At 36.4% G+C, this 72,089-nt stretch overlaps 1 pseudogene; it reads left to right on the forward strand.

Moving 5' to 3' along the window:
* The first annotated feature begins 20,880 nt into the window (after positions 1 to 20,880).
* Positions 20,881 to 59,506, forward strand: LOC137756463 (tRNA pseudouridine(38/39) synthase pseudogene; annotated as a pseudogene).
* The last annotated feature ends 12,583 nt before the right edge of the window (positions 59,507 to 72,089 follow it).

Consider the following 72,089-nt stretch of genomic DNA (forward strand, 5'->3'; position numbering starts at 1 on the left):
AAAAATTTATTGACATATAGTTGATTTACAATGTTGTGTTAATTTCTGCTGTACAGCAAAGTGACACAGTTTATATATATATATATATGTGTGTGTGTGTGTGTGTGTGTGTATATATATATATATATATATATATATACTTTTTCATATTCTTCTCCATGCTGGTTTATCACAGGATATTGAATATAGTTCCCTGTGTTATACAGTAGGACCTTGTTGCTTATCCATTGTATATATACTAGTTTGCATCTACTAATCTAAACTCCCAATCCTTCTCTTCCCCTCTCCCCTCCCACTTGGCAACCACAAGTCTGTTCTCTATGTCCAAGAGCTTTCTTGAGATGGAACTCAGACTATGGCTACATGTGATTTAGATATAAATTTCTCAATGAAATATTATTATTGATTATATATAAATCATGAGGAAATGCTTAACCTTTAGATAGGAGATTAACAAGTGAAAGTATTTAATTTCTTTATTTTTGGTCACCATTAGAATGAAATCAGTGAGTCTGACAGATGCCAGCTTTGCTTTCCATTTCTGCTATTGCATATGAGAGATGTTAAATCTTTCCACACTATATTACCTTTTTGTATCTGTTTTTCCATTTTTCACCAAATACTTCTAATAAATGATAAAGTTATTGGATCAAGGCAAATTAAATTAAAAACTAATTTATTGTGTATGCATTTATTATCACAATATAATACATGCTTTAGATACCCTGTCACCCTATACACAGCCTAGAAGTTCCAGCATTATATTGAATGTTCCTCCTACTTTATTCTGGATTTATGATGCTTGAATTTGAAATAAATGACAAAAATCACTGGATTTGTAGTAGACTGATTCTGACTCGTTGAGCCCCCATTTTCCCAGCTGCAAAGTGGGGCTTTCCTATGTGTATCACAGGATTTTTATGAGAAGAAAATAAGTGCCAAGAATAACTTAAGCTCTAAAGTGCTATGAAAATGTGATGTCACTGTTTAAAAGTGAAATGGTAATAAGACAACTTTAACTCCTTGCTCTGTGGCATGTGGGATCTTCCCGGACCAGGGATCGAACCTGTGTACCCTGCGTTGGCAGGCGGATTCTTAACCACTGCGCTACCAGGGAAGTCCCAAAGATCTCATATTTTTAAGAGTAGTTTTATCAAGTTTTCTTTTTTAACCATAACAGTATTTTATAACATAAGTAGGTTCCACCTACACCCCTATATTTATAAATCACATTGATATCATTTTATTATTTAGAAGACCGTGGTAAAGTTTGAGTTGCTAATCAACCATTTCCCTCAGTGCTTGTGAGTTCAGTCTCTAGACTCCAAGAGAAGTGTGTTCAAGTTCTAGCTCTGCATTCCTCATCTTTATAACCTGGGGCAAGTTACTGTACCCACCTTGAACCTCAGCTTTTTCATCTGTAAAATAGGACTAATAGTAGGGCTGTTTTATGTCTTGATATCATGCAGGCAAACTAATTCAATACCTGGGTCAAAGTAAGTGCTTCATAAATGTTAGTTACTGATTTTTTTTTTTTTAAATTTGGATTAACTGGGAGGAAATTTTTGTGTTAAAGATGATGGTCAAGCAAAGGGCCCACTATTTCAAGACTCATATTTCTGTCTTTTTCTGTCTATTCAATACAAATTTTTATTGTTAATTATGAGAGAACTATGGGAGAAAAGATGAATAACTTAGTTACTTCAAGGAATAAAATTGCATAAAATTTAATTTGCATTTGATAAACATTAAAAAGCCATCATTCAATTAGTCAATAAATTATTTAATTCAACAGGTATTAAGGGTCTACTATGTGCCATGGATGAGTTTAGACACCGGAGACATAGCAGTAGACAAACCAAGTCCCTGCTTTCAAATAACTTGAATCCTAGTGGTGGGATATGACCAAATAAACAAGTAAACATATAGTGAATAAAATGGTAATTACTACAGAGAAAATTTAAGCAGGGTAAAGGGAAGTTATAGAATGCTTGGGGCTGGGGGAGTGCTGTTTTTGTTTTTAATTGCACTGAGTCCATGCCTCACCAGGAAGGTGAAATTTGAGCAGAGTCCGAAAGGAAGTGAGGAAGCTTATACCTGGGGGAGAGCACTATATTTAGAAGGAACAAGTGCAAAGGCTCTGTGTTGAGAATATTCTGGAACGTTAGAGGAACACAAGGTGACTGGTTGTCCTGGAGTGGACCAAGCAAGGGATACCAGTGTCTTAGCAGGTGAGAATAGAAGAATAGCAAGTATAGACAAATTTTCATGAGATTTGTCATAAAAGGGGGCAGAGAAATGAAGCAATGACTGGTGAGTGAAGTTAGGTCAAAAGAGTTTTTAAGTTATTATAAGAGAAATAATTGAACTTTCCCATGCTGATGGGAATGCTCCAGTGGAGAAGAAACATTGGTGTGAAGAGCGAAGGAAAAACTGTGGCAAGTAAGTTCTTGAGTAAGTAGGGGAAGATGGAGTATAGTGTACAAGGCAAGGAAGCAAAGGTATTTGGAGGTACAAAATATCTCCACGAGTGGGCAAAAGAGGTCACATCCATTCGTAACCTTCTGAACTCTGCTGGTTGCTGGAGGTTCGGGCATGTAGACCGCATCCTGAAAGATGAATAGGAATTTACCTTATGGAGAAACCTTGGAAAGAATATCCTAGGCAAAAGGGACACCATGTGGAAAGACATGGAGACATGAATGAACATTACGTTTTGGAGGAAATACCATCTTTGAACTGTTTAAAGCAAATAGTATGAATGGGAATGTGGCAGGAGATAAAACTATAAGAATAGGCAAGGTCATGACATATAGGAAATTGGACAGTTTTGGAAGTTTAAAAAGTACACCCTGCTTGTCTTTTAGCAAAACTCATTGAAATAACATAGGTTTCTATTTGTAATGTTATCTTTGGAACTCAGCACATTCTTTCCTGTATCTATCATTGTGTGATTTTATAGCATAGTAAGAGTCTTGAGATCAGATGATAAATATAGGTTTGAACCTATGTTCTATCACTACCTGTGAGAGCTGTGAGCCTCTATATTTTCTCATCTGTAAAATGAGAAAAATTATAGTTCCAGTATGACCTACTTTATAAACTTATGAGGAATCAATGGGATTAATACAGATAAAGTCTGAGGCAGTGCCTGGCCCGCAGGAAGTGATATAAATAGTTCTTACTATGTCTAATACCTATACTTCAGTAGCAGTAAACACATCAGTTGCATACTTAGCTTCAATGTGGACTCCTTAGGCGCATTTATTTCAGTGGGAGTCACTGTGTTGTTGATTTAAAAAAAAAAAAAAGAAGGTATTACCATCTAAAGACCAGTAAAGCCAAGTTGCAGTTCTGCAATTACACAAAATGAATGGGACTTAATGTCTGAAGCTATTCATTGAATTCTCAGTTTGTTCATGAGTCATGTACTCTCAGAGTGTAGTGTTATTAACTGGAGTTGTAACCAGATCAATAAAACTGAATTTTCAAGGAACCTGGGTCATCAGGGAAAAAGCTTTGTTTTTACTAAAAGTTTCATTTTGATGGTCATCACTGCCATAACTTTCTAGTTGCACTATTTTTGGTATGTTTGATACAGTCAATTCTAGTTGCCTCCAAAACAAATACCAATGATATATGCTATGCTACTGAGAGCTGCCAATGTTGCAAAACTAAATACAGTTGCTAAGACTTGTATTTTGATAATTCATGCATCAAATCTGAGCAAAACTGAATGACAGGAAATAATCAATTAGAAATTATCCACAAAAGAGTGCTTTATTTTTACATATTCTCATTATCTTTTTCATTTTAACCATATTTTGTTTACTCACATGACTTTGCATCTTTGGGTTATAACTTTCTTATAAAATTTATTTCCTCAATTTTCATTGAAGAAAACAAAATTGTTGCTTGACATTGTAGTGTACAGTTAAATAACTTTATATCAAAAAGGATTTAAAGTTGTCAATATTAAAAAACTTATGTAAAATCAATAGCATGATAGGCATATTTCAAAAGCCTACTAAGAAGGAAAATATACTTACATGTATCTTCTGAATACATGATTAATTTTTTATTAATTTTAATTTTACTGATGGTATTGAATATTATATAATGTTAATTAGACAGTGCTTAACATCAGGGTAAAATATTAAATCTAATGCTTAAAGTTAGATGTTTTATTCACTTCTAATACTTTGGTACTCTCATACCATCTCTTTAATAAATCATTCCAGAATCTTTATAACAAATGGTGTCAATATTGCTGGGATAAATTTGGTAGAAAGTACATTTTTCTTCTGGAAAATTAGAATATCATAAGTCTAGAACCTTTCAAAATCTCATTTTCCTTGATTATTCAAATATCACCTACAATAATTAGGCAAACTCATATATATGTTCTTTCAGTCCCTTGAGATATGATTTGATTAGGCCAAGAGATGCCTTAAGAAGAGCTCTGTACCATCTTACAATCTTTTTAACCATCTTTAATTTTTTTTTCAGAACAAGCAACACTTACCTCAATAGAGAATACAAAATTAAAATAGAAAGTGATGTTTCTACTTCTACTTGCCTTCCATGAGAACAGTACCATCAGCTCCAAGCAAAGGCATCTTCCTTATTTGGCAAATGAGGTTGTCCCAGTAAATTGTAGAGAGCAAGATTAAAACAAAGGTCAATGCCTTGGGAATATCATTGTTTAAGAAATGGATGAAAAGTCCACAAATAGGATGTAGGGACAAATGAGAGGTAGCAGGGACTGAGAAAGCTGTTGACTTTTTGTCATCAGGGGGTCAGAAAAAATTTTTTTCTGTACAGGGCCAGATGGTAAATACTTTACCCTTTGCAGGCCCATGTGGTCTCTGCCACAACTATTCAACTGGGCCATTGTAGCCCAAACAAAGTCATGTACGATACTGGAAGAATGGGTATGGCTGTGGGAATAAAACTTCACATACAGGTTGAATTTGGCCCCTGGGCTATCGTTTGCTAACCTCTAAGGTAGACCGTGAATTTGTAGTGATATTAGAGAAAATACTAGTTGTCTCTGAATGTCTCTTTTCACTTTCTTTAGTAGTAGAAACCCTGATTTTTATTTGGCCATGTAGATATCCAGAATAAATACTACATTTTAGACTACTTTGAACTTAGGTTTGGACATATTACTAAGTTTTTGTCAACAATGTGTAAGTAGAAATGTGATGAGCAACTTTCTGGACATGTCCTTAAATGGAGAAGGCACAACCTATTTGCCCGACCTTCTTCCTGCTGGCTGAAGTGCAGACCTAATGGCTAGAGCTTAAGTAGCCATCTTGAATCATGAGGTTGATTCATGGGTTTAGATTAGGAATGACTACCTCTAGATTTCATTTATATGAGACAAAGATAAACTTGCTTAAGCCACCTTGTTGTTGTCTGGGTCACCTGAAGCTGAACCTAAACCAAACAAAATCAAGAACTATTGATTACTATATATAAAAATCATATTGCATTTTTCTCATAATGCCCAGTATAATGCATTATAAATAGAGAGGGTAAATAGTTGGCTTGTTCCAAGGTTTGCCATGTGTAAAGCAGGCACAGGGGGAGTGTAACAGGACAAGGGAGTTAAAGAGGATATCTTTGTGTGTGTATATGTATGTACATATATACGCATATTTATATATACGTATATATATGTATGCTGCAAGTCAGAAAAAATTTCTTACATTGTGTTCTTCTTCACAATTTTAACGGACCTTCTTTTTTGCTTCTCAATTCATTCATTTCTATTTTATCTTGATATTAGCTGACATTTTTCTTTTTTAGCTTCCTCTTTCTCTTGTGTATAAGGACCTATAGGACTAGTTTTTATTCTATAGGCATCCCCCACAGAATGTCTTCCTGTTAAGGTTTTTCCATAGAATACTGTTTGGCTTTTAATACCCAAACTGCACGGACTGTATATATTTCTCAATTCAATGTTTTTTTTTTTCCCCCCCCGGCCACTACTTTTATAGGAAAATCTTATATTTAGGTCACACAAACTCTGTACAATATTTTTAACATCTTTTGAATTGCATTCCAGACATAATTTGTAGAATGTCAGAGTCACATGTCAAAATCTTTAACGCTACACCAAGTGTCAACAAAGGGGATGTGAGTCATGAAAGTTCTTTGTGCAAAGAGAGGCCATGTAACAGTATATACAGCAGCTATTTAAACCGTTTTAATTGTTTGGTAATCAGCAAGTCAGGTTTTAAACATTTCACATACCACATTATAACAGATATTTATGTTTTACCATTTTTAATCACTTTGAAGGAAGTTGGTTAGGAGCTTGGGGTTGATATGAAATACATTATATTGTTTTCCATTTGAAATGATGGAAAATAGTTCCTGGTTAGCATTTTCAGGCCAAATTATTTTTAAGAATAGATTACTGGCATAAAGTAAGAGATGTCTGTACTTGAAGCCTCTTCATATCACAATGGTCCCTTGAATTGGGATTTAGTCTAATCAGTGTTGGATCTCCTTATCCTTCCATTTGCAAACTCACCAGTTACTTCCGGATTTTGTGGTTGAAGGTCCAGTAAATCTGGGTCTTACTACTATAGATCTAGTATTATTTCACCTGAAATTGTCTTTGTCTACATAATGTCCATAAAAACAGTTGAAATGTAGCAAGTTCAGTCAAGCTTCAGTGTGTTGTTCATTACTTGCTAAATAGCTGGTTGACTTTATTTACTTGTTTTTCACTGAAACGAGTATCTGTATAAAACCTAAAATATTGACAGTGCTGCCAGTATGTCTACTGTCAGAGCATATGAAACACCACAGTACTGCTACTCAAAGTTCTTGTTTGTGTGAATTACATGAGACAGTGCTAGAAACGGACTCAACTCCCAGTGAAGAATAAAATGAGAAAAAAAATCTTTCCATTCAATTCTCAGTTCTCTTTGTGTTGGATATCAGATATATAATAAACTAGAGTAAATCTACTAAGGAGAAAATGGCCCTCAAAGTACTATTTTTGTTTTAGCTAAAAAGAGTCTTTCACTTTCTTAGTTCCTTCACACGAGGATCAAATACAAAATAAAAATCCTGGTGTCTTAGGTGACTTTGAAGGCAAAAAGAAAATGCTGGTTCCTAAAAATAATTCAGAGAAATGCAAAAGCATAGAATCAGCAATTAATACAGTATTTAAAGATGATCCTGTCCCACTTTTATGAATATGAGACATAAGTTATCAATTTTGGTGCAGAGACTCCCTGTATCACTAGTTTAGTTCTATAACTACTTGAACACTGTTTCCTTTTAAAAAAAATAATAATAATTTCTAAAGCCCAGGTCAGTGTGCAGGCTACTCCAAAACATACAAATTAAATCATTAGAGAAACTCTTATCTGAGAGTCAGGAAATAATTTCAAACTGCCACATGGAGAGCACAGTGTACTTACTGTAGATTTCAATGGCATTCTCCTTTTTCCAGGTGAGATTAATAGAACTTAATTTCTGTCTTTAAAGGTGTTGTTGTGGTTGTTGTTGTTATTATTATTGAATATGAAGCTACAGCAATTCTTTTTTATCATTATAACATTTATTCTTTCCCCAGGGAGTGGAAAAATGTCCATGAAGATTTACATATGCTTTTATTTCTATTTTTGTTCCTTTGAGAATCTGGCAGTCTCTAAGGGAATCTTTAGTAGAAAGCCAGAATGTTGTTTAAAATCTTACTATAAAAAAAACATCATTGTTATTGGGTTGGTATGTAAATATCTACATAATATCACATCTTATCTTTATGAGGGTTTTTCCTCAGACTTTGTTTTATATTTTCTTAGGTTAGAAAAATGGTAGGCCAAATCAAAATATTTTAGTCAGATTGGTGGACATCCTGAGCATAAACAACCAGTATCATGGCAGTACACCTATTAATAGCCCCAAGAAGAAGTCTAAGGAAGCCATGTAAATTTCTGATCAAGGAGTCAGTGATGTTGATTTTAAAATGTCCCTTCTCTATTCCAACAGATTTTTGGCATTACTGTCTATTGACTTAATATGAAAGGTTAGAGTGGAGGTTAAGAAAGTCAAGAACCCAAGATGACTCCTAGAATACCTCAGGATATTACTTAAGGAAAAAAGTATCCACCAGAGCTTATGCTCTGGCTGTGTACACCCTCTCCATTGTTAACACCCTGACTGTGGTCTGTAGTCCATTTTGAATCAGTTTGTGTATATGGTGTGAGGTAGGGTTTGAGGTTTTTTTTTTTTTTTCTTTTGCTATACAGATACCCAGAGGATCTAGCACTACTTACTGAAAAGGCTTCCCTTTCTCCATTGAATTACCTTGGCAACTTTATTAAAATATTTGCATGTACATGGCTGGTTCTAGTTTTGTAACCTCTATTCTGATTCAGTGATTTTTTTTTTCCTCTCTCTCTGGACATCACTAACACATTGTCTTGGTTACTGTAGTTTGATAGTAAGTCTTCAAGCTGTATAAGTCCTCCAACTCTTCTTTTTCAAGAATTCTAGGTTATTTTACCTGAATTTCATTCTAACAAAATTTTAGAAGCAACTTGTCAATTTCTATGAAACTTCTGGATTTTGGGGGGGACGGTGGTGGTGTTGAATCTATAGATTAATTTGGGGAGAATTGACCTCTGATTATTTTGAGTTTCCGACACATTGACACATTGTACCCTTTCCAGTTACTTAACTCTTCTTTCTATCTGGTATCAGTTTCAGAGACTGTTAAAGTACTTCTTAGTGCAGGTCTGCTGGTGGTATATTTTTCAGCTATTGCTTATCTGAAAGTGTCTTTAGTCTCAAACATTTTTGAATGATATTTTTTGCTATGTATACAATTATGGATTAACACCGTTTTAGTGTCTTTTTTATTGAAATATAGTTGATTTACAATATTGTGTTAGTTTCATGTACAGCATAGTCATTCAATCTTGATACTTTCGCAGATGGTATTTCATTATAGTTCATTACAAGATGATGGGTATATTTCCTTGTGCTATACAGTAAATCCTTGTTGCTTACCTATTTTATAGATAGTAGTTTCTAATAATTACGTACCTCTGATTTGTCCCTCTTCCCTTTGGTAACCACAAGTTTGTTTTCTATGTCCATGAGGCTGTTTCTGTTTTGTATGTACTTTTGTATTTTTTAGATTCCACATATAAGTAATATCATATAGTATTTGTCTTTGTCTGACTTATTTCTCTAAGCATAATATTCTCTAGGTCCATCCACATTGCTGAAAATGGCAGGATTTCATTTTTTTATGGCTGAGTAATATTTCATTGTATATATACCACATCTTAATCCAATCATCTGTTGATGGGCACTTGGGTTGCTTCCATGTCTTGGCTATTGTAAATAGTGCTGCTATGAACATTGGGGTACATGTAAAACTGTTACTATTTGCAGATGACATGATACTATATATAGAGAACCCTAAAGTCTCCACCCAAAAACTATTAGAACTAATAAATGAATTCAGCAAGCTTGCAGAATACTAGATTAACATACAGAAACTTGTTGCATTTCTATACACTAATAAGGAAATATCAGAAAGAGAAAGTAAAAAATCCATTTAAAATTGTATCAAGAAAATAAAATGCCTAGGAATAAACTTAAACAAGGAGGGGAAAGATCTGTACTCTGAAAACTACAAAACATTGAAGGAAATTGAAGATGCTTCAAAGAAATGGAAAGATATCCCATGTTCTTGGATTGGAAGAATTAGTATTGTTTAAAAGGGCTATACCACTCAAATCAATCTATAGATTTAATGCAATCCCTGTCAAAATACCCAGGACATTTTTTATAGAGCTAGAACAAATAATCCTAAAATTTATATGGAACCACAAAGACCTGAATTGCCAAAGCAATCCTGAGAAAAGAGAACAAAGCTGGAGGTATGGCTCTTCCAGACTTCAGACACTATTACAAAGCTACAGCAATCAAAACAGTGTGATACTGGCACAAAAACAGACACATAGAAAAATGGAACAGAATAGAGAGCCCAGAAATAAACCCGTGCACTTATGGTCAATTAATCTACAACAAAGGAGGAAAGAATGTAAAAAGGAGAAAAGACAGTCTCTTCAAGTGGTGCTGGGAAAACTGGACAGCCACATGTAAAAAAAAAAAAAAAAAATTAGAACATTCTCTCACACTATATTAAAAAAACAAAAAACAAAACTCAAAGTGGTTTAAAACCCTAAATGTTAAACCTGAAACCATAAAATTCCTAGAAGAGAACATAGGCACAACACTCTTTGACATAAATTGTAGCATGCTTTCTTGGATCAGTATCCTAAGGCAAAAGAAATAAAAGCAAAAATAGGACCTCGGGGAGGGGGTGAATTGGGAGATGGGGATTGACATATATGCACTATTGATACTATGTATAAAATAGGTAACTAATGAAAACCTACTGTAGCACAGGGAACTCTTAATGCTCTATGGTGACCTAAATGGGAAGAAAATCCAAAAAAGAGGGGATATATGTATATGTATAGCTGATTCACTTTGCTGTACAGTAGAAACTAACACAACATTGTAAAGCAATTATACTCCAATAAAAAAATAAAAATTAAAAATAAAATAATAAAATAATTATTAATAATTATTAAATTTAAAAAATTGGACCTAATTAAACTTAAAAGTTTTTGCACAGCAAAGGAAACCACCAACAAAATGAAAAGACAACCTATGGAATGGGAGAGAATATTTGAAAATGATGTGACTGACAAGGTGTTAATATACAAAATATACAAACAGTTCATACAACTCAATAACAAAAACGAAACAACCCAATAAAAAATGGGCAGAAGCCTTGAATAGACATTTTTCCAAAGAAGACAAACAGGTGGCTAACAGGTACATGAAAAGATGTTCAACATCTCTAATTATTAGAGAAATGCAAATTAAAACTACAATGAAATATCACCTCATACCTGTCAGAGTGGCTATCATTAAAAAGTCTACAAATAACAAATGTTGGTGAGGATGTAGAGAAAAGGGAACCCTTGTAGACTGTTGGTGGGATTGCAGATTGGTGCAGCCACTGTGGAAAACAGTATGGAGGTTCCTCAAGAAACTAAAAATAGAACTACCATATGATCCAGCAATTCCACTCCTGGGCATATATCCAGAAAAAAAGAAACTACTAACTCAAAAATATAAATACCTTTTTACTTGTAGCATTTAAATATGTCCTTTCTTTTTCCTTTGATATCCTTTAATACGAATGATGATTGAGACATAATTTATATTTTTGTTCCCTGAATGTCTTTTTTCCCTCTGATTGTCTTCAAGTTTTTGTCTTTTACTTTGGTTTTTATCAGTTTGACTACAGTGTGCTTAGGTGTGGTTTTCTTTGTATTTATCTTGGTTAAATTTCAGCAAATGTCTTGGATCTGAAAGTAGTTGGATTTTTACCAAATTGTGAATTTTCAACCATTATTTCTTCCCGTAATTTTTCTACCCTTTTTTCTCTTCTTCTCAGTTTGCAATGACATGTGTTACACTGCTTAATATTTTGTGTACAGTTCATAGACTGTCTTTCTTTGCTGTTACTTTTCTTCAAATTTGACAAATTCTGTGGCTTTGTACTCAAGCTACTGACTGTCATTAATGCACTTTTAAAACTTGCTCAAGTATCTTTTTAATATTTCAGATATTGAACTTTTCCATTCTAGAATTTATATTTGGCAGTTTTTAAACTGAAGTATAGGTGATTTATAATATATTAGTTTGAGGTGTACAGCATAGTGACTCAATATTTTTTCAGATTATATTACACGTAAAGTGATTATAAAATACTGATTGTATTCCCTGTGCTGTACAATATATCCTTATGTCTTTTTTTATACATAATATTTTGTACCTCTTAATCCCCTACTCCCATCTTGCTCCTCCCTCAGCTAGTAACCACTAGTTTCTCTATATCTGTGAGTCTGTTTCTCATTTGTTATATTCGTTCATTTGTTTCATTTTTTAGATTTTACATGTGAGTGATAACATACAGTATTTGTCTTTCTCTTTCTGACTTATTTCACTAAGCATAATATTCTTGTACCTTTAAAATCTCAATCTGCATTGCATCTGTTTAATGAAGGCCGCTCTTGCCTCTCACATTGACAACTGCAAAGACTATCTGGTCTCCTTGATTTCGTTCTCTCCACTTCCCCATGCTGTATTCCTTGCATAGTGCCCAATAGCCTTTATCATACCCTAGCTTACAAACTTTCAATGGTTTGTTAGCTATCTTAAAATTTCATATGCCTTATCTTGAGCCCTGGACAAATTGTGAGTCTCCAACTTTCCCCTGTACTCATGGTCTATCCACATTGGCTTTTTAAAAAAAATACTTTAGCACAGTTCCAATTTTTGCTTCAGAACTATCTTAAGACTCAGCCAGAAACACACTATTGGTATCATTCTTTCTTTTACTTTTTCTCTTGAAAAATGTCAAACTTGCAGTAAAGTTTTAAGGCTAGTACAAAGAACTCTTGTATATTAGTTGCCCAGAGACCTTATTCAACTTTTACCATCTGTCCCAATGGTATCATTTATAGGAAAAGGATTCTAAGATCATGAGTTTCACCCAGTTGTTATGGCTTTTTAGTTTCTTTAAATCTAGAACAGCTTATTTCTCAATCTTCCCTTGAGTTTGATCACCTTGATACTTTTAAGGAGTACAGGCCACTCATTTTGTAATATGTCTCTCAGACTGGATTTTCCCACTGTTTTCTTATTCTTAGATTTAGGTTATGCATATTTGGCCAGGGTCTCTGTCATAAAGTTTATTTCTTCTTATTGCAAAAAAGGTGGCAAATAATTTCTATTTGTCTTATTACTGGTGGTGTTAACTTTTATCATTTGATTAGTCACATCATTAAGATGGAGGATGCCAGTTTTCTCCACTGTAGAGTTAGCTTTCAGTATTTTATGGGTAGATACTTCCAGACCATATAAAATCTCACTTTTTATTAAAATTTTACCCAGTAATTTGAACATTTATTGCTATTTTATGCTTGAATTATTACTATAATTGTTGCCAGATGTTCATTTTCTAATCCCATTGTTCCTTTTACATTTACTAGTTGTTCACATTGTACTATAAGGAAGAGCTTTTTTCATCTCCATTTCTGTATTCACTTATATTTTTTATCAGTGTGGACTCATGAATTCTATGGGTTATAATTCATCATTATCACTATTTATTATCACTATCACTATAGATCCTAGATTTAGCCAGTCTCTCTTTAAGCTGGCTTTTGACATGTCTTTTTGAAATGCCCATACCTCCAATGACAGCTGTCTGAGACTACCCAAGAGATGACCCCCTGGATTCTACATCTAGGTGGTCATAACCCCCTGTAGTATGCCAACTCATACTACTCTGTACAAGCTGAGAGATTCTCCTCCCAACAGGTTTCCTACCATGTGAGAGTATATATGTGGTTCATTTTCCTATTCTTTGGGGGATATAACAGTGCTGTAACCATGCTTAAATGCACATCTAGAGCATGCTCAAACACTATCCCATTTTGGTACCTTCATTGCAACTGGAACACTTTTCACTCCATTCTTTTTTTTTTTTTTTAAGATTAGTCATTCTCTATGTTTACATTTTATAATTTCTGTATATCAACACTTTTATTAAAGTTTTATTACTTTACTCAACATAATACTTGGCATACAAAAAAACAGTTTGAGAGGAGAGGAATTATGCTGTGTAATAAACAGTTCCGAGGACTAAAATTCTTCCTTGATTCTTTTCCAGTAAAAGCTTTAATATGTGTATGTGTGTGTTTTAGAATCCAGTAAGTCACTGAATTACACATGAATTACTATTTGAATTCAAGTAATTTGAATTCAAATTACTATTTGAATACAAGTTATATTAAAACATTAACTCCCTAATAAATACATGATTGATGAGGCCTATTAATTCTCCCACTCATTTTTTTTGGTCTGTTACGTTATCCAAAGAAGTTACTACTAACCACCAATTGCTATGGTACAGTAGTGATGTTACTGGTGCTTTCCTAGTACAGAAATCTGTATTGATTCTTCCAGTGCAGAACAAATACTACATATGCTAGAAGACTGTCAAGGTGAAGGGTCTGTTTTTGGCATTCACTCCATTCTTGGCAAGACTATATTATAGCCATCTGCCACCTGAGATTCGTCAAAAGGAGGAATCCTTGAATCCTATATTTAAAAATAGTCCTTGATATCATACTTATATTAGCACTTTCATTTATTTTATGACCTCAACACAAATTTTAATTGTAACTTACGTGCTTGTTTATTTTCTATTTCCCTCACTATACTATATATTTGGCATAATTAATTACTGAATTGGCTGTGTATTCATTTCTGTATCTCTACCAACTAGCATAGTATCTAAACACATAGGAGGCTCTCAGTAAATATTAAATGAAAAAATTGTAAATTGAGGAAAATAACCCTCAGTTTAATGGGTTGCATAACTAGCACGTTCATTTAATTTGTTTTATATTCCCTTTTATCCTTGGTATCTACTCTGTTACATTACCTAGTAAAAACTCAGTTAAATATTATTTGACATAGCTTGCATGTCCTTAGAATTGCCACTATTTCAGTTTTAGAACCTCTGTAAGACTAAGGTAATTTATAAAGAACCACATTATGTCTATGTTAAAGACACCATATTCAAAACTCTAAAATGTTTTGTTTCTACAGCTGTATTAGTTTGTTAGGGCTGCCATAAGAAAATACCACAAATAGGTGGTTTAGACAACAGAAATTTCTCACAGTTCTGGAGGCTGGAAATCCAAGACCAAGGTGTTGGCAGGTTTGCTTTCTCTTGAGACCTCTCTCCTTGGTTTGTGGATGGCCACCTCCTCATTGCATCCTCACATGGACTTTTCTCTGTGTGCACACATCCCCGATATCTCTTCCTCTTCTTATATGGGCACAAGTTACATTGGCTTACAGCCCCACTCTTATGACCTCATTTAACCTTAATTATTTCTATAAAGGTCCTATCTCCAAATACAGCCGCATCAGGGATTAGGGCTTCAGCATATGAATTCCTGGGGACACAATTTAGTCCTTAACAGTGGCTGCTTTTGTTTTATGATGTTTTCAATATCATGCCTATGCAGAAAATCATATTGATTTTTCCCAGTTCTTTGGTCAGATGAACACAAAAACCTCCATAACACTCAGGTGGAGATGAAGGAACATTTAAATTTTTTTCAGTATTTTACAATTGGTTGGTGGTTCTTCCTGTTGCTGAATGCAAGGAGAGTCTTCTACCACACCCTCAATTTTTTCAAACATCCCTAAATATAATTAAGGTTCTTTTTTCTGTTTAGTTTATTCATTTAAAAAAATCTGACAAAAGTTCACAGATAATGTTAGCTAGTATTATGACTTTTTTCCTAAGCTGGCCAGATTACTTAAAAAATTATTAAGCCAGTAGGCTCAGCTATTTATCTGAATGACATGCATTAAGAAAATAATTATACACTTTGAGTCTTTGTAAGATGTTTTGACAGGAAATACTTGAGTGACTACTAATGTGTACAGGGTTTCCTTTTGTGTTGGTGAAAATGTTCTAAACTTAGGTTTTGGTAATGGTTGCACAACTTTGTGAATATAGTAAAAACCACTGAATTGCACTTTAAGGGGGTAAATTTGATGATGTGAATTATCTCAGTAAATATGTTTAAAAAGGCAATACCTAAATTAATCTATTTGTTATCATTGTCAACTAGTGACATTTATCTAATATACTGATTCAGATTAGACTTATCTCATTTTATGGAATTATTTTTCCATGTTTTAGATCTTAAGTTTCTCACTTATTCTATATCCAGTCCTCACCCCTTTGTGAACAGAATCTAATAAGGTTTTTTAAATTTTCCATTTACTTTAATTGGGAAAATTAAAATGCAGATCAGTAATCACATCAGAATTTGGAACGCTAGTCATAAGTAATCGAAAATCCAGAGGAAAAGAAGAGCTAACATATGAAGGAGACTCCAACTTTTTGAAACTAAGAAAACTGATTTTCTTGGCTCAAAAGATATAGACCAAATCCCTAAAGTTCAGCCATAACATCTAAAAACATCTTTTTCTGTCAGCTATCCCATGTCAGAAAATGTGCTATGAAAAAAAAGTAACTTTTTATAATAAGCATAGCTTCTAGTACTATCCCTAAATCTATAAGGGATTTTAAATGAGTAACCATTGCTCACTGCTCATGTTTATAATTCAGTATGTGGGTCTCGATCAGGCTTTTTCTATGACAAAAATAATGCTCTTAACTCATGGTGAGATTTAAGCACTAAAATTCAGAGAACAATGAGTTTCAAGTCTGTTTTCTAGAATTTCTTTCACTACTTTAATTGCTTTGTCCTGGTCAAGTAAAACATGTTCTGACATAAGTATTGCACTTTAATATCAAGCTGTGTTTAAAGTTTTAGTTGTAAATGATCTTTGAAAGAAGCATTTTAAATAAAACTAATAGCAACTGATGTTTACCAATAGTCAAAGTTGCCTAAATTGTCTCTTCTTAGTAATGGTGGAAAACCCCAAATCTGGAACTTACAGCTCTGTCTTCCTCTTGAGCAAAGTAGTAAATGCAGCTCATGTGTACTCTCTGAATCCAATAGGTTGATTTTTTTTTAATGTTTAACGATTTTCTCAGTAACTTATTTATTCCAAAATATCTACATTTCCTTCTCTTGCCTCATGCGAACAGAGTCTATGATTTCCCATCCGAGTAAGGTCTGGCTATTTTGAATGACCTTGTTTTCACAAACTTGAATTGTAGTCTATTCCTCTTTGTTTTCTCTCTGAATGATACACAAGCTTGGGAAAATGTTGCTGGATTTCTCTGAGCATAAAATGCAGAGATTCCCAGAGTTCTCAGAGCTCGGTAACAATGCCTACTTCAGTCTGGCAGTGTGCCTGAGGGGCTAAGGGCCCAAGGCTGCCTTTGAAAGGAAAGACCTAGAGAAGCCAAGGAAGAAGAGAATCAGTCTATAGTTTAAATGGGGTTCCAGTTTGATCAGTTACGCTAGCCTACTGTGTCTACATGTGGTCACAGAATCTACTGAAAAGCTGATTAATCTAAAATAATAATCAGTTTTTGCCTGGCCAATCACATTAGCCATGAAATAGATCTCATTAAGTTACTATTAAAATGCATCTAATTCAGACCCACTGCAGGTTATCGTGAGGAAAATGGCATTTTAAAAAAAGGTTCTTCAAGCTGCTATGTGAAGGATGGATGGGAGGGGAGAGTGAGGGAGTCTTCTGTCTTTTCCATGGCTGGCCCCATCAGTGAATAGCCTTCTCAAGCTACTTTCTGCAGATGTACTGTTTCACATTCTTCTTTTTTCTACCACAACTACTTAATTATTAATGCAAGTAATGGCTTCACCTCTCAATTCAGCCCTTTAGAGAACCCAGCCTAATGGCCCTGAATATGCAGGGCTCCTTGGTAGGAAATCATATTAATGCCAATTTGGGGCTTGCAGCTTGGAGGATAAATCAGATCCTCTTTGGATTTGTTTACTCCACTTGGATCAATAGCCTGCCTCCTCTCTTGACTGGTAACAATTCCCTGATTTGTATTTAAAGTTTGCTACTCTACCCTAACATAAAGATATTTCTGAAAGTGCAGAAACAGGGTTTCTTTTTTGTCACGTCTCAAGTGCCATTTCCTTTAGCAAATCACAGAATGTTAGGACTGGAAGGAAATCTTAGAAATCACCTATTCCTGCACTGTGCAGAAAAAATAAATCTTCAGAGAGAAGGATGGAAAGTTAGGTTGCATCAAGATACGAAGGTCTTGTTTTGTTCATACTCAACAGTTTGTACTTTGTCCTGGAAGTAATCAAAGGTGATTGAGTGTTATAGTGTTTGTTTTGGCGGGGAGTAGGTCAGAGCTCAGAAAGATCATTCTGGCGGGAGTTTCAAGGTTATTTATTGGGAGAGGGTAAAACTAGAGGCTGAGGGGAGCAGTTAAGGGTCTGTTATACTATTCCTGGTGAAAAATAATGAAGGACTGAGCTAGGTCCAAGTGTCAGTATGAAGACCAGAACATAGATAAGAGCTATTGAAAAGAGAGAATTGGCAGGGTCTTGTGAATGATTGATTGTGGTGGGTGTGGGAGAAAGAGAAGCTGAACGTTATTGATTGATGGGCAAGCTGGGTAGTCATATGAGCCATTCAGTGTGATAAGGACTTACAGGCTGGAGACTTATGAACATGTTTGGCAATGTGGGTAATAATATTAACAGTAATGCTAGTAATGCTAATACCATTGGGAAATGTCTAATAGATGTGGAATTAACAGAGTTCATCAATAACAGATATGTTTAATTTATCCTCTGATCCTATAAATTAGCAAATACATTTGTCTTCTCTGTATGTTCTTTCAATGTGTTTTAAGAGACAGCAGTATTAGGGGCTTCCCTGGTGGCGCAGTAGTTGAGAGTCTGCCTGCCAATGCAGGGGACACAGGTTCAAGCCCTGGTCTGGGAAGATCCCACATGCCGTGGGGCAACAAAGTCCATGCGCCACAACTACTGAGCCTATGCTCTAGAGCCTGTGAGCCACAACTACTGAGCCTGTGCACCACAACTACTGAGCCTGCACTCTAGAACCCGTGAGCCACAACTACTGAGCCCACATGCCACAACTACTGGAGCCCATGCTCCGCAACAAGAGAAGCCACCGCAGTGAGAAATCTGTGCACCACAATGAAGAGTAGCCCCCGCTCACCACAACTAGAGAAAGCCCATGCAGCAACGAAGACCCAACGCAGCCAAAAAAAAAAAAAAAAAAAAAAAACAGAACAAATCAATGACTTTGGAAAAAAAAAGAGACAGCAGTATTAGAAAGCTATTTAGTTCTATTTCTGCCATGACCTTTAGCAAGTCATTTCATCTCTCTGAACCTAAGTTCCTCATCTAGACATGGAGATAATAAAACAGGCTTATCTTAACTTAGTGTATGAATCATATAAAACTGATGTGGGAAAGTATTTTGAAAACCTAAAAAGTTAGTACACATGCAATAAACTATTTTTTAAGAAGAGAATTGAAGGTTATGTATATTCCTATTATAAAAATTTGACTTTAAGTTATCTCCCCCTTGTATATTCTTTGTGCATTGTGGAAATCCTCAAATATATTCAAAACTCTGGCAAAACATTGGCATTCTTAGGCTCTGTCAGCTGACTGTGAATGTTTCTAAGAAAGAGCATCCCTGCGTTTTCATTGGAGGATTCAGTTATCATCTAGGAAACCACTGTGGGACTGCTTTGACATCCAGGAGTTTCCTTGAGTGATCTCTATGCCAGGGAAGGTATTTGTGCTGAGATAAAGAGGAGGGCATGAAATCTGTAATTTTGTGGGGAAATTGCTTGCAACTATAAATTCTTTTGGTTCAAACTTACACTATCAGGAACCCGAATGGTGGTAAGGCCTCTTCCCCCCACCCCCAAGTCAATAGGCTTGACTGGCATAATTAGGAACTACTCATAAATTTCTCAGAAAAATCTTTCTAGCTGTGGTAGCTTTCATTTTGACCTGCAGTAGGATTAGAATAACATTTAGAAGATGCATCCAGATACTGTGTGTTATAGGTTTGCTATGTGTTGGCTTCTATTCCTGTGAACTGTAAGGTGATCACATGCAAGAAAGACATAAAATCTTAGATTTATAAGAGGAATATCAGAGGCCAAGACTTTAAAAAATTGATATATCTGTACAGAAAAATGAGTCCCTTGGAAATCCTTTTAAATTAGAAGCCCTTTATTTTTACATGAGTTATTTAAATAATGGTCCTAAAGCTAAGATAGAAAGTTCCCTCTCTGCAGAAAGCTTAATTGGAAACAGTGCTGGCCTCAGTGCCACAAACTTGATAAGGTTATACCTGGGATTCCTTCTACCTCTAAAATTCTGAGTCTTACATCTTCTCAGAATTCCTAAAATCCTCTTCATTTTGATTTTTGTGAAGAGTAGTACGACAAAGTAGACAATTCTCTATAATGAGGTGAGGCTCAGTCCTCAATAAAACTAAAAATTCTCCGTGTTGGCATGGAAGAGAGGAAATAAAACATTTAAAGAGAGCTCATTCTCTGCTACGGACAGGCATTTTCAATAACTACATATTTAGCCATTATTGCTTTCTATGTCTTCGGTCTAGTATTAGGACCAAATAGATAATTCATTTGTCTTCAGGTGGATATTCAGGTGCTATAGATACTTAAAAAACATCTGGGGAGGAAAGCTACGATCATGTAATAAAGATGCCCTGAGCAGTGTTAGCATATGGTATTTTTGCCCAAAGGCATAGAGAAGTATAGTGATTGGGCTATAGTGACACAGTCTGTTTTTCTACATTATATTTCTACTTGATTAAAGCATTTCTTTCCAATTTGTTATTTCCAGGTTTGTTTTTGTTCACAAAGAAAGCATAATAAGTTAATAAATAGACTAGCCTCTCTATCTTTCTAGCCTCTGTGGGACACGGCTTCATTAGCTAAGTAAAAAATGTACAGTAAAAAATAAGAAAAAAAAAGTAAAAAAATATTAATCATCACATTCCTGCTGTGTCTTTCTCCATTACTATATTGTTCTGGTCAGTAGTCGGTGCTCCTGCCTATGTTCATTTTGCATACAGGTATCTCATTTCACCAGCTAACTGTGAAGAAATGTAGGTAAAAAATTTCCCACTAATTAGCCTTTGCCATGTACAACATTGACCTCAGTCCTTCTGTGGCCTATAGTAGTACAGCCCAGGGATGCTGGTTAGAAGTAGGAAAGGACAGTTAGAAAACAATGTGTATGATGTCCGATGACCCAGAAGAAGCAGTTATGCCAGTGTCAGCACTATGTGAATTACGTGTGGCTAACTGTCCAAACAGTCACACTGAAATTGATTCAATGTAGTGTGGATAATGAGAAAGGCACTGCCGTAGGCTCTTCAAGGGATACCAAGAGGTTTAAAGCAAAGTCTGGGTTCTCGTAGAGCTCACAATCTAACAAAAATCAGACAGACAACTATAGGGAAGTGGTCCCCAACCTTTTTGGCACCAGGGACAGGTTTCATGGAAGACAATTTTTCCACGGGGGTGTGGGGGGAATGGTTCAGGCAGTAACGTGAGCGATGGGGAGCAGCAGATGAAGCTTCGCGCTTGCCCACCTGCCACTCACCTTCTGCTGTGCGGCCTGGTTCCTAACAGGCCGCGGACTGGTACCAACCTGTCCACAGCCCAGGGGTTGGGGACCCCTGGTCTAGTGAAAGGACATAGGGAAATTAGCTTTGACATGGGTCATATCATTGTTCTTCTGTGTGTATTTGACTGATGTCTCTTATGTCCCAACAAAAGTTTTCCCAAGGTAAAGGAATCCACTTCTAGTCAAGGGAATGTGTGCAGCTCCTATGTTGTCCAGGCCTGCTCTCCAGTTTCATCAGTGATCCAAGTTACAGTGAGACAACACAGTTACAAAGGCTTCAATAAAGAACAAATTTAGAGAGTTTTGAGACAAGTCTTAAGGGTTGCGAAGGATTTTGACAGGCACGGATAATGACAAAGGGAGAAGGAGATCAATGGGTAAGAATGAATAGCATTAAGAAATGGAGTGTCGCCAGATATTGAAGACTGAGGGAGGGTTCTGGGAATTGCAAGTGATCTAATTTGGCCGCAGCAGCAGGAGATGAGCTTTTGTAGTTAGGGAGTTAACATCATCCGTGAGAGCTTAAACATGAATCCTGGCAGCAGTATAGAAGATGGATTAGGAGTAAGGAGAACCTAGAGGCATGGAGAGTGAGTGTAATAAGAGAAAAGAAATGCGAGCCTGTGCTGGGACAGGGGCTATGGGAATGGGGATGAGGGGCAGATGTTAAAGGCATGATGAAGGATCTGTGATGACTGGATCCAAGATGCCTTTGAAAGAGAATGTTGAAGACAAAGCTGATTTATTTTGGTGAATTTTGTCATGGACATAATTTTTTTTTTTTTTTTGCTTGTTTTGGTTAGTTCTCTTATTGATGTATTTTTCCATTGCCATGGAGACTGTTCTATACTTTTGGAGATTATATAGTGAATTTATACATGTCTATTGTATACATCTAGCTTAATCGTAAAATCTTTAAGATATATAAATGTGAAATGTCATTTATATGGACATAAGACTTTCCAGTTAAAAGTAATTCATCTCTTGTCCAACTTTTCTTTTCACCTGACAGAAGGAATGATAGAGGATTTTATAAAGGTGCTATTACAAGGACATAAAAATTGGTGGGATGCTTTGTTCTTATCTTGGTAAATACTACAATGACTCCGCTTTACATTTCCCAAAGATATGTATGTTATAGTTAATTAGCCTGATCTCATACTCGTTCAAAAGTCTTTAAAGCAGTCATCTAATATGAGATATAAAGGGTCCTGGCTCACAGCCATCTATCTACTCATCAAGACCCAAGTAATGGATGCTATCAGAGAACACTTAGACAATACCATCACTACAGAGTCTCTCTAAAACAAGCACTTAGAGAAATCCCTCAACTTGTACTCATCATCTATTCCTCTGTGTCCATATTTCTCATTTAGAGTAGATGCTCGCACCATCTACCAAATACACAAGTCAGAATCAATGAAGAAATTCCATTCCCTTCACAATCAATGAGTCACCAATTTGTCATACTTTCTTAATATCTCTGGAATATATCCATGCTTTTCCATACCCACTGTTCCTCCTTACTTCTGAATATCATTTTCTGTACAACCTTCACATCCATACTCATCTCGTCCTCTTCTTGTCCCTTCTCTGTATTATATTGATTTCATTTAAAATGCATGTTATTTAAAATAAAATGCTGATTATATAAGAAATAGCTGATTGTTTTTAAGAAATTAGAAAATACAGCAACCTTTCTCAAAGCATTCAGTGAAAGAATTAAGCCCAACAGGAAATGATTGGAATAACTGTTTTCTCAATTTTCCAAGGACAGTACATAGTAACTACCATTCTGGAAGAATAAAAGAAATGTTTTAGAACAGGGCTAGGAAATTGCAGTCTGCAGGCCAAACCTGGCCTGCTGACTGTTTTTGTAAAGTTTTATTAGAACAAGCTATGCCCATTAATTTTATGAGTCTTTATGCCATTGTCTGTGGCTGCTTTCACAATGGCAGAGTTGAGTAATCGTTGTGACAGAGACCATATGACCTGCAAGATCTACAATAATTACTATCTGACCCTTTACTGAAAAAGGTGGCTAACTCCCACTTCAGAAAATTAAGGTTGAATACTCTTTAGTGAGCTGATTGAGAGGAGTTGTCACTCAGGAAACCTTAAAGAAAATATAAAAATCTCACATAATCATACAACCCAAATATAAAAACTACTATCATTTTAATACACTTGCAGAAAAGCATTTTTATATGTTCACCTATATAATGCTAACATAGCATTAATAGCATTGAGATCACAGTATTAACCCAATTTTATCAAATTAATAGTATTGTATTTACCATATAACTTAGGGATCATAGTACTTATCAAATTTTATGTAACTATGTTATTAGATATTCTTCAATTATAATTGCTGGATCCTGTTCCATCATAGAATTTAGCAATTCTGTTAATGTTGGGTACTGAAGTGATTTCTATGTTTTTATAAGCACATTGTGTTTTAAAAATTTATATAGGAGACTTTTATCAAATATTTTAAAACTTTGTCAAATGCAGTGTGGTATCCTAAATCAGATCCTGGAAAAAGGATATTAGTGGAAAAACTGATGACATATGAATGCAGTCTGTAATTTAGTTAATAGTGTTATACAAATGTTAATCTTTTAGTTTTGAAAAATATGATTATACAGGAAGTTAACTTTAGGGGAACCTTGGTGAAGAGGATACAGGAACTCTGTGCTATCTATGAATCTTATCTGTAAACCTACAATTATCCTAAAATACAAAACTTAAAATTAAAAATCTTATTTGGTCAAAGCTGTCAACTTTGGGGGGAAATTTTAAGGAAGTATAACTTACAGGAAAGTGCACAAGTCATAAATGTGTAGCTTGATTAATTTTCAAAAATTTAACACATGCATGTAACCACCACCCAGATCAAGAACAACATTAACAGTATCACAAAAGCCCCCCAGTGCTCCCTCCTGGTCACTACCCTCGGCTAACGCTAACACTATCCTGATTTCTAACAGAAAATATCAATTTTGCCAGCTTTGCAGTTTATAAAATGGACTCACATTGCATATTTTTGTGTCTGGAATCTTTTGATCAACACTGTGAGACTTGTCCATATCATTGTGTTATAGTTTGTTCATTCTTATTGCTATATAGTATTCCATTGTATAAATATAGTGCAATTTATTTATATGTTGAACTATTAAAATGCATTTGAGTAAGTTGCAGTTTTGGGCTATTAAAAATACTGCTATGAATATCCATGTACAAATGTCTTTTGGTTAACATATGTACATGTTTTGTAGGGTATCCATGTAGAACTAGTACTGCTGGGTCAGAGAGTATGCATTTGTTTGGCTTCAGTGGCTATCTTTAATGAATAACGAAAAATAGCTTTCTAAAGTACTTGTACCACGTAATCATAATGGCATCAGAATTTTCTATGACAATACTGTGCTATAGAAGACAACTGAAAATGCCCTAATACTTCCAAGGTTAAGTACTTCTAACCTGGAATTGTCTACTTAGCCAAACACTCACACAAATGTGAAGGTAGATTTAATCCATTTTCAAATGTACACATCTCAAATAATTTCATTTCACAGACCCTTTGTCAGGAAATTTCTAGAAAGTGTGCTTCTCTGAAAGTAGAGATTAAACCAAGAATGAAGAATATATCAAAAAAAATTAAAGAATATATCAGAGCCAACATGAGAGAGAATGGGTGATGTTGAATGAGAATCCTATAATGAGAGCTGTGCACCAGGCCTCAGAAAAAGTAACTCAGAGTGGAGCAGGTGGATGTCATTCTCTAGGAGAGAGATGGCCCCCCCCAAAAAAGTTCACTTAATTGATTACCTGATATATTTACCCTTATTGAGAAGAATTTTTATAGTGTAGTTAAAAATTGGGGGGGATAGTTTCATAGAAAATTACAAAGTAAAATAAGGCAATTATAAACTCTAAAAGAAAATTATAACAAAAAGCAATCAGTGTACCTTGTGAGTGTGCCATAAACAATACTTACATAGTTCTAATATAAATGCTGAATATTGTCTTGATAAAAATGTGATATATTTATCACAGGAAAAGAAAGTTTTAGTATGTGACTATGGTGAAAGAAAACAAAATCCTTAATTTTCCTAATAGGACAAAAAATAGGAAGTGTTTACAATTGGTGAGAAACAACAGTGTGTGCATATTATTTAGATATATGAAGGAAATAATACAAGAAAGAGCTAAGAGTTGATAAAATTCTGTGAGCGGTGGGGCAGTATGGCTGGTAACTACTATTTTAGTTTTAAGCGTATGCTTTGTGTAAAGCCCTATTAACTTGGGATTAATTTATGTGTAATGATTTTTACTTTTATTTAATAGTTTAGAAGTTGTGTAAAGGATATAAAAATAACTCTTAAAAGTCAGTATTAAGACAAAAACCTCAATAGAAAAAGAGTGCAAAAACATGAACAAATCCTTCACAAAATAATATATACAGATGGCCAATGAGCACATGAAATGATGCTGAATATTTATCTCTAGTGAAATAGAGCTTTACTCTGAGATACACTTGTACATCTACTTGAATGTCTAAAGCTGGAAAGACTGAAAATACCTCAGAAAGGATGCTGAGCAACTGGAGCTTGCTCGAGTTAATTGTGTTAGTGAAAAATGGTACAACTCTTTTGGAAAATAGTTGGCAAGTTCTTATAAAGTTAACACATTTTTGACTGGAGACATATTACGGCCACAGGTGCTGGTTTCTGCAACAATCCCCCAGTCAATAATGTGTTAACATATACCTACCTATGACCCAGAAATTCATCTCCTAAGTATTTACCAAAATGAAATGAATAAATGTTCACATAAAAACTCGTACACAAATATGCATAGGATTATTCATAATCCAAAAGAAAAAAAAAGAGGTCCTCAACAGGAGAATGGATATATTGTGGTAAATTCACACAAAGGAATGCTACTTCAATAAAAAGCAGTGAACTATTGATACCTGGAATAATGGTGATAAACCTCAGAAATGTCACTTTGAGTGAGAGAATCCAAACACACAAAGATACATACTGTAAGATTCTACTTACGTGAAGTACAAGAAACCAGAAAGCAGTTGCCTGGCTGTAGAGATGTGAATCAAACTGAAAGGGGGGCCAGGGAATTTTGGGAGTAATTGAAATGTTCTATTTCGTGTCTTGGGTGTTGGTTATATAGGCAGATATAATTGACAAAAGATATTAAACTTCATGTAAGACCTATACTTTTTTTGTATATAAATTACATTTTGGGAAGGAGATCAGATGGTGGAATAGGAGGGCATGGAACTCACCTCCTCCCACAAAGACATCAAAAATACATCTATATGTAGAATAATTTTCACTGAAAACTAACAGGAAATTGTCAGACTCCTGTACAAGCAAGACTGTGAGAAAGATCCACATGGAATCGGGTACAAAAGAAAGAGAAGTGATCAGGTCAGTACCTGTGCCCCTAGGAGAAGATTCAGAGGAAAAGGGAGATTATATGGGCAGAGGCTCACCCTGGGGAGTGAGCAGTTCGAGCCACCTATTGGAAGCTACAGCCATGGGGTCTTACATAGGGAAGACAAGCCCCCTTGGCTGGCTGGAGGGTTGGTGGGATTACCAGGAGGGCTGTGGGAAGCCTGGACTTCACTCCTGAGGGGTGCATGCATGCTTGCTCCTGAAGCACGGTGTAGAGGGCAGGCAGATTGAAAACTGCTCAAGTGGCAGGCCAGTTTAGACCATCCCAGCATGTGCCACAGCCTGATCCGTGTGAGTGTTCCAGCCCAGCTTGCATCACAAAGCAGCTCCACACTGGGCAATGGCTTGTCTGAGACACAGAGGTGGCTCAGACCCAAAGTGGCATCTGAGCAGGGTCAGGGCAGCCATTACCACTGCTTATACATGCTGCACATCAGAAGCAGTCCTGACCACTATCTGAGGTTGGACCATCAGAGCTCACACCAATCACTAGTAGTGAAATTGAATTTGTAAAAAAAAAAAAAAAAAAAAAAAGGACACCCAGCAACCAAAAGTTCAGGACCACACGGCTTTACAGGGGAATTCTACCAAACATATAAAGAAAAGCTAATACCTATCTTTCTCAAACTATTCCAAAAAATTTGAAGAGGAGGAAATATTACCAAATTCATTCTACGAGGCCACCATTACCCTGACACCAAAACCAGACAAAGACTCTACCAAAAAAAGAAAATTAAAGGTGAATATCTCTGGATAAAGATGCAAAAATACAAAATATTAGTAAACCAAATTCATCAATATATAAAAAGGATCAGTCACCTTTGATCAAGTGTGATTTATTCCAGGGATCCAAGGATGGTTCAAATTTGCAAGTCAATGTGACATACCACATGAACAAAAGGAAGCATAAAAATCACATGATCATCTCAATAGATACAGAAAAAGCATTTGATGAAATAGAACATCCATTCATGATAAACTCATGAAAGTGGGTATAGAGGGAACTTCTCAACATAATAAAAGCCATTTATGATAAACCCACAGCTAACATATTCAACAGTGAAAAGCTGAAAGCCTTAACTCTAAATTCAGGAAAAATGATGCCCACTCTTGCCACTTCTATTTAACATAGCATTGGAAGCCCTAGCCACAGCAATCAGACAAATTGCAAGGAGAGAAGTAAAACTGTCACTATTTGTAGATGACATGATACTATATGTAGAAAATCCTAAAGTCTCCACCAAAAACTTATTAGAATTAATAAATGAATTCAGTAAAATTGTAGGATGCAAGATTTAATATACAGAAATCCGTTGTTTCTATACACTAATGAGTTATCAGAAAGAGAAAGTAAAAAAAAAAAAAAACCCATTTAAAATTACATCAAAACGAATTAAATACCTAAGAATAAACTTAACCAAGGAGGTGAAAGACCTGTGATGCAGGGACAACTTCCCCAGGAGAACACACGGCGAACCTCAGGCTGTTGCAACGACACTCTGGCCTCTGCTGCTGAAAGCTTGCCCCACATTCCGTACCCCTCCCTCCCCCCGGCCTGAGGGAGGCAGAGCCCCCTAATCAGCTGCTACTTTAACCCCGTCCTGGCTGAGGGGTGAACAGATGCCCTCAGGCGACCTACATACAGAGGCAGGGCCAAATCCAAAGCTGAACCCCAGGAGCTGTGCGAACAAAGAAGAGAAAGGGAAATTTCTCCGTGCAGCCTCAGAAGCAGAGGATTAAACCTCCACAAACAATTTGATGTACCTGCATCTGTGGAATACCTGAATAGACAACAAATCACCCCAAATTGAGGCAGTGGGCTTGGGAGCAACTGTAGACTTGGGGTTTGTTGGTATGCGACTGACTAGTTTCTGATTTATATGTTTATCTTAGTTTAGTTTTTAGCACTTGTTATTATTGGTAGAATTCTTTATTCGTTTGCTCTCTTTTTAAAATTTTTTTAATAGTTTTTAATGTTTTTTATTTTAATACCTTTATTAGTTTTTTTTTCCTTCTTTTTTTTTTCTCCCTTTTCTTCTGAGGCGTGTGGCTGACAGGGCCTTGGTGCTCGGGCTGAGGCCTGAGCCTTGGAGGTGGGAGAGCCGAGTTCAGGACATTGGACCACCAGAGACCTCCTGGCCCCACATAATATCAATCGGCGAGAGCTCTCCCAGAGATCACCGTCTCAGTGCTAAGACCCAGCTCCACCCAAAGGCCAGCAAGCTCCAGTGCTGGGCACCCCATGCCAAACATCTAGCAAGACAGGAACACAACCCCACCCATTAGCAGAGAGGCTGCGTAAAATCATAATAAGTTCACAGACACACCAAAACACACCACTGGACTCAGTCCTGCACACCAGAAAAACAGGATCCAGCCTCACCCACCAGAACACAGGCATAAGTTCCCTCCACCAGGAAGCCTACACAACCCACTGAATCAACCTTACCCACTGGGGGCAGACACCAAAAAACAGCAGGAACTATGAAACTGCAGCCTGCAAAAAGAAGAACCCAAACACAGTAACTTAAGTAAAATGAGACGACAGAAAAATATGCAGCAGATGAAGGTGCAAGGTAAAAACCCACCAGACGAAGCAAATGAAGAGGAAATAGGCAGTCTACCTGAAAAAGAATTCAGAGTAATAATAGTAAAGATGAGCCAAAATCTTGGAAATAGAATGGAGAAAATACAAGAAACATTTAAAAAGGACCTAGAAGAACTAAAGAGCAAACAAACAATGATGAACAACACAATAAATGAAATTAAAAATTCTCTAGAGGGAATCAATAGCAGAATAACTGATGCAGAAGAACGGATAAGTGATCTGGAAGATAAAACAGTGGAAATAACTACCGCAGGGCAGAATAAAGAAAAAAGAATGAAAAGAATTCAGGACAGTCTTAGAGACCTCTGGGACAACATTAAACGCACCAACATTTGAATTATAGGGGTCCCAGAAGAAGAGGAGAAAGAGAAAGGGACTGAGAAAATATTTGAAGAGATTATAGTTGAAAACTTCCCCAATGTGGGAAAGGAAATAGTCAATCAAGTCCAGGAAACAGAGAGAGTCCCATACAGGATAAATCCAAGGAGAAACATGCCAAGACACATATTAATCAAACTATCAAAAATTAAATACAAAGAAAAATATTAAAAGCAGCAAGGGAAAAGCAACAAATAACATACAAGGGAATCCCCATAAGGTTAACAGCTGATCTTTCAGCAGTAACTCTGCAAGCCAGAAGGGAATGGCAGGACATATTTAACGTGATGAAAGGGAAAAACCTACAACCAAGATTACACTACCCAGCAAGGATCTCATTCAGATTCGATGGAGAAATTAAAACCTTTACAGACAAGTAAAAGCTAAGAGAATTCAGCACCACCAAACCAGCTTTACAGCAAATGCTAAAGGAACTTCTCTAGGCAGGAAACACAGGAGAAGGAAAAGACCTACAATAACAAACCCAAACAATTAAAATGGTAATAGGAACATAAGTATTGATAATTACCTTAATGTAATGGATTAAATGCTCCAACCAAAAGACATACTGGCTGAATGGATACAAAAACAAGACCCGTATATATGCTGTCTACAAGAGACCCACTTCAGACCTAGGGACACATACAGACTGAAAGTGAGGGGATGGAAAAAGATATTCCATGCAAATGGAAATCAAAAGAAAGCTGGAGTAGCAATTCTCATATCAGACAAAATAGAGTTTAAAACGAAAACTATTAAAAGAGACAAAGAAGGACACTACATAATGATCAAAGGATCAATCCAAGAAGAAGATATAACAATTGTAAATATTTATGCACCCAACATAGGAGCACCTCAATACACAAGGCAAATGCTAACAGCCATAAAAGGGGAAATTGACAGTAACACAATCATAGTAGGGGACTTTAACACCCCACTTTCACCAATGGACAGATCAACCAAAATGAAAATAAATAATGAAACACAAGCTTTAAATGACATGTTAAACAAGACGGACTTGATATTTATAGGATATTCCATCCAGAAACAACAGAATACACTTTCTTCTCAAGTGCTCATGGAACATTCTCCAGGCTAGATCATATCTTGGGTCCCAAATGAAGCCTTGGTAAATTTAAGAAAATTGAAATTTTATCAAGTATCTTTTCTGACCACAACGCTATGAGACTAGATATCAAGTACAGGAAAAAAACCGTAAAAAAAAAACAAACACATGGACGCTAACCAATACACTACTAAATAACCAAGAGATCACTGAAGAAATAAAAGGGGAAATCAAAAAATACCTAGAAACAAATGACAATGAAAACACGATAACCCAAACCCAATGGAATGCAGTTCTAAGAGGGAAGTTTATAGTAATACAATCCTACCTCAAGAAACAAGAAACATCTCAAATAAACAACCTAGCCTTACACCTAAAGCAATTAGAGAAAGAAGAACAACAACAAAAAAAAAACCCCAAAGTTAGCAGAAGGAAAGAAAGCATAAAGAGCAGATCAGAAATACATGAAAAAGCAATGAAGCAAATGGTAGCAAAGATCAACAAAACTAAAAGCTGGTTCTTTGAGAAGATAAACAAAATTGATAAACCATTAGCCAGACTCATCAAGAATAAAAGGGAGAAGACTCAAATCAACAGAATTAGAAATGAAAACGGAGAACAACTGGCACTGCAGAAATACAAAGGATCATGAGAAACCACCACAAGCAACTATATGCCAATAAAATGGACAACCTGGAAGAAATGGACAAATACATAGAAAAGCACAACCTTCTCAGACTGAACCAGGAAGATAGAAAATATAAACAGACCAATCACAAGCACTGAAATTGAAACTGTGATTAAAACTTCCAACAAACGAAAGCCCAGGACCAGATGGCTTCACAGGTGAATTCTATCAAACGTTTAGAGAAGAGCTAACACCTATCTGTCTCAAACTCTTCCAAAATATGGCAGAGAGAGGAACACTCCCAAACTCATTCTACAAGGCCACCATCGTCCTGATACCAAAACCAGACAAAGATGTCACAAAAAAAGAAAACTACAGGCCAGTATCACTTTTGAACACAGACACAAAACTCCTCAACAAAATGCTAGCAAACAGAATCCAGCAACACATTAAAAGGATCATACACCATGATCAAGTGGGGTTTATCCCAGGAATGCAAAGATTCTTCAGTATACGCCAGTCAGTCAGTGTGATACACATATTAGCAAACTGAAGGATAAAAACCATATGGTAAGCTCAATAGATGCAGAAAAAGCTTTTGACAAAATTCAACACCCATTTATGATAAAAACTCTCCAGAAAGTGGGCATAGAGGGAACCTACCTCAACCTAATAAAGGCCATATATGACAAACCCACAGCCAACATCGTTCTCAATGTTGAAAAACTGAAACCATTTCCACTAAGATCAGCAACAAGACAAGGCTGTCCACTCTCACCACTATTATTCAACATAGTTTTGGAAGTTTTAGCCACAGCAGTCAGAGACAAAAAAGAAATAAGAGGAATCCAAATTGGAAAAGAGGTAAAACTGTCACTGTTTGCAGATGACATGGTACTATACACAGAGAATCCTAAAGATGCAACCAGAAAACTACTAGAGCTAATCAATGAATTTGGTAAAGTAGCAGGATACAAAATTAATGCACAGAGATCTCTTGAATTCCTATGCACTAATGATGAAAAATCTGAAAGAGAAATTAAGGAAACACTCCCATTTACCACTGCAACAAAAAGAATAAAATACCTAGGAATAAACCTAACTAAGGAGACAAAATACCTATATGCAGAAAACTATAAGACACTGATGAAAGAAATTAAATATGATATAAGCAGATGGAGAGAGATACCATGTTCTTGATTGGAAGAATGAATATTGTGAAAATGACTATACTACCTAAAGCAATCTACAGATTCAATGCAATCCCTATCAAACTACCAATGGTATTTTTCACAGAACTAGAACAAAAAATTTCACAGTGTGTATGGAAACACAAAAGACCCCCAACAGCCAACGCAATTTTGAGAAAGAAAAATGGAGCTGGAGGAATCAGGCTCCCTGACTTCAGACTATACTACAAAGCTACAGTAATCAGGATAGTATGGTACTGGCACAAAACCAGAAATATAGATCAATGGAACAGGATAGAAAGCCCAGAGATAAACCTACACACATATGGTCACCTTATCTTTGATAAAGGAGGGAAGAATATACAGTGGAGAAAAGCCAGCCTCTTCAATACGTGGTGCTGGGAAACCTGGACAGCTACATGTAAAAGAATGAAATTAGAATACTCCCTAACACCATACACAAAGATAAACTCAAAATGGATTAAAGACCTAAATGTAAGGCCAGACACTCTAAAACTCTTAGAGGAAAACATAGGCAGAGCACTCTATGACATAAATCACAGCAAGATCCTGTTTGACCCACCTCCTAGAGAAAGGGAAATAAGAACAAAAATAAACAAATGGGACCTAATGAAACTTGAAAGCTTTTTCACAGCAAAGGAAACCATAAACAAGATGAAAAGACAACCCTCAGAATGGGAGAAAATATTTGCAAACAAAGCAACTGACAATCAATCTCCAAAATATACAAGCAGCCCATGGAGCTCAATATCAAAAGAACAAACAACCCAATCCAAAAATGGGCAGAAGAGCTAAATAGACATTGCTCCAAAGAAGATATACAGATTACCAAAGAACACATGAAAGGATACTGAACATCACTAATATTTAGAGAAATACAAATCAAAACTACCATGAGGTATCACCTCACACCCATCAGAATGGCCATCATTAAAATATCTACAAACAATACATGCTGGAGAGGGTGTGGAGAAAAGGGAACCCTCTTGCACTGTTGGTGGGAATGTAAACTGATACAGCCACTATGCAGAACAGTATGGAGGTTCCTTAAGAAACTAAAAATACAACTACCATATGACCCAGCAATCCCACTACTGGGCATATACCCTGAGAACACCATAATTCAAAAAGAGTCACGTACCCCAATGTTCATTGCAGCTCTGTTTACAATAGCCAGGACATGGAAGCCACTTAAGTGTCCATCTACAGATGAATGGATAAAGAAGATGTGGCCATATATAGAATGGAATATTGCTCAGCCATAAAAAGAAACGCAATTAAGGTATTTGTAGTGAGGTGGATGGACCTAGAGTCTATTATACAGAGTGAAATACGTCAGAAAGAGAAAAACAATTACCATATGCTAACACTTATATATGGAATCTAAAAAAAATGGTTCTGATGAACCTAGGGGCAGGACAGGAATAAAGACGCAGACGTAGAGAATGGACTTGAGGACATGGGGAGGGGGAAGGGTAAGATGGGAAGAAGTGAGAGAGTAGCATTGACATATATACACTACCAAATGTAAAATAGATAGCTAGTGGGAAGCAGCCGCATAGCACAGGGAGATCAGCTCGGTGCTTTGTGACCACCTAGAGGGGTGCGATAGGGAGGTTAGGAGGGAGACGCAAGAGGGAGGGTATATGGGGATATATGTATACGTATAGCTGATTCACTTTGTTATACAGCAGCAACTAACACAACAATGTAAAGCAATTATACTCCAATAAAGATGTTAAAGAAAAAAGAAATAATGCCATTTGCAGCAACATGAATGAACCTAGAGATTATCATACTATGTGAAGTAAATAGGACAGAGCAAGACAAATACTCTATTACAACGTATATGTGGAATCTAAAAAATCAAACAAATGAATATATGTAACAAAACACAAACAGACTCACAGATATAGAGAACAATCTAGTGGTTATCAGTGGGAATAGGGAAGGGGGAGAGGGGCAAGGTAGTTGTATGGGATTAGGAGAGACAAGCTGCTATGTATAAAATAACCAACAAGGATATATTGTACAGCACAGGGAAATACAGTCATTATTTTGTAATATCTTTAAATGAATTATAACCTATAAAAATATTGAATCATTGTGTTGTACTCTGAAACTAATATAATGTTATAAATCAACTATACCTCTATAAAAATTATATTTCATTTTTAAAAAAAATTTTTTATGTACCATTTCTGTTTTTGTGCTACTATCACAAGTATCTTGGATTTTACTAATGTTGAACATTTAGGTTATTTATATTTCTTTTTTTCTATTTGAAGCAGTACTTGATGAAAAATCTTTTTACTTAACTTTGAATGTTATTCTGAGGGCACAGTCCTATCTAGGACAGAACTGCCTGTTTACTCATAATGCACATTTTAAAGATTTTAAAAAACATGTTAGAAACTTATACTCCAGAAGATTTGAAGCCATTTTCTCTAACATATACGAGCATGCCAACAGTGATATTATTTGTTCTTATATTTGCTAAGTTCAAGAGGGCAACTGTTTTATTTTTCTACGGAATAATTCTGGTCTTTATGTCAGCTGGATCTGAATTTGAATCTTAGCTCTGCTGCTTATTTATTCCGTGTCCATGGGCAAGTTAGTTAAACACTCTAAGTTCAAGTTTCCCCATTTGTAAAATGGGACCAGTAGTGGTAGCTAACTCTTAAGTATGCTTGTGAGGATTGACTGAGATCACAGAAGTAAAAAACCGAGTACAGGGCCAGGGGCCCAGTAACTACATAAAGTAGCTGGGTAACGTCATATAGAATAAATTCCTTGATAATCAATTTACTAAATGAGCAATTCCCTGCAAAGTAGAAGACAAGTAACTGAAACCTGACCTACATTGGTTCACTACAGGCTTTACATTGCCAGAAGGAGGAAGGCCCAAGTTCACAAAAAAGACTGTCTTTTGGGAAGAAAAGAGAGGCATAAGTGAAGTCAGGGGCAGGGGAGATATGGCGACAGAGTCAAGAGGGAAAGGCCACTGCATTTAGCCTGCTACTGCCAAATACAACAGCAAGAGGCAGGGCCAGGAGAAGTTAGAACTTTATAATTTGGCAAATTTGTCTTCTGTTAGACTGGATTTCAATGAATTGCCTTCCAGCAAATGGGCCTGCTCCCAGGACTCAATGACTGTATACTATTTGTGCTTAAATTTGCATTTAGTGATGTGGAAATTTAAACTTCAACTACAATTTTTCTCAAATTGCAAATGAGTGTGCTTATTATAACATATGAAACCACATACTCCATCTGTATGGCCCCACCCCCAAACCCATGGTCACTGCTCTACTTTTCTCCATGTTCATATGGATATACACACGTATACTTGTATACACACAACACTCATAGGCATATACACATTTTGTTTTTTATCATTCTATGCTTTAAACATGGGATCATATATTAATATGTTTCTTTCTGTCTTTGTTTTTCTTACTTAGCAAAACTTCACAAAATTCCACCGAGTCAACTTTTAAAAATTATGCGTAGTAGTCCATGGTACTAGTGTATGCTAAATCATTTAGTTATTTCCCTCATTTAGAGAGTGGAAGGTCATTCCCAGCTTTGCAATCCCATGAGAAAAGCTGCAGTAAATGGCTTTGTGTATTTATTTAGGTACCGGAACCTTTATTTCTGTGCAACAGGGTGATTAACATCTTTGTTATGTTTTTTCACTAGATACAAGTATGTATTCTTTTGTAATTTGCAAAACACCTAAAAAGATAGGCTTTTATTTTAAAATGTTACTCATCATCATGAGTGTGTTAGATGGGGCTCCTGAGAAACAGACTCCAGGAGGGAAATTTGCATTCGGGAGGTTGACTGGGGAGGATATACAGTGGGAAACAGCACCTGTGAGGGAGGAAGGGTGGGGGCGGGATTGCACAGAGGGAAAAGGTGAGTCGTGATGCAGTTGTAAGAGATTCCTCATCTGACCCGACAAGCAGCTCTGATGCTGAGATGGCCCTTCACAGTGGTCCAAAATTGAGGCTAGGGGCCAGGGCCTTTGTAGTTCTGTACTGCTCCGTCATTGTATGCTGACTGCCCTTGGGGAAGAGATACAGCCTTGAGTGAGGCAACTCTTTTAGACCAAGGGCAATGCTCAGAGAGGATTGCAGCTGTGAGCCATCCGCAGCCAACACTCCTGGAAGCTGGGGAAATAAGTTCCTTGGTCCTGAAGAGGTATCTAGGCAGTGCACCACGGTATTCCCCACAGCCAGTAATTAAAAGTTCAAATGAAAACAAATAATACTTAACATTCACTGAATGCTAGATGGAGGCCAATTAGTCAAAAATCAATTGGCTGGAAGCCAATGTTTTTAAATGACCAATTCACTAAATTACGGAGGATTGCTGGGTCAAAGAGTAGGTACCTTTTTATTTGAAAGATGATGCCTGGTTTCTCAAACAGGTGTATGACTTGCGTTTCCATCCACAAGGTGAGAGACCCAGAACCAGTTTATCTTGCTTCGCTGCCAGCATTCCGGTTAACTGTTTTGTAGAGTCCGGTGTAAGGCAGCAGGGAATGGCCTAACCTCTGTTAGACTGAGCATGTTAGACATGCTCAACTTAAAGATCTTGAAATTCAGTTCTTTAAAAACTACTATGTTGGCCAAATAAAACATCTGCAGGATTTGACACAAGAGCTGCTAGATTTGACCTCCGTGGTTTAAAAGGAATATATATTGTGGAACAGAAAACTGCATAGCCAAGTGAACAGAGACTTTCCTGTTTACTAACAAGGGAGAGCAAGACTGAGTCATGCAATCACCTGTGATGCTGGTTTTGATTTGGGGCAGGATTAGAGTTTGGAGAGTGTTGAGATCTTATGAATAACCAGTATTTTATTTTTTAAAAAAAAGGTTTTCCCCCAAATCTATGGAGCAGATATGTTATGATAGAACAGACACTTTCTGTTTAAATGCATTCAAATTATGCCTTTAGTAGCACTCTTCAATTAGAAAATTCTGTAGTAGAAGCACAGCTTTTCTGCCCCCCACCACTGTCTTTTTAAAATGGAAATTCACTTACCATACTTACTGAATGCTTACTGTATGTTAAGTGCCATGCTAGGACTTGGAGTTCAGTAGTGAACTAGAGGCAAAGACCTTGTATATAGTGGGGGAGACAAAAAATCAAAACAAGAGAATAAAAAAGCAATTACAAGTTGGAATAAGTGCTATGAAGGAAACAGGCAAAATATTAAGAGACAACATTGAAAAGTTAGCATGTCACATTCTGCTATGGAGGATGGGCAGAGCAAGTAATAATGCCAGGGAGAGAGAGAGAGAATGGCTTGGTAATAAGAACATAGGTTCTGGAGTCCATCTCAATTTTGTCATTGACTGGCTTCATGAACTTGGACAAGCCATTTAACAGCTTCCTGGCTTGATTTTCTTATTTGTAAAGTGGTGTTACCAGTGTATACCTCAGAGAGTTGCGAGAATTAAATGTTTCCAAATGTAAAGATCTTAGGATGCTGCCAGGCACATAGTAAGAGTTCAATAATTATAATTTAGAGTTGCTTGTATGAATTAACTCACCAACCAAGAATGAAATTGTAAAATGCAATGCAAAGCAAGGCAACATTTGAAAGAGGTTGCATGTATTTATTGTACAGGGATGGTGCTTCCTGCTGTCCCATTTATCATTGTCCTCCTTGTACTTCTTGCTATAGAAATAACGAACTAAAATTTCTAGGACACACAATGCTGTTTCAAGCCTCTATGATGTTCCCCGAGCCTGGAGTGCCTTTCTTGCTCCATTTTTCTTACCTCTAACCTTGTGAGTCTTCTTTCAAATTCAAGGTCAGCTATCACCTTTTCCAGGAAGCCATAGCTGCCTCTCTTTCTTCCCACACAGTCTATCATACCTTCTTCTGTATGAGGCCTGAGCATTGCAGAGAGTGGAATTCTATGCTCTGACACTGATCTGTTTCCATGGCTCTCTCCCATAAGAAGCCACGGGCGTCTCAAAGACAGGAACTTTGTGTCACACCCATCTCCCTATCTTCACAATTTAACACAGTGACTAATGCATATAGGCTTTCAATAATTATTTGTTGAATGAATGAGTGGATAAATGAATATATTCATTGGCATCTTTCATAACCGTTTTTCGTTAACTTTCAGCAATTACACAGATGAGTAGGTGAATTAGTACTGCAGTAAAGAGAGAAGAAGGCAATCAAATTGCCTATGAGAAATAGTAGTACCTAATGTTGATTGCTAGCTCTTTTACATACCATGTTTAATCTGCTTAACAACCCTATTACATAATTTTGATTATGATCCATGTTTTCAGAAATAGAAAATGAGGCTTGAAGAAGTTAAGCTCCTGTCCCAGATCATAAGCTAATAAGTGGTGGAGCCAAATACCTCTCCCAAATTATTTCTTCCTTTATTACACTATTTGAGCTTTTGCTAGCTACAGTAACATTGTTTTAGAATCATGGTATTTGAAATTTATTATGATAAATACAACAATAGAAATATTAAAGTTTTTATGGTAAAATAAATTTGAAAATACTACAGCTTCCCCTTGAGGTGTACAATATACTTTAGCATGTTAAAAACTCTAAAAAGTCCTGTAATAAAGGACTTAACTGCTTTCTTACACAGCTTCAATTGATGACATTTTTTTCAGGAGAACACTAAAACGGGGTTCTGGTCACCAATTCCACTGTTGGGGATGTCCCCACACATCCAACAAGCAATTCTTTGACACCAGCAGGGTGTCCTACAATTTAACTTAATTCTGACACTACCCAAAGATAGCATCATATCCCACAAGTTAAGGGCTCAATCCTACAAGGCCGACCTCCCTTTCAGATGCCAGTGGAAAGCATAGGCTATCATCTGTGTTTCTGACCAACTGGCTATAAATCAGAGGTTCCCTCTTCGGTTTCAATTATTTTGCTACAGTGGCTCACGGAACTCAGAAAGATTTTACTTACTAGATCACCAGTTGAGTATAAAAAGATATAACTCAGGAACAGCCAGACAGAAGAGATGTGTAGGACAAGGCATGAGGAAGGGGCATGAGGCTTGCATGCCATCTCTAGATGCAACCTTCTCCCAGCACCTCCATATGGGCACCATCATATAAGCTCTCTGAACCAGGTCTGTTTGGGTTTTTATGAAGGCTTCATTACCTAAGCGTGACTGATTAGATCATTGACCATTGGTAGTTGATTCAACCTCCAGCACACACACCCCCGGAAATCAGGGGGTGCACTTAAATTTCCACCCTCCATTCATGGTTGGTTCCCCTGGCACCCAGCCCCCATCCTCAGGTGCTTTCCAAAAGTCACCTCATTAACATAAACCCAGTAGTGGGGGGAAGGAGCTGTTGTAAATAACAAGACACCCTTTTCACATTCATGGCTCTGAAGCATTTGCAGGAGCTGAGAACAAGAGGCCAGATATTATAACAAAAGATGCTCCCATTGCTCTTATCGCTCAGGAAATTCCAAGGGTTTTGGGAGCTGTGAGCCAGGAACTGTAGACGAAGACCAACTATGTATGAGAAATATATGATCAAAAGATATATTTCTCATAATATTGCAAATGCCAATTGATATTCAACAAAGCTAGGATTCTGAGGAATACACTTTGGGAAGTGCTCACTAATCTACAGAAATAAAGCACAGAGTTTAGTCTCAGAGGGTTGTGTATAAAATACGCTGAGTCTGTTTAGTTCCTAAACTCTTCTAGAGTCAAGAATGTTCCTGCTAAATGGAATCCTTTAAATAAGAATAACACAGGAATAAGATCACGCTGTATGCAAAGAGGAGATGACACTTGACATAAACCCAATTTTTGTGTTCAGTGCTATCTGCAGAACTTTATCTGCAAAGAGAAAAACGATGCTTACCACATCATGTGATTGGTGACGGTGATAAGAGCTCACTGATGTTTTTAGTATTCATTAGTATCTGTTATTCTTTAAATTGGAATACTGGTCTATATCTCCACAAAGAACTACGTAGTTTATCTTAGGCTGCATGTACATGGGACAAATGAGAGTTAAAAATCACTTAGAAAAATTCCATTAATGAAGAGAGTGAATCAGTGAAAATTTTGTAATTTGGAGACCTCTGAATTTCCTGATGAACTATCTTTTAATTGAATATTGCCACATGATGTCAGGGCCTGTGTTTAGTTTTGTAATTATGTTGGCTCCAAGTACTACTACTTAGCCTTGAACTAGTGAGGAAACGTTAGGTGTGGGTTTCATATCTAAGTGATGTATTTGCACCAGTGAAGGCCAAATTATGCAATGACATGTTGTACAAAGTGAGTTGAAAATGGCTTGACAATAGAAAAATGATGGGAAGTATTGTGACATCATACAATCCTTGGTATCATAGGTATTACAAAGCTCAAAGACGCGAGCCATGACAGTCAGTATCATTATATGTGTTTTGCAGAGTGCTTTTGTTTCCATAGATATTATGATTTTGTTGTCATTTAATTATAAATTTTACTTTGTTTTATACTACTGTGTGTTATCAAAACAAGTTTGTACTTAGCTTTGTTTATATACATTTAAGTAACATTATTATAAAAAAAAGTCAGCACTGAGAATCTGATCTAAAGTAATTGATTACTGTCTTCTAAATAGAAGATGGTGAACGACGTGAATTCTGTAACTCAGTGGTCCTCAAGTGGGACCACTGAGTTACAGAATTTAGAAATGTGTGGAGGCATTGTGATTGTCATAAAGACTGGGGGCTGCTACAATCAACTACTCTATGACTTAGAGGACAGTGGCTAAATGTCCTGCAAGTGCACAGAATAGACTTGAAAGACACAAGATTGTCATGTCAAAAATGTCAATAGTGCTGTTATTTAACTCTTACCCCCTTTTGGTCACTGTGTTGTTAGAGATATATCTTAGCCCAGCTCTAGCAATTGCACTGGACCATATGGTCTATAAATAGTAATTCGTATATCAGGACCCTCAACATGGAGGACACCTAAGTGGTCCTGTCCACATCACAAATCTAAAGCCAAATCAGCCTGTGCTTACTGGAAACACCTGTCTAGGGAAACCTAACATACACCAATCACAATCTTCCAATTCAGTTTTAGCTAGTTCAACTTACCCTAGAAAACAGGACCAACTAGCCTTGTAAGGAAATCCCAACCTCCTAGCCAATCATGCCCTGTTTCCATGTTGCCTTTTCTAACACTCTGTAAAACTAGCTCTTGGCTCAAATCCCTCCCAAACAGTGCTCCACTGTTTGTGAGGCACTGTACTCCCCAGATCCACGGATTATTTTCCCTTGAATAAAGAACATCAAATCTGTTACTCATTTGCATTATTTTTGTCATTTGACACTATCTATGCCAATCTGCTTCCTTGCTTTAATATCCTCCCATTCCTTTTTCCTCTTCATTCACAATTATTTATGTATACCCACCTCATTACATAAAGGACCTGAGTGTGTTAGTGTATGTGTGTGTGCATGCACCTGGTTGACTAAGCAGTTGCCTAAATTGGACTGGAATTTTTTGGTTTATATCTCTAGAACTATTATTTCATTCTTTTATACTATAGGTCTTTGTGTCTATATTTGTATATAAATGTCATAATATATTTTGTCTAATAGATTATAACATTTTTCGATCCTTCACAGCACATAGCCCAGGGCTCTTTTTATTCCCATTTTATTTCCATATAGTATAAATGTCTTAATCTTTCTTTGCCTCAATTTTATCATCTATAAAATGGAAAAGGGCACATACCTCTTAGGTTTGTTGTAAGGATTAAATGAGAAATAAGTGAGTACATAGTTTAGGTCAGTGACTACCGCATAATAAGTGGTTAATAAGATTTAGCTATATAAAGCTGTATATATTTTTTTCCAGTGAATGCATTTGGATTTTGATAGTCCCATTAAAAAAAAAAATAACTGACATTTTAAAGCACAACAGGAAAATAGAGCTATTGCTGCAGTAGAAGAAAGGGAAGTCCAGAGAAGGGTGTCACCAGTGTCCAATATTAGACACTGACTAGTGAGTCCATTCATTTTCACGTGAATGTTTTCCCACTTTCCCACCCTTCCACCCTGGAGGTTGATAAAAGAGTTAAGGATTGGGAAGATGGCAGAGCTAACCATCTTTGAAACTATTTTTTACATGTATTTAACATTTAAACAAGAGTTGGGGAAAGCAGGATAAGAGACCGTTTATTTAGAAGTAAAACCACATTTTATCAATATAGAAATAAACCACATTTGTTTTCTCAAAATCAAGATAAAAATTTGTTTAAATAGCCACTATAATGTGAAGAGTAGCATGTCAATTGCAAGAACACATTTTTTTTTTAAACATCTTTATTGGAGTATAATTGCTTTACAATGGTGTGTTAGTTTCTGCTTTATAACAAAGTGAATCAGCTATACATACACATATATCCCCATATCCGAGAACACATTTTGATTATCCAACTCAGTGGCAGCTTCGGCTAAGAAAATATTTTATGTAGATCTTTTAAAGGCATTTTTCCCCTCCCTCAGAGGCATATTGAAATGTATCATTAATCTATAAGAAGAATTATGTTATTCTTGATTTAATATGCTGCTTAGCTCATTAGGCCATACTTTAAATTTATAAAGGCTGGTGGTACTTACACATCCAAGTAAGCAGAATGCTCACTTTCATGTTTTATAAATTACCTGTGGAAAACTGTGTTTCTCCTTGACATTGCCTTTTTTTGATAGACCAATTGCATAGGCCCCATAACCAGGACATTTTCAGCCCTGAAATCCCTGACCTCCCTCCTCTCGCTGAATCTCTTTTGCCTTGGGAATGTTTAACCTACATCATGCTGCCCGGCTTATCTTTGTTTCAACACTGTCATTAAGAAATATCAACTCTTTAGATTAACTAGAACTCTTCAAAAAGATTTACTGTCACTTCTGTGGTTTTTCTCCTTTGATAGGAAGGCAAATAAGATAAAGGCAAGGAAGAAAAGTGAGATCCCTATACAAAACAATACCTTAGCTTTTTTTCTCATTTTCATTTTTCTCTGAGATGTATTTACAGTTCGTATTTCTGGAAAGCCTTTTTCATTACATGCTGCATAAACATGAAGAACGTAGAGTGATATCCATGCTGTTTGTGGTTGGTTTGCTCTTTATGCTTATGTTTTCTTGCCCTTGGCAAGAAATAAAAAGTGATTTTGCAGTTTTCTTCACTGCCTTTTTATGAGTATAAGAAAGTACTTGTTCTTAATATTTTTCATAGATCTTTTAGTAGTGCAGTTGTCAAATAAAACCTCTCCTCTCTGGGTTGTTGATTTTATGGTCCCAACCAGAAGGTGGGTAATTTCAATCACCGGATAGCGTATTAGGATTAAAGCAAAAAGGATCTTTGCATGTTTTCCAGTGTGCATTTTACATGAAACAAAGCAGAATGGATGCAAGCCTTGATCAATTCCTGGTGTTTTCCTTGTCCACCAAAACTTCTGTTAGAGCTCTTAAGGAGTTTAAAAAAAATCTAGGCACAGAGGCTGTCATCTGCTATTGCCATAGAACAGGCAGCCCAAAGCAAATGCCAAGAGTTTTATTGGGTTCTTTTTCTCAATTTGTTATTGCATCTGGTCTTGTGCATTGCACTACATGTCAGCTGATGCAGAGAGAGGTGATTGAAACATGTAGGTTCCAAATGGCAAAGTGGGAGGCTATCCGAAAGCATTTTATATGTTTGTATTTGTTTCCTGAAGTTTAATGAACACAAAAGGCAGCAAGGGTTGACATAAAGCAGGCTGCAGTATGGGCTGCTGGGGAACGCTTACTGCTCTGTTTTATTAGTACCAAGTGGCAGGACCACCAGAGAGACGATGCGCATCTTTCCAACAAGTTGAAATATAATTGAGTGCCTTCTGCTGCTATATATTTCCTTTGTACTATCTTGAATTCTGCTTGGGTCCTCATCTTTGTTTATGCGATTAGAATTCATTGTCACTCACTGTTCTTCAAACTTTGCAGTTCAGTGGTTGCCCTCCTCCTCAGACTAGGGGATGCCCAATAAAGAAGGAGGATGAGTCGTCTCTACAGCATAAAGGGACAAGAATATATCAGAGTTATGCTACAGACCATATAATTGCCCACGTATACCAGGGATGGCGTGGGGTTAGAAGTGATGTACAAAAACTGAAGCTCTGGGGGAAATGGACATAATGACCCTTTATCTGCCTGGATGAGGTGGACACCCAGTGGTTACATTCTTGATGATTCACATTGCGTGTTGTGGATTCCATGTGAAAATTCTCCAGGGACAATTGGCATGTGTTTCCAATGTTTAATTCAAATTTTGCTCTGATACTTCTGTGGTAAGAGGGGCTGTATTGGGTATATTGCTTATGATCCTGGAAAACTTGGAGGGAGTGAAGACTAGGCCAACCACAATCCTATTCTTGAGGATTATTATAAAATGCACTGAGTGACTCCCCCCAAAACACCATAGTGTAAATAGTGATGGCAGAACAATCTCCAGCAATGAGGCAGGGGAAGGGTAGTCCTCCATCCCAGGTCACCGGCGAGCAGGAGATGGAGAGCAGGGTAGCAAGCACCTGTTACTTATAAGATGGTTGGGGCAGACGTCAGTATCTTTTTGTGGGCTCAGCTCTAAGTGGTTATTTTAAAAGATGCTCCAGGAAAATCAAAGCAGGAATTTGGGGCAGTAATTCTAAACTCAGATCCTTATCTAAATGTCCAGACTTTGGGTGTGAGCAGGGTTGTCATACTGTAAAATGCCTAGGCAGCAACTCAAAATAGCCCTTTTCTCATCACAGTGATGGATGTGTTAATTAACTTGATTGTGATAATCATCTCACGATATATAGGATATCAAATCATCACATTGTATACCTTAAATATATACAATATTTATGTATTATATTTTATATTTTTTATAATATATATTTTATATATTATATAATTATGTCTCAATAAAATCAGAAAATAATTTCAGCTCATATTTAGTGATTTTTAACCTTAAAGTGAAAAATAATGGTGAATTATGATGTTAACTGTAACCTCTCTATAATTTAATGACAAATTTTGCCGAATATTGTTTTATTTTTATTTTCTCCTAAAGATAATTAAACATCTTCTGTGCCTCAATATACACAGTACTTCATTTAATCCTATAAGCCAGTCACTTTTATTTAGATTCAGAGAGGTCAAGTAACTTTAAATATTTTTCAGATTTCTGTCTTACATATTAATGTCTACATGAACATATGAATTTCTGGGTGCTGGGTTGAGTTCTCTGATCAATCAGCATTCTTCCCAGAAGTACCAGATACATCAAGAACAGAGATGGCCAAACCCGGGACCTGTTTGCATTAGGGTTCAGGGTCTCTTATCTATGTTTCGTATCAGGTGGTTTTGCTTTTTCCTATTTTAGATATTAGGGCTCAACGTATATTTTGAAAAAAATATCTAACTAATTGTTGCTTAAGATCCATAATGCCTCTTATCTCCAGAAACATAGCAAGGGGTTGCTGAAACCTGTGCTTAGTAGTATTTGCATTTACCCCTGGCTAGGGTTTTAGGGTATAGTTTTAAGCCAAACCTTATTAATGTGTAGCCTAAGTCATTTCAGGTATGAAGATCAAAGGCTCAAAAGAGCAAAGACCTAGGCAGGCACTGCAGGTTCATTTGGAATAAATTGCTTTATACATCATTTTATTTGCACCATTTCAATCCTCATAGTTACATTGTATAGAGCTGTCTAGTTTAGCCAAAATATTTCAAAACTCAGTATTGAAGAATGAGCTCATGAATCTGTATTTTTTTTTTTTTTTTTTTGTATCCTGAGATTGGCTATAAAGAGCTTAGTACTTTTTAATCACTTATTTCTTTGTGGGAACAAGTGTCAATTTGGACTATAAACGGGATCCGTACCTTATGACTTGGCAGATTTGCTGAAAGGTTGTGCATATTTATCTGAGGGCTCAGCATGGCAAGAACTCATCTTCCAGATGATATTTAAGAGATTTAAATTACTTATAAATTACAACATGCCTAATTCTAAAAGGATTAAGATACAATATGAAAATATTTCTTGATAAGTGCAGTTAAAATGCAAAAAAATAAGAGTACGCGCAAATACAAATTCATATACATGTGAGAATCTATTTTAAAAGAGGGCAGAGAGAATCAGGTTGGAATCTGGAATGAATGAAGTATAGAAACTGAGCAATCAATTTAGCAGCCCAAACAAGAAGCAGGACCCACTGGATAATATTGTGTGATTTTCTGGTGAAAAGAAGCAAAGCTACCCAAACACCTGTTTTCTTGGCACTGAATTCTAAGAAGGACAGATAGGGGGATCCTTATCTTCAGATTCAGTTTTTAAATAAATACAGCAACACTCTTCCAATGGATACATCTCAAATGGATTCTCCAGAAATGCTGAATGTCACATCAAATCAGATTTCAGTGGCGTCATCTCTGTGGACAACAAGGCAAACTTGTCCAGGTGCAAATACGGCTGATGGAACAACAAGAGACCAGTGCTTAGAGTATCTGGAGGAGGGAGTCCATGAGATCTTCTGGTACTTTCTCTCATGCTATGAGCCAAGGGTTCAAATTTAAGTTTGTCTTGATTAATAAGGAAGGAAGGATGGGGGAGAGAACAAAAATCCATTAAGCCGTACAGGATAAGAGAAATGGAAACTCTGCATTTCTGTCCCAAGGGTCAATATTTCTCTATAAACCTTGAGGCCCTAAGCCTTGAAGGGTCTGTTGGGGTCCAGGGTAAGCCACCCCAAAATGTGCCTCAACGACATATTGATTATTTTGAATTAAAGTTACTTAATAAACAGCCAATGCAGGAGAGGCACTCTGACCTGCTTTATGTCTCCCTGAAATCAGGAAATAAATCTCTCATGAAAGGTGCTCTCCCTGCATCTGGAGGTAGAAGGACACCCTTATCACCAAAGATAGGGAATTGGGGCCAAGAAACCTATATATACAAACCTTGTGACTTCTTTAATTGACTACCCCAAGCCCAAACTCTGTTTAGAGTTTTCACTAATAAAGTACCCAAACCTAAGTTTCTTGGTCCTGTCAATTCCTCACAATTGTATTCTTTTCTTGTCTAAAAAGTATAAAAGCTGCCTACTTTGGCCACTTCTGAGGTCCCAAATGGGCCCTCCATATGCATGAATTAAAATTTGTTTTGCCTTGCATCAATTTTACTGTTAGTCCAGCCACAAGAACTCAAGAGAGGGAAGGGGGAAATTTCCTCCCTGACAGATCCCAGAGATGGGTTTGACTGTAGTTTGGGGACAAAAAGCCCTTTTCCGGCAGAGAATGGGAACAAGAGTGATTTGTAAAGCAGCATTAAGGATTGAAGCTGAGATTAAGAACCAAACAGACAGTAGACTAGAAACATTAATCCAAAAGGACTGTGGAGAGAGTCATTAACTAGTGAAAGTTGACTAGATAAACACATGGTAGGTCAGAGAAGAACAATCAGGTGCAGAACAGAGTGTGCTAGGCATTCTCTGGAAATATTGCTAGGCAAGCTTGCAAATTTACATGGAGTTCACCGGTATTTCCCATATATGGGCCACCGACTCAAAGAGAATCAATTTGGTTCATATACCACGCATTAAAAATGCACAGTAGTTTAACTGTATATTTCCCCTTCTAGACTGTGAACTCCATGAGGAAAGAGACAGCTTGTCTAATTTACTACTAAACATCCATTAGGAGGCACGTGGCTTGACATTTAGAAGATAACAAAAATGTTTGAAGGACAGAATTAACGTGCCTATGTTTTCTCAGTTAATAATGGCTATTTATAAGGGAGAGGTGGCATTATCCCTATGTTATGGATGAGGATGTAAGACTGAAAGTTGAGATAACTTACACATCCTACAGCTCTTTATCCACTTAATAAGTAGCAGTGCCATCATTTGAACGCAGGTCTGCTTTATGTCAAAGCCCATTAAGCAACACTGTCTCCTTACCAAACAAACATTTACAGACTAGACACAGGGCACTGATTGCAATGTTAGATATTGGAGATGCTGCAGAGAAAAGTAAGATGTGGTCCTCAGCTTCCCAAACAGAAAAGCAGAGAGTCATACAAAAGTAAAACACAGAGCTTTTTTTAAGATCTAAAGATACGAAAAAATCACAATAGATGACAGCACAAACATTTAACCCTCATGAGAGAGGATCAGAGTTTTTGATGAGATGCTTACAAGATAGACATTAGAAGAATTTAAGGAGTCTGATAGCCCATGTGGACATGGGAGGTGTGGTAGGCAAAATTTTGGCCCCTGTGACCTTCTCTCTCTCTTCTTTCTCACGAATATGTTGAGTTGCATGCCAAAATGGACTTTGCAGATGTAATTAACATTCTTATCTTTAAAATAGGGAATTTATCCTGGATCATCTGGCCAGGCCCAGTAATAAGTATATGAGCTCACTTTTTGATCTCCATTTTATTTACTGCATTTTGTTTTTCTGATTATGTTAGCTATATTGGTGAGTAATGCATAAATATATTTCTTATTTGTCTTTACAAAGAATCAGCTTTCGTTTTATTCTCTCATATTTCGTTTTCTGTCTCATTTGTTTTGCCCTTAGTTGTATTTTAAACCTTCTTATTCTTTTCAGATTTACTCTGTTGATATTTTTTTCAAGCTTAATTAGTTGAATGGTTTTTAAATTTTTTCCACATAGTCTAATAAAAATATTCAAAACTGTAAATTTCTCTGTAAGTTGTGCTTTAGATATATTCCACAGTTTTGACAGATACTACTTGTATTGTTCTTAAGGTCAAAGGATCTCATCATTTACATTAGAATTTATTAGTTAATGCGTGGTTTATTTGGTGTATTTTTCCTCAAGACACAGAAGATTTTTATCACTCCTTTATTATTATTTATTATTTATTATTATTCTAAAATTTTTTTTTGTTTTAGTTATGTATTGCTACATAAAACAACCATTTTTATTATGTTGAAGATTGCTGTGGGACATCAGTTTAGACAAGTCACAGGAGGAATGGTTTGTCTCTGTTCCACAATATTTGAGGCCTCAGATTGGAAGACTCAATGACTGGGGCTGGGACGGTAGACTGTAGTGACTACACATGGACTCTCTATTTGGCTTAGGCTTCTCACATCATGATAGCTGGGTTCCAAGAGGAAGTATCCAGAGAGCGAGTATTCTAAGGGACCTAGAGACTCAGAATCTGCTTGACTTTTTTATGACTCAGTCAGAAGGCACACAGAGTGGCATCCATGGGACTCTATTTGCTGAAGCCATCCCAATCTAGCCCAGATTCAAGGAGAGGGGAAATAGCACTCACCTCTCAAATGAAGGAGTCCCTTATAATCTGTGGTCATGTTTAAAACCTGCCTCAGTCGTACCATGTTCAAAGAACCTGTTTCTGTGTGCTGTTAAATCTTGTGGTTTATATGTGCCTCATTTATTTCCCCATATGTTTATTTACAACAGTTTTCTATTTTCAAGTATATCTTTTAAAAAGCAGGATATCTTTGGTAATTTTTGTTTATTCAATATTAGAGACTCTTTTGATTGCCCCACATTAATATAGCAGGTACAGATCCATGTGTCCAGGCTTGAACACTCTTTGGGTTGTGCTTTTATTTATTTCATTGCTTTTTCCATATGTATTTTGTTTTATGAGGGCTCTGAGTGGTCTCAGACTAGTGCCAGGACAGTAACTAGACATCTAGGTTCATAAGTGCAATTGAGAGGTGCCTCCCAGCTCCAAGTCTGACTTAGCCCACCTTGATCACATCGATATCTTGGGGCTCTCCAGGACAATGTGAAGGAAATTAGTGGCTACAAAGAGAATCATTTACCCCAGCTTATCCCCCTGCCTTGGGTTCTTTACCCTCTCCAATTTCCATTAGTCATTTCCCCTCCATTCTTAGACCCAAACACTTTCTATATGTCTCTAAGGAGTTCTCACACATTTGTTTCAGGTGTGGAGTGTAGGATTGTGTTCTGTCAATATCTTGACTTCTTCGTTGCCTCTTTGGTTGGGTTTGGAGAGGAAGCCCATGTTAGTTTGACATCTTGTCTCAAAGTTTTTGGTTTCGTAAAAGTATATTCATCTGATGTTTTAAAAACATACGTAAGTGCAATGGTGTATTATACATTTGCTCTTTAGCTTAGAAAATCTAGTCATTATAAATAAGGGGAACTCTCCCTTGTGCATAGCACTTCGTGGATTTTATAGCATCATCATCTTCATTATTTCAATGCTCAGAACAACACTATGGCATAGTTATAGACGAATAAACTGAGGAGTTAAGTGACTTGCCTATAAATGTAGCTAATAAGAAACATGGATGAAGTTCAAATTCAGATCCTCTGACTCCACAAATTTCTTTCTACTATACCCTCTCAATACTAAGTTTAAGATCATTTCTCTAAGTCACAAAAACAGAGGCACAGATAGATTGCATGTTGAGTGAAGACATTTTTAAAATAATTTTTAAAATATTTAATGTAAGTGTAGCTATTATGCGTGACAGAAAAGACCAGCTTAAAACGATGGATTGACTATGTAGGTTTAGAAAACCAATGACAAAATAGGCATCCATCTGGTGTGCACATTTATTTTTTTAATTGAGATTTTTTGTTCAACTTTATTTTTACACAATTTCAAATTTATGGAAAGTTGCAAGTATAGTACTAGGAATTTCCTTTATTCTTCACCAGATTCACCAATATTTCATCACATTTTCTTGCTTTCACTCATTCATTCATTTGTTTTCTTTCTCTCTCTCTCTTTCTGTGTAAATAATACATATAGTATGTAAATATATAGTATTTATTCCCCCAAAACCATTTAAGGGATAAGTCACATATATTATGCATCATTACCTTAAATCCCTAAATACCTTAGGAGGTATTTCCTAGAACAATAAACCACAGTAATACCAAAATTGGGAGATTTAACTTTGATATAATACTATTCTCTAATTTAGGAATCTGCAAACCCTAGGTCTCAGGTCAAACATGGACAACTGCTGCTTGTTGTGAATAAAGTTTTACTGGAACACAACCACATTTTGTCTATGACTGTTTCTGGCCTACAACAATACAATTGAATAGTTACAACAGGTACCATATGACCCACAAGTCTACAAATATTTAATATTTGATCCTTTACAGAAAAAGTTTTCTGATCCTTCTAAAATCCATAGTCAAATTTGACCTTGTCTAAATAATAACCTTCATAGTTGCATTTCCTCATTCACGACCCACCTAAGATCATTCATTGCATTTAGTTATGTTTCTTTAATCTCCTTCAGTCTACAACAGTTCCTCATCCTTTCTTTGTATTTAATGACATTGAAATTTTTGAAGAATAAAGACCACTTATTTTGTAGAATATCTCTTTATGTTGGTTTATCTGATATTTCCTCACGATAGATTTAAGTTATACATTTTTGACAGGAATAACACTGAAAAGATGCTGTGTTCTTCTTAGTGCACCCTATCAGTAGGTATATTAGATGTCAATTTCTCTTTTGTTAGTGATATACATCTTAATCACTTAAGTTGGTGTTTGCTAAGTTCTTCCAACATGAAGTTACTATTTTGCCATATTGACATATAACTTTTTGGAGGATCAGCTGAGACTTTATAAATATCTCATTCTGAACGAATTATCACTATGATGGTTAAAAAGTGATTTTTAAAAGTCCCATATGCATATTTTAATATCTTGGTAGGATGATGAATCTCAGGCCTATGCCCACAAAGTGCAGGAGAAATGTTTAAGGCCAATACTCACTAGAAGCCAGGATTCACACAGAATGCTCAGCCTTATCTTCAGTGCCTTTTTGAGTCTGAATAATGGATGTGGTACTGAAAACAGGGAACATTGTTTGGCTGACAGAATATTTATGGAGTAAAGTACTACAGGAGTGCTCAGGATAAGTTCAGAATAATATTTTTTCAGAAAATGCAGTATACAGATTCAAATGCAAAACTATAAGATGAATAAGAAATTTCCATCAATTCAAAATGGTTCAATATAAAGCATAACTGTCTGCATGCCAGAAAGAAACAGGCCACAACATACAGGTTTGGGTGACAGTGATTTGTAGCAGCTGTCCACAGCCAAATATTTCACTTATGTGGGGCTGTGAGAAACAAGTCCATTGGGCTGAGCTTAGACACAGTCGCCATGCCCTTGGTTAAGGGCAATCACTTAGACTGCCACTTTCAAAATGACTTTCTCAAGTAGTGGTAGCTGACATACCAAATGTATGAAACTTCTGATTTGACTCGAGATAAAGTCAAAATGAGGGTCATATCATGGTCCTCAAAGTCAGACTTTGTTCAGGAAGTAATTAGAAGAAGGATGATTAGGGAAGCAAGAACGGAACATTTTCTTCCAAGTGTTATTGACTTAGCATTGATTGATGTTTTCGTTCTGTCCACTCTCTGATTTTAAAAAAAGGATGAGTTGAAGGACTAATTTTGAGTATACTCACTTTCAATTTCCTTTCAGTATTGGCTTGGAATAGAGCAAATAGTGAAATGATAATGGTAAAGACAAGAAGGGTAGCAAATGTTTTTCTAGATGGTACCAGAGGGATTTCCCAATACAGCACAAAGGAAGTAGTAGGAAAGAAATCTCACAACATATTTTATGTGATTGAAGTATCAGTCTCTAGGTCTCCCCATTTAGATATTTACATAAAACATTGCAAATAGTCTTGTAAATACTGGTTTTTAGGCAATCCTATGTGTAATTTTAAGAAATTTTATTTTTAGAGTATGTCAGGAAGCTATAATTTTGGGGTAGTAATAATGATAGAATAAGTTGGCTTCAGTTATAGTATCCTAAAAAGGCATCGAATAATCACACTCTCATTATAATGTACAAATACAAGCCCTCTAAGAGAACAAAGATTAAGTGAAAGAAAAAAAAAATTATACCAGTGTTGAACCTTACCATATCTTGTCATACACATGAAGATAAGAGCTAATGTTTGCTGAGTTGTTACTCGTATTCAACTGAATCCCATGTGTGAACTGATTTATAAATCTGTACATTCAATGGTAGGTTCTTTTCTACTGCTATTCACCACAAAAATCTTCGTTTAGCTTCTCTGCAAAGTTGTTGATGTTTTGAAGGATATATTACCTATATACATCTGGATCATTAGCTTCATAATTCTCCAAGATGGAGATTTGATAGGAAGTTAATTTTAAGTGGCAAAGTGTCTAAATTATTTTAAGACTGGAAATCTGTCTCCACTTCCAATCATTGAAAGTTTGCTTTTCACAATGCAATAATATATTCATTTAAAATATGTTTGAGAGCTTACTATGGGACAGAAATTTTTCTTAAAAGCTGGGGAATATATTGTATGTATTGAGGGTATTCAGGGAAGGTTTTAGGGTCACATAGTCTGAAGTGAGAAGTGGCGAGAAAGGAGGGTTTTAAAACTAATTCAACAACTGCTATTTGGTATTAAGATTTCCACGAAAAAGCTACTTATGATGACACTTTAAAAGAAATAGTCTTCCTGTGGAAAAACAGTTAGGTTTCCAAAATGTAGATATTAATAGTTTATGAAGACTCAAGGGTATTGTATATTGCTATTTATCTTGATTTGTACCAGGATGACATAAATAGGCACCAAGTCCCAGCCAGAATTTTCCATGGGAAAAGGGAAACACAGGAAGTGCTATAGATTACTTTTTAAATTATGGTGATTTAAAGGACTGTATCTGCAGACAGATTGCCTGAATTCCAATCATGGCTCTGCCATCCACAACTTGTGTGATCTTGGGTAAACATGAGAAAACGTAAAACCTCTGTGCAGTTTCCTACTCAATAAGGTTATTGGAGGATTAAATAAATGTATGTAAAACATTGGGTTGGCCAAACCTGAACAAACTTTTGGCCAACCCAATATTTATAAAAGTGGCACATAGTAAGTACTTAGGTACTAATATTACTATTAAATAAGGGCAAACTGTACATATGAGAAAATCCAGACTAAAGAAGTTTCATCATTAAAGAAGAATGAATGAAAATAAGTGAACTGAATATGCAATTCAAAAAGTTAAAAATACAAACAGAGCAAAAGGAACCATGAGAAATGAATTGTTAAATTTAGCAACATAAATTATTGGATTGAAAATATAGATTAAAATCAATCCAAGCCTTGGCACATGGTAAAGATAATCAAAATGGACAATTTGATTATGAATCAGAGAAAACACAAGATATGCTATCAGAAATTTGGAAGGAAATAAAATTATTCATAATGGTGGTGATAACTGATAACGAAAAATCATCTTGTCAGTTGCTTCTGGAAAAAGTAGTTTCTTTGTTAGGAGACCAAAACCAAGTAAAAAGACTAAGTCATGTAGTTGAATCATGGTTGCCGTGTATTTCTCTGAGGGGATGGTGATGTGAGCAGCCGGCTGACACTTGGTGAAGAAGATGGCAAAGAGGTGAGGGAGTAGGAAGCCAAGTTCAAGTGACAGCACTTGGAATAGAAACTTGGACTTGGCAAGCTTGGCAAGTTTTTGCTTCCTAACATATTCTTATGTATTTCCTCCCTGAATTCTGAAAAAAAATATTACTTTTCAAAATGCCAGCCTGGCTCAGCTAGATTAAGGGAAAAAAAGGAATAGGGTTGCACCAGAGATTGAGGGGCAGAATCACTCTTCTGGGAAATGGATATGATGGCAGAGCCCTTGTGTCCTGTTGGTAGGACTATAAATTAGTGCAGCCAATATGGAAAACAATATGAAGTTTTCTCAAAAAATTAACAATAGAATTACTATATGATCCAGCAATTCTATTTCAGGATATATACACAAAAGGATCTGTAATCAGTCTTGAAGATACATTTGTATACCCATGCTCATAGCAGCAGTATTCACAATGGGCAAATGATGGAAGCAACCCAAGTATTTACTGATAGATAAATGGTTAAAAATCTGGTCTATACATGCAATGGGATATTATTTAGCCTTAAAAAAAGGAAAGAAATTCTGACACATTCTTACAGCATGGATGAACCTTGAGGGCATTATACTAAATGAATAAGTCAGTCACAAAAAGACAAATATTGTATGATTCCATTTATTTGAGGTGGCTAGAGTTGCTAAATTCATAGACAGAAAGTTGAATGGAGGGAGGGGGATTGAGGAGTTGTTGTTTAATGGGTATAGAGTTTCAGTTTTGCAAGGTGAAAACAGTTTTGAGATTGCTTGCATAAATGGATTTAATATTACTGAAATGCACGCTTAAAAATGGTTAACATGACAAATTTTGTTATGTGTATTTTACCACAATTAAAAATAAAAAGCAGGAATGACTATATTAGTATCAGGTAAAGTAGACATCATAGCAAAGAGAGCTACTAAGGGCAAAGGAGGGATATTACATTATTATAAAAGCATCAATCCACCACAAAGATATAACTATCCTGAATATGTATCAACCAAACAGCAGAGTTTCCAAATACACAAAGCAAAAACTGACAGAGCTGAAAGAAGACATTGACTAAGCCACAGTTATACTTGGACTTCAAACACCTAACACTCAGCAACTGATAGAACCACTAGGCAGAAAGTCAGCAAAGAGTGAATAACTGAACAAAACAATGACCAACAGGATCTAATTTATATATAGAAGAGTCAACAACAGCAGAGTACACACTTGTTTCAAGAGTCTACAGAACATATATTGATACCAAGATAATGTATATCCTGGGCCATAAAATGAGCCTCAACAAATTTAAGAGATTGAAATCCTACAGAACATATTTTCTGAGCATAATGGAATCAAACTAGAAATATGTAAATATGAAAGACAACAGGAAAATCTCTAAACAATTGGAAATTTAACACACTTATAAATAATCCATGGGTCAAGGACAAAGTCTCAAGGAAAATTTTTTTTAAAAGACATTGAACTGAATGAAAATGAAAAGACATATCAAAATATGTGGACTGCAGCTAACGTACCACTAAGAGAGCAATTTATAGCATTAAATGCTTACATTAGAAAGAAGGAAAGGTCTCAAATCAGAGACCTAAGTTCTTACCTAAAGAAGATAGGAGAAAAAGAAGAAAATAAACCCAAGTAAATAATAAAGAGCAGAAATCAACAAAATTGAAAGGAAGAATAAAATAGTGTTTCCCCATTGATTTTCTCTATTTCTTCAAAAAAATCAATGAAATTGACAAAACTTTGGGAAGACTGACAAAGAGAAAATTAGAGAAAACAACGACAAATATCAGGGATGAAACAGGGACTATCATCACAGATCCTGCAGTCAGTTAAATGGATAATAAGTGGATACTGTTGTTAACTCATAAATTTGAATAATTAGAAGAAATGAATCAATTCTTTGAAATACCACAAGTTACCACCCCCCCCAACAAGGTTATATAGGCAATGTAATTAGTCCTATAACCAATAAAGAGATTGAATTTGTAGTTTAAGTTCTGAAAAAAAAAAATACCCATGTCCACATGATTTCACTGGAAAATTCTACCAAACAGAGATTATACATTGACATTTACTCTTTATCACAAAATCAAAGAGGGTGAGGACATTTCACATCTCATTTACGAAACCAGGATTACCCTGATAACAAAACTACAAAGAGAGTATAAGAATAAAGTGGAAAGAGTCACCCTACCTGGTATTAAGGTTTACTATGCAGTCACAATAATGAAGACAGCATGGTGTTTGCTGAGGGATGACATATATCAATGGAACAGAATAAAGAACCCAGAAATAGACTCAAACCAATATTCCTAACTATTTTTGACAAAACTGAAAAAGCAATTCAAGGAGTAAGAGTACCCTTTTTAACAAATTGTCCTGGAGCAATCGGACATCCATAGTTTAAAAACAAAACAAAATAACAACAAAAAAACCTTGGCCCAAATCTCATACCTTATACAGAAACGAAGAAAAATCACACATTGAAATGTAAAACTATATAATCTTAGAGAAGATGTTTGGTACCTAAGACCAGGTGAAAAGTCCTTAGACACCAAAAGCGTGATCCATAAAAGGAAAAAATTGATAAACTGGACCTCATGAAAATTATGACTTTTGCTTTGTGAAACATGCTATCATGATGATGACTGGGAAAAAAATATAAATCACATTACCTGGCAAAGGACTTGTATCTGAAACGTATAAAGAGCTCTTGACATTCAACAGTGAAAAAATTTAAAAATCCAATTAGAAAATGGGCTATAGCAGTGGCCCACAATAAGCAGATGGGTCGGACCTGTATGGTTCCTTTATTCCTGGGGTTATCATTTCATTGCTAAAACTGACAGAAACAGAAACCAGACTGAAAAACTCCTAATAAGAGTACAAGAACTGGAGAAGGAGATGCAATGGCTTAAAAAGGAACAGGCCAACAACAACAAGAATTCAAATATTAGAGAAAATTCTTCAGGAACTGGAAATGCTAAGTGTGCTCTTTTTTTTTTTTTAATTTCAGTGCTCATGACCAAAGACATGCAACCCTAACATTAGTCTGTCTGGTCTGGACTAGGGATACCAAGGCTTTGCCAGTCAGGAGAACACAATACAACTGAACAGAAACTGAGGCTTAACCAAGACTAGACTAGGAGAAAACAGGCAGACCTCCAACCCTCACTGATGTGGGTGAACAAATGAAGACATTAAATGACTTTGGACAGGTGATTTCTCTTGACCTTTGTTTTTACTTTCCAAGGGGCAGGGATTCAGAGGATTTTAATTTGAAAGAGGTCAACGATGCTGCTAAAGAGATTCATTATGCCCACATTTCCAATCAGGTGCTCCTTCCAGACTTCTCTATACTGGCCTGGGCCCCTGTAGAACCCAGCTTCAGTGCTAGGTTCAGCTATCATGAGCAGACTTACTGCCATTTTCCCCTTGTGCTGATTTAGATATTGTAACCATGAATTATACAGCTCAGAAATAGGACGACACGTAAGATTTCAGGAACTTGTGTAAAATACATGTAGCCAGCAGAGTGATTAATTTTCAGTGGACTACTCTCTCTGCTCAAGTACAGCTAGGAGTCCAGAGCCTGGGGGAGGGGAAAGGACAAGAACCTTTCTAGTTATGTCAATGTGAAGTGATTGGCCAGGTGTTCCTTTATCGTCAAGTCTGCTGTATGATGGCTGTCCTTTTTCTGATTGGCCAAGGAATGGAGAAGCCAGAGATTATTGATAAATCTGCTGAACATACAGAAATGTCCCCAGAAACCTCAATATGGTATGGCTGTAGAATTTTCTCTTGTCTTATATGACTTTAAGTTTGAAAATATCAACTGGATCTAGGATTGGGAGGTTCAGGAGTTCAGTGCTACCCACCACCGACAGCTATAGGCTAAATACACTGTTAAAACTTACATGTTGTATAGTATACTAGAAGGACTGGACTCTGTTGCCGTACCCTGTGGGAAAGGACCAAAAATGGATGGAGTGATAGAAAAAAGAAAAGTTAATAACTCTGTCATAATGCAGACCATTGCATTTGTAGTAGGAGTGGAAATGTACACTATAAGCCCCTAATAGATCATCCTAAATGTCAAGTATAGGAATCCTGATCCAGCATCTTGTAAGTAGGGGATGCATCGAGCATCCACGTTTATTTCATGAAGAGGAAACAAGAAGCCTAAAGGGACTGTAATGACACACAGAGGAAGAAAATATTATTTATAGAAGACAACAAAGAGGCTCTGTGTTTATACAGAAACTAAAACATCATTTAACCACAGAAGAAACTCACCAGGGTCTAGGAGGCAACAACCAGCTAGTGGTAGGTGGGTGTAGAAAGGAAATAATATACATGCTATATATATAATTGCAAGAAGTCCTAGAAATTCAGATGATCAGCTCTTAAAAAAAGCCCATAAGGTCATAGTAAGGAAGGTCTTGTTGCTTAAATAAGAAACAATTTGTTCTTTTATCCCTGTCCTAAAAGATTGAGATTTTTAAAAAGCAGTCGTAAAATGGAGATGTATTTCTGTGCACCTGGAAACCTGTGCCTTGTGTTCAAATTCATGAAAGCCTGATTTTGCCAGTGTTAGAAAAAAATAGGCTATAGACATGAATAGAAATCTCAGTGAAGAGGATATACAGATGGCAAATGAGCACATAAAAAGATGTCCAACATTTACCATCAGGGAAATGCAAATGAAAAGTTCAATGAGATATCACTATACATGAACCAGAATCACTTAAAACAGTTTTTTAAATGATAACACCAAATGCTGGTGAGAGTGCAAAAGAACTGGTGGGACTGTAAACTAGTATAGCCACTCTGGAGAGAAGTATGGAACTTTCTTACAAAACTGAACATGCCATTACCATATGACCCAGCAATTGCACTCGTGGGCATTTACCTCAGAGAAATGAAAACTTTTAAGTTCATAGAAAAACTTATACAGGAACGATCATATCAGCCTTATTCGTAATAGTCAAAAAATAAAAACAACGAAAATGTCCTTCAATAAATGAATGGTTAAACTGTGGTACATCCATACCATAGAATATTACTCACCAATAAAGAAAGCAAAAAAGAAAAACTGATACACACAACCACTTGAATATATCTCAAGGGATTTATGCTGAATGTAAAAAGCCAATCACAAAAGGTTATATGTTGAATGATTCTATTTATTTAACATTCTAATGGCAGCATTATAGACATGAAGAACAAATTACTGATTCCAGGGGTCATGGAGGGAGGGAGATAGTTGTGATTATAAATGAGTAGCATGACAGATCCTTGTGATGGAAACTTTCTATATCTTGACTGTAGTGGTGATAATCACAGGAAACTACACAGGTGATAAAATTGCATAGAACCATACACACACATACCCAGACTTGTACATGTAAAACTGGTGAAATTGAATATGGTAAGTGGATCAAAACAATTTCAATTTCCTGATTGTGATATTGTACTATAGATATGCGAGATGTTACCACTGAGAGAAACTAGGTTAAGGGTATAATGTATCTTTCTATTTCTTATGACTGCACATGGCTTTACAATGATCTTAATTTTTAAATAAAATTAAAGCAAGTTTGTGGCATCATTTAAATGCTACTAAACTCTCAACAAAATAACAATCTTAATATTAAAAAGAAATGTAATATTGATGTACACAAGAACATTGACTCTCTATGCTGAGTAACAGAAGCTGGATAAAAATGGGTACATACTGATTCCATTTATATAAAATGCTAGAAGATGTAATCTATGGAGACAGCAAGCAAATCAGTGGTTATCTGAGGATGGGGGTGCAGAGAGGGGCAAGAGGAAGCAATTGTCAGGGGGTAAAGGGAAACTTATGGGGGTGATGGGTATTTTCACACTTACAATTTTGGTGATGGTTTAACAAGTATACACATGACCAAACTCATTAAGCGGTCACTTTAAGCATGTGCAATTTATTATATGTCAATTATACTTCAATAAAACCACTTAAAAGGATAGTCTCTTCAGAGAAAAAACAACAACTTTGGAATGAATAAAGATAAAAGATATTTGGAGGGGAGATTATGTTGTTTTAGAATTCTCTGTAGACAGTTGCCTGTACTGAAAGCAGACAGCTCTTACCTCCCTGCCCTTGGGAAGCCACTGCTCCACCTTAAGTTTCTTTAGAAAGTGGGCTGATCAGTGTTGAGTTTGTGGCTTCCAATCACCATTATTTTAGTCCTCAGGGTGCTTTCAATAACTTTTAGTAGGGGGAGATTTTTGGCCCTCTGGAGGACCTTTAGTCGCTGACATCGTAGGGTGAGATGTAACAAACACTTCTATGAAGTAGGTGGCCTGGAAGTGATTTGTCTATTTCTTGGGATGATACTGCCATCTACACACCTCAAACCACATAGGTTCTGGCAATGTACACTTTGTCGTGCCCCTCGTCCAGCCCCCTACCCCAAAGACAGAAATGCCAAGCCCCTTTCCACCTTGCCTGTGGGTTCAAGTGTTAAGTAGGAAATTTATCTTCAGCACTCAGTCCTGACCCATTCCTTATCCCCACTGTCTGGTTAACTGTGGTTCTGTTGGTCCACCCCCAACCTTGCAGGACTCAATGTCCCTCCCTCCTCACACACCTGCCTCTTCCCTTCCTTCCCTGCTCCCACCATGAGAGAACTCGCAGAAACACACGGAAATTTTCACAAGTTGATTTTTATTTAATTAGCATCAGTGTACCCTGATGCTGTAAAATTCAATGTCTACGCAGTTGGCCATTTCTCAGACCTCAGACTTGGCAGATATTTCTGAGATCTCTGGCCTCACCCTGAAGTTTACTGGCTCGCCAGGTCTTCGCTTGGAGGGGTGTTGCTACACAGCACTTGCTTCTGCACGGCCTCTTGGTTCTGCTCTGCATTATTTTGATTTTGATTCAGTGTCTCATCCAGCCTGTGATAAGAGCTGAAGAGTGTTGGTCCTGTAGCTTTCTTAGGCTGTCTTGTAGGGTTGACAGCTTTTTCAGAGGCTTTTTTACTCAGATTCCTTTGAAGGGGTTTTCTTACCGTCATGGCTGTCTTCAGCACCTGGAAGGACAACAGAGTGAGGTCAAAGGGACATTGGATTAGGGAGATGAAGATGGGATATTGATGGAAAGGGAGACTTCATGAGAAGGGGTCAGGGCTGAGGAGGGGGTTTGTGCCAGGCAGGGAGAGGGTAGGATTCTTGGGGGAGAGGGAATCCATGAAGAAAACAGCTTGGGTAGGGTCATCTTATGTTGCCACCATCTCTGGACCTGAGTTCATAGGGAGTCTCATTCATCTTCCCCTGTTTGGAACTTGAGGGTTTTGGGTCCATATCTGTATTAGGCTCTGGTAGTTTCCTGCACACCTCAGCTGTATTGAAGCCTACCAGTGGTCTACCCCAGGCCTACTGACCATGCTATATATATAGCTCCCCAGGACAATGAAGGGGCCGTACCCTTAGCCAATGGTGGCTAAAGAGGGACTTAGCCATCACAAAGCACCACTTATGACACGTCTGTGGATGTAGCTCAGACATTTCAAAGAACCATTCCTGACACCTGGGGCGGGGTGGGGGGGATGATGAGGAGGCTAGAGAGTTAGAGAGAAGAGCCTTCCCAAGCTGAACTGCCACCCCTCCTCATATCCCTATGTTCAACTGTGGTGGTGCACATGGTAGAGAACAAACCTTTCCTCCAAGCTATTCTCCAAGGCCACCCCTACTCAGTGGTTTATTCTGATATCTCCCACCCTGAATTATCAGCTAGTGTTTTGGATATCTTACTTAAAATCCCTCCAAAAGCTGAATTTAAATATTGGTGGAGATACGAATCATCTTACAAACTAACAAAAAGACAGCTCCCATGAATAAACATCTCCCTACCTAGAACATCTGGCATTAAAGCCTGCTGATTTTGATTAAATTATCTTCTGCCAGCTCTGCAACTTAAAGGCGGGGATTAGAATTAACTGCCCACTCATGAAGGTTGCTTTTATTTTTTTCTTTTATTCTATTCTTGGACTCTGGCCATATTGTTATCACTGAGTTTGACAAGGTTCTTTCTCTTACATTTTTTCCATTTTTCTTTCATCCTAGAGCCCAACACTCATTTCCTTCCCACAATTAGGCACCTACTCGGATGTGTTTGAATCATGCCCTCGTATATGTTTGTACTCTTGTGAAACTTATAGCCTTATGAAATGTGTGTGTGTGTGAATATGGTGCATTGTGCCATAGACCTCGTTCTGTTTCTTGCCTTATGCTTTTAAGTTCAACTTATGTAGCTATATGTATCTCTAGCTAATTGTTTCTAACGCTGCATCATATTCCATTAGAACGAATATCCCAAGTATTACTTGTCCATTCCTTCCTCTTTGGAGGGACACCTATGTTGGCTCTCCACTCCACTGCCACAAACATTGCTATGAGGAGCATTCTCATTCATGTCTCCCTACGGACTTCTGCATATATTTTTCTGTAATATACACTCAGGAATAGAAGTTCTAGGTCATAGATATCCTTAGTCTGTTTGAGCTGCTAGAACAGAATACCATAGACTGGTGGCTTAAACAACAAACATTTACTTCACACAGTTCTGGTGGCTGAAAGGCCAAGATTAGGATGCCAGCATGGTTGGGTTCTGGTGAGGGCCCTCTTCCTGCTTATGTCCCCACATGGCCTAGCTCAGTGTGTACACACAAAGAGAGAGACAACTATCTCCCGTGTCTTCCTCTTTTTCTAAGGGCATTAATCCCATCATAAGGCCCCCATCCTCATGACCTAATCCGACTTTAATTTTCTCCCAAAAGCCCCACCTCCAAATACCATCACATCTAGAGGACTAGAGTTTCAGCATATGGATTTTGGAGGGACACAAACATTGTCTATAAGCAATATTATTTTCTAAATATTGCCAGGTTGCTCTCCAGAGTGACAGTACCAGTCTATCTTCCCAATAGAATTATATTATTACTTGTTTCCCTACATACTCATCAATACACAGTGTGGAAGCAACTTCTGATATGACTCCCAATAATCCCAGCCTCCTGATGTTCACATGCTTGTGTAATCCACTCTCCTTGAGTGTGGGCTGTACCTAGTGTCTTGCTTCTAATGAGTTGAATCAATAGAAGCTGGAAAAAGTAATAGGATGTGATTAACATGATTAACTTTCCTCTTGCTAGAACTTTGTTGCTGACAGTCTCTCTTGCTCCCTTGTTTTCTCATTCTAATGAAAGCATATTGTGTGGTGCTCAGTGAAGAGGCTCACATATCAAGGAACAGCTCCTGAGGACCTGAGCTTTCAGTGCAACAAACCACAAGGAGCTGCATGCTACCAACACCCAATTAGGGAAGCAGATCCTTCCCAACTGAGACTTGAGATGAGGTAGCCTTATAAGATACGCAGAGCCAGAGGACTAGCTAAGCTGCACCCGGATTCTTGATCCATAGAAACTCTGAGATAATAGATTCTGTTGTTTCAAGCCACTAAGTTTTGGGGTAATTTTTTACACAGCAAGTGATAACAAAGACACTTAGTATTACCCGACTTTTGATTAAAAAAAAAATCCGATTGGTAAATAGTGTAATCTCCTTTCACTTCTATGATTACTAGTGATTCAGCTATTTAGATTTTCTATTCTTTAAATTGTTTTTTGGTTAATAATGTTTCTCATTCTATTGGATTTCTTCTCTTTTTCATGTTGGTTTTACCATTCCTTTGTATTTTATGGATACTAATTTTTGTTAGTGAACTTTGATATGCTTTGGATAAATATCAAGGATTTATGTTCAATACTTGTGTTATCCTCCACATAGAGTTCCTGCACCATGTTTTTCATGTTGGTTTTCATGTTGGTTTTACCATTCCTTTGTATTTTATGGATACTAATTTTTGTTAGTGAACTTTGATATGCTTTGGATAAATATCAAGGATTTATGTTCAATACTTGTGTTATCCTCCACATAGAGTTCCTGCACCATGTGGTATGTGGTGATATCTTTATCATATATCTTTTATTTTTTTTTATTTTTTATTTTTTGTTATCTTTTATTTTTAAGGTGTATTATTTCATTGATCATGGCCTCTAGTACTAGGTTGAATGTAGAGGCAATATCAGACATGGATATCCTGAAATTTATGTGCCTAATGTGTTATAGTAATTAGGAGGAGGTTTTCTGGGTTTTATTTTGTTTTATTTGCTACAGAGACTGCATCATGTTAAAGAAGTTTCCTGCTATTCTTAGGTTTTAGAAAGCACTTTGTAAAAAATCATGTGTCTTTACCAAATGCTTTTGCTCTCCCTATTGAGATGATTATTTAAATTAAATGTTTTCCTTATCTTCTTAGGGTGGGGAATCACACAGACATATTTTCCTATCTTAAATCAGTCTTCTATTCCTAAGACAAATCTTACTTGATTATGATGCATTATCCTATTATCATATTATTATTTTACAGTTTTGTATCTATGTTCATAAGGGAGATAGCCTTTAAATTTCAATGTATGATCTGTTCTATCTCAGCTATGAAATCAAAGTTATACGAGCCTTATAAGACGGGTTGGTAAGGTTTCTCTCATTTTTTATATTCTGAAACAGCTTGTGTGAGAGGTGGAATTACCTGTTCCTTGAGCATTTTGTACAATATATCTCTAAAGCCATGTAGATCTAGGGCTTTCCTGTATGTGGAGCAGTGGACAAGTGTGAGTCTAATGACTCTTTTATCTCTGTAATAGTTACAGGCATTTGGATTTGTGAGATGGGCTAATTAATAATACCCATTTCTTCCCTTTCTGAGTTTGGAACCTATTGGTAGATACGTATGCATCAGAGAGATATAGATAAAGCTGACTGCAAGTTGTGACTTTAGATCTCTAGCCAAGCAGACTTGCTAATAATTCACCCCTGAATTTGCTCGACTCCTTACTACATGACAGATCAGAATTCATTATTCAGCTGGTAGGCTGATCCTGTGAAAAGTGAGTGGATCAGAAGGGGCTGGGTGAAGCATGCCCCACTGCTTCTTACAACTTTACCAAAGAAATTCCTGTCTCTTCCTGACGAGAAGTGACTGAGGCTCAATGTGTTTAAAAGTTAGACCAGAGAGAATTCCCTGGTGGTCCAGTGGTTAGGACTCCATGCTTCCATGGCAGGGGGCACGGGTTCGATCCCTGGTTGGGGAACTAAGATCCCACATGCCACACAGCGCTGCCAAAAAGAAAAGAAAAGAAAAGAAAAAGTTATACTAGAACAAGTAAGAGTCTCCCAAACAATTGGCCTTTTCAGGTTTTTCTCTGCAGAATTTAGCCATTTATATTGTTTCCCCCAGCAATATGCTCATTTCTTCTTGGGCTTCAAGCTTATTGGCATACACTAATTCATAATATTATTTCATTACTTTTTAAATTGCTATAGTATTTTTACTTTTCTCATTCATATTTTGCTTTAGTCTTGGCTCTTTTTTTCCTGATGTCTCCCTGTGGTTTATCTTATAAATCTTTTAAAGTAATCATTTCTTGATTTTATAATTATTCTTTATTTTTGGTCTGTATTTCCTCATTTGTTTACTTATATCTATTTCCTCCTTTATGGTTTCTTTCACATTTAGTCTGTTGCCCTTCATCTTAGCTTGTTAAATTGAACACAAAGCTTATTTTTCTTCAATATACTTTTTTGAATTCTGATAAACGTATTTAGAGCAGCAATTTTCTCACAGAGTTCTGTGTTAGCTACAAGTCACAAATCTTCTACTGCTAATTCATGTTAGGAGTATCTCATTTTTATTATTTCTTCTTTAATCCAAGGATTATTAGGTAGTATGATTTTAGTTTCTAAGCATGTTAGGTGTTTAAGCTATCCTTTAAAAAACCTAATTTTATTATAGTCAAACAACACAGTCTGTAGGATATTAACTCATTAAAGTTTTTTGAGACTTTCTTTGTAAACTTGTACATGGTCAACTTTTGAGACTATTCCTTGAGTGCTTGAAAATAATGTATATCCTCTACTTGTGGAGGGTAAGTTTTCTATATACCAGTTTGTACTTATTAATTCTATTATTCAGATCCTCTATCTTTGCTTTTTCTCTCCTTCTCTTTTGGTTTCTTGTTGCCTGGCATAATGATTTCCATCTCTTCCCCTTCACCCACCATAATTCTGATGAGGACCACACTTGGTCAGCAGTCAGTACCTCCTCCACTGACTAATCTAGTAGGACAGTTGCCTGAGCCTAAAAACTTTTTCAGGTGTCCATCTGATGGCCCTAGGCTGAACCTTCATTGCGAAGTCCCGGAACATCTGCAAGAATTAGAAAAATGTATAGGTCTCTGGACCCCTAGTGAGTGGAGGGGAAATCCCCCTACATTTGTACTTGTGGGGAGTAGAACTGAAGCATTTGAGATTTCCCCCAGCTGGGAAATTTTTAATCACAGTTGATTTTGATCTTTCACACCTTTACTTTTATTATTATAATGTGAGATTTTAGTGAACAGAAAGTGGGAGGCTTTGCTCTCTGTTCAGGCAGTGGACATGTAACAACGGCTCAGTAAATGCTTGGATGAGTGAGTGAATGATCACATGAATAAACAAATAGGCACCCGTGAGAATACTGTTACTGGGAAGCACTAAATGTCAACTTTCACATCATCATCTATGATTATTGTGTTGAATAATCCTCATTTTGTTTAAATAAGCATTTCATTAACAGTAATACATATTTATACATGCCAGTAAGCCATTGGTGTTTCTTTTCTCTAATGTCCTTATTCATGTCCTTTTCCTTTGGCCTCTTTGTCCTTAATTTCTCTATTTGTATAAAGTAATTACTCTTTAATTGTGTGAAGGTCATACTATATTATGTAAAATTACCTTTTGTTTGTCAAATGTATCTGTCTAAAATGGTACCCAGATTCCCATTTGTCTTTTGAGAAATGTGTTCATCATCTTTTTGACATATAGACATTCTTAATTTTTTCTAGTAAGCTATATTTTTTTCTTTATGGCTTATAGTTGATATGGTTTTTTAAACATATTATTGTTTGGAGCAAGTATTAGAGATTTGAAGACACTGAGGCTTATTGTTCTCTTTTGTGAAATCTTTAGCAAGGTCTTCTGGTATTTCTGATATCTGTAAGTACTTTTTGTCTTATATACATATGTCTTTTATGACATTTTTCACAAGTTTTAATATTTTATTGTTAGTGTCTGTCTTTCATGCTAAAAATAGGTAGGGAAATGACATTTCTACAACCACCATAATGCATATATGAAAGCATAGCTAATTGATGGTGCCATAATTTTCTGCTGCAGCCTCAGAATCCGCTTAAAAACAGCATTTTATCCAGTCCTTACAAGTGGACAGGCATTGACAAAAAACGTGTAACCTATCTGTTGTCCTGATGCCAGATCAATAGGTAGCAAAATGATGGCCAGTATACCAAATTCAGCTTGGCTGCCTGATTAGGCCGAAACAAAGAAAATAGTCATATACACATTCATGTTTCTATTTTCTATGGCTAATTTCATGCTATGAAGGCAGAGTTGAGTAGTTGTGATGGAGACCATATGGTACACAAAGCCAAATTTATTTACTTTCTAGCTCAAGAGAAAAAATTGTCCACCCCTGTGCTCAACTCATGAGCTCTTTGAAGGCAGGACCTAGGTTTAATTTATCTGTCTTCCTGCAGATGACAGCATAGAGTTGATCCTTGTCAACTGAAGAACAAAAGCAAACAAACAAAAAAAGAAACTCAGAACTTTAGAGCTGTGAGTTGAGTTTATTCAGTGTCTTACTGAGGACTACAGTCTGAGAGACAGCCTCTCAGAAAGCTCTGAGAAACTGTTCCGAAGAGGTAGGGGGAGAAGTCAGTATATATGTGATTTTGGCAAAAGGGGGTACGTGCAGTCAAGCACACATCTTGGTAGAAGGTTGCTGCTAGTCATGAGGAGCAGAGGTCTCAGGTAATGATTTCAGTGCTTCTCTTAAGTATGGGAAGATGCAAGAATTCAGGTTCATACAAATTTTCTCCTGAAAATATCTAACTATCTGAATGCCCTTTCAGCCAGTTTTCCCAGAGCACGGAGTGCCTTGTTCCTGATCTTCACCCTGAATGCCTTTCAGGGTGTGTTGAAGGTCAGTGAATACAGTGGCTAATGACTTAATTCTTGTAGAATTAGGTGATGATCAACACTCTTTAGCTGGTATCCTTAATATACTTAGAAACAATAAGTAAGTTGAAAATAAGTAAAATAAGAAAACATTTCCAATGAAGGCATCACTGTTGAAGACTAACAACTATATCATTCTCTCAAATAGCATGCTAATTCAAACATCTACAACATTACCACTGTACTTTTCCTTCAGGTGTTATTCTAATTTCTCAAAGTAAGAACACTATTAAAAAGGAGATGAGGACTAAGGGTAGAATTCCATCACTCTTGAGGCTAGGTTTCCTGTCCCAGCTGTGACTTTGGGTCATGAAATTGAAAGCTTATTTAGGTTGTCTTTGTGCTATATTTTTAGGAAAGTCAGCTAGTTATTTCCACAGTGAGGATGACTTATTCATCAGTGCCAGTTCCATATGTATTATAAAGCAGTAAAATGGATTCTAAATGCAAATTCAAAGGAAGCCAAATAAAGTTTAGAAAGGTTCTCAGACAGGATTTATCGTCACTCTTACACAGGTAAAATACAAATATCTTGCTATACTTCTATATGATCTGGTTAAATTTTTTTCTAACATTTCCTAATGTTCTTTTGTTTTATAATTTTTTAATCATCATTCAAACTAAGCACATAGTAGGCACTCAGTAAATGTTTGTTGCATAGAGAAAAGAATTATTTTGTGACATGAGATACTTCTCATAGATTTCATGATAAATAATGTTTTAAAAACCAGTGTGCAGGGCTTTCCTGGTGGCACAAGAATCTGCCTGCCAATGCAGGGGACACGGGTTCGATCCCTGGTCCAGGAAGATCCCACATGCCGCGGAGCAACTAAGCCCATGCACCACAGCTACTGAGCCTGCGCTGTAGAGCCCACAAGCCACAACTACTGAGCCCATGCACCACAACTACTGAAGCCCACGTGCCTAGAGCCCGTGCTCTGCAACAAGAGAAGCCTGTGCACAGCAACAAAGAGTAGTCCCTGCTCGCCGCAACTAGAGGAAGCCCGTGCACAGCAACGAAGACCCAACGCAGCCAAAAATAAATAAATACAGTTTTTTAAAATAAGCGTGCAATGGGATGACTACAAAGGAGGAATATTTTTAAATGTTGATCTTTACCTAACTCAATATTTACAATTAGGTCTTTCTGGAACCTGAACTAACTTTTCAAACCCAGAAGAACTTCTACTAGTAAAATATTAATGAGTAAAATATCCTTTTTGCGTAGAGTACCAAGAAATAGTCAATATAGGACTGGACTGTCAGTAATGAACTGATTAATATTTCTTATTACTGGTAAAAAAAAAATATATATGCTCTCTCCCTGATAAAGCAGTTTTAGGATATGAGAAGTCTATCTTTCTAAATATAAATCCAAGACTGACAAATAATTTTTAAAAATATATTTTTTAAAAATCAAATGTTTTCTATAATATTGTACTTCCACATTTTACCTTATTTGCATCACAATTAAATCATTTTGGGGGTTGTATTGATGGGCCAGATTGTCAGAGCTTTGCCTTTCCATTGTAAACAAGCTTTAGAGTGAAATCTCCTTTATTATATTTTTAATAAGGACCAAATGAGATTTATAGAATGCATTTAATAATTTTATATTTGGGTCAGTTATTCTGCTTTTCTTTCCTTTTTTTGAAATTTAATATGTGAAAATTGGTATTTTATAATCTTAAAGAAATCTATTAGACTGCATTTTTCAAACTTATTATCTTAGAGTGGCTTATAGTAATCCTTCACTTTAAAGTCTCTTTTGTGGGTGTTTAATATGTTGGGATATTTTACATTCTTGCTTGAGTTCTTTCTTGATGACAATTATTGAAAAAAACAAATATATATATATATAGTCACTGTGATTTAGGGGCCAGAAAACCAGTGTCCATGTGGGGGTAAATATAGACCACAGCTGCTTATTTTTACAAATAAAACTTTGTTGGAACATAGCTGTACACATTTACTTACATAGTGTCTGTGGTTGCTTTTGTGCTAACACGACAGAAACCTATATAGCCTACAAAGCCTAAAGTATTTACTACCTGACCCCTTATAGAAAATGTTTACTGACCCAGTATTTTATAGATCATAACAGTGAATCTCAGAGAAGTCCAGTAACCTGCCCAAATTCACACTACTATGTAACTGGCAGAGCTGAGACTTCGATCCAGTCTCCCAGATTCTAGGACCCCTGCTTATAATGTATATATCATAATTCCTCATTATTGTATTGGGCTATTATTACCCTCCTATTCTCACCAATGGTCACAGCTTTTATCTTTTTTCCCCAAAATATTGGATATTTCATTTTATTTTCACTTTTTATAAGTCAACTCTCCAGTCAACACAACTGGTATTTGCAAACCTGTGCAACTTTCAGTTAGTTGCCACATGAAGTCTTAACAAAAATCTTCTAGATTTACCATAAAAAAGGAGCCTGCTAAGGAGATTGGCAATAGCAGAAACCAGAGTATATGAAGGCTCTGTCATACATGCATTTTTAAAATATGGCATTACCTAGAGTTTTTTTTAAATATATATATAGCTAGAGTTTTAATGAAGTGTACAGTAGGAAAATAAATGAACACATAAAATGCTGTTAGAGAAATTTGAATCTCACATTGAAAAATCGATTCCATTTTACAAAAACTAGCTCTTCCCACAAGACATTGTGGTTTACAGAGGCTAAATTTTAAAATCTGCTGTCTATATCCATAAATCTATGTATCC

Source organism: Eschrichtius robustus, chromosome X (assembly GCF_028021215.1).
Source record: "Eschrichtius robustus isolate mEscRob2 chromosome X, mEscRob2.pri, whole genome shotgun sequence".
NCBI classification, from domain to species: domain Eukaryota; kingdom Metazoa; phylum Chordata; class Mammalia; order Artiodactyla; family Eschrichtiidae; genus Eschrichtius; species Eschrichtius robustus.